Source organism: Hevea brasiliensis, chromosome 3 (genome assembly GCF_030052815.1).
Source record: "Hevea brasiliensis isolate MT/VB/25A 57/8 chromosome 3, ASM3005281v1, whole genome shotgun sequence".
NCBI classification, from domain to species: Eukaryota; Viridiplantae; Streptophyta; class Magnoliopsida; order Malpighiales; family Euphorbiaceae; genus Hevea; species Hevea brasiliensis.
This window is the reverse complement of record NC_079495.1, coordinates 99,149,395-99,215,276: the sequence shown is the minus strand read 5'-3', so window position 1 is coordinate 99,215,276 and position 65,882 is coordinate 99,149,395. Positions and strand designations below refer to the sequence as shown.

Sequence of the window (65,882 nt, the reverse complement as noted above, 5' to 3'; positions counted from 1 at the left end):
TTTTTCTTATTTATCCTTAACTAATTGATAATTACTAATTATTTGTGTTTAGGGCTTATCTAGTTGTCTTAAATGTGGTTCTAATCCCCTTAATTATCCGGACCGATACCAGTAACCGGAACAGTGAAATATACCAGGCTATACATATAGGGTGTTACATCAGCATTGGCTATCTCCTACCATAGTATAAATAAGCATAAGGCACATACCCATGTACACTTTTCACACCCTAGCAAACGTACTATTTCATTGCCATTAGCTTCATAGAGCCCTTTCGAACTTGAATGTTAGAATGGCTGCTAAACAATTGTCGGCCTCACTTTGTTCTTGGTTTTAAGCAATCAAGAACTAGTTCCGTTAATCGATGACCTAGGGGTTTACAACAGCATCATTTAGCACCAATTCGCTTATCGTTTTGCTTTCGTGTTTTTCTGGGTTGATATATTCTAATATTGCTTTATGTTTCTTGTGACTTAAAATAGTTGAAACAGGATTGAATATAGGTAAGGTGGCCTCTAATACCACTGCGGAAATAATGTTGCCCTTACCAAAGGTGGTGACCTCCCATCAACAGTTCAAAACTGAGGAACTCTCCTGATGGCAACATCATAGTCATCCTAAGACCTCATGTTCTTGAGGATCAAGGAAACTGAGGCCATGCTTGCATGCCTCAAAAAAAAAAAATGAAAAAGCTAACAAGAGCATCGCACTAACAACTCTAATAATAGCTCTTCCATCACTGTAGATATCTAATTTTTGTTCAATGAAAAACACATACATCTGAGATAGTGAGGAGTCCAATATTGAAAGTTTCAAAGGTCTCAGAGATACTAAAAATGCATGAAGTATGCAATATAATGTTCTACATAATTAAAATAACAAAAATATATAAAAAAAAAATTAAATAGGTTTGTAAATAAAATAGGTTAAAGATTGTAAAGCCTGTAAGCAAAAACAGAGACCTCCTATACTTTAGTTGGCTCCAACCAAGTGTTGCATTGAACTAGAGCTAGTCCAAGGAGTGTTAACTGAAGTAAGGCCCGTTAAGTCCCTACTTTAAACCACTAGCGTCCAAGAAATAAAAGAGAGAGTGAATCTAGTCTTTCTTTTGAACTTAAGGGAAAATCAGGCTAAAATAGAAAGCAAATAAAAGAAAATATTTGAAAAATAAAATAAAAAAAATATAATAGATAACCAATATCTCACCGAAAATCAAAGAGAAAATGGGAAGGTATCTACTTTTTTTAAGCTAAATAGGAAGGCAATTTGCTCCATTCAACTAAATAGAAAGAAATCTATAATAAAATCAATAATTTATCTATAATAATTTATAATCTCTATACATATGGAGAAAAGGAGAACATTGACTTTGCCAAAAATGCCATTCATTTTTCAAATTAATTACAATTATATTTTTATTATTTAAATTAGATTTAGTATTTACAAAATTTAAAATTCTTAATCGTACTTATACTTAACTTCAATTAAATATAAAATTTTTATAAGAAGTAATTAACAAAAATAAGGATGTTGGCTTTACTAAAAGTATGTGTAACAACAAAAAAAAAAAGGGGAAAGGGGGATGGGACTTGGCGTGTGACAGTGGATTTCCACTGTCACTGCCAGTTAAAATATATATATATATATATATATATATATATATATATATATATATATATATTTTTTTTTTTTTTTTTTTTTCAAAACAAAATCAGGCGGCGGCCCCCCCCTCCCCCCCCCCCCCCCCCAATTTCTCTCATCTCCTCTTCTCCCCTCTCTTCTTCTTCTTTCCTTCTCCGGTGACCGACCGGCGACCTCCCAAGCGGTGACAACAGCCCGAAATCAGGCCAACAGTGGAGAGAGAGAGAGAGAGAGAGAGAGAGAGAGAGAGAGAGAAAAGAGGGTCCCAAACTTTGAATGCTTGTATCCGGCGATCCCAACATCCGATTGGAGTGATTCCAGCGGCTATGGACTCCTAAGAGCGAGCCCTTTCAGATGAGACCAGCCTCGCCGGATTTGGTGGCCGTTTCCATCACCGGCAACGAGAGAGAAAATCGGCTTTTCTTTGACTTTCCGACGAGATTTCTGACGATCCGACCTTTGGATTGACAATCCGAGACCACCTATGGACTGAGGGAGAGGAGAGGAACATGATAGTATGATCAGATCTAGCAAATGTCACCGGCGATCGGCGGCCAGCCACCGTGCGCGGTGGTTCCGGTGGTGGCTCCGGTAGGTTTTGGAAATGATTCAACTTTCAGAGGCTTTCTCATAAATTTTTGGAATTTTTAAGACACAGATAAATTTCGGATAAGACTATTTTCATTATTTCTCTGTCTGTTGAGCATAAATATAGTGTTTCTTAAATAGAAAAAATTGGAGAAAAATTCGAAGAAAAATATATGATGAAAGTAAAATTATTTAGAGATATTCTATGGTATTTGTTGAATTCTTGAATAAAATATTCATGGGTGATCAGAAAATTACCATTACTTTTGCGATAGCTTTATAACTTTATTAAGGACCGCGGGGCAAAATTTTAGAATTTTTAGAGCTTGTTTGAGTGGATTTTTGAAAAATGTCAATTATAGGGACTAAAATGTAATTTTTAAGATTTTGAGTATTGCTTGGTTTGGAGAGCCCAGGAGGGGCCATATAATGATGATGAGATATGAGTTGAATTTAGAAGTGTTATTTGAGCCTTTTTGTAGGTTGGGTAGGTCCCAGGTATAGGGGAAACTCTGCCGGATTTCCAGCATAAATTAGGCTGTCTGTTGCCTCTTTAGAGTTTTATCTTAACTTATTACTAATAAATTTATAATTTAATTATTAGGTGATCGATGTCAGCTATTTTCCTGCATCCAGCAACTACAATAGTCATCGGTGTACTGTGAGTAAAATATTAATTTTAATTGTAATTTCTATATTATTATATGTTCAAGCATGCCTATGCATCACTTATAAATATGTATTTATGTAGTTAAACACTAGGCACATTTTTATTGTAACACCCTAGGCAAATCTCACATCGGCAAAACACGGGAGAGATGTTGGGTTTATAAGTTGGTGGTTTGTAACTCCTAGTGACGCGTTTTAAAACCGTGAGGGCTTCAGCCCAGAGCGGACAATATCACTAGTGGGCCGGGCCCTTACATTTTGTGGTATCAAAGCCGCTCCGCATGCAACCTTGAGCGATGGTGGGGCAAACCTCAGCGAGGACGCTGAGTCCCATAAGGGGGGTGGATTGTAACACCCTAGGCAAATCCCACATTGGCAAAACACGGGAGAGATGCTGGGTTTATAAGTTGGTGGTTTGTAACTCCTAGTGACGCATTTTAAAACCGTGAGGGCTTCGGTCCAGAGTGGACAATATCACTAGTGGGCTGGGCCATTACATTTGTGGTATCCAAATCCAAATGTAATGGCCCCGCTCACTAGTGATATTGTCCACTCTGGGCCGAAGCCCTCACGGTTTTAAAACGCGCCACTAGGAGTTATAAACCACCAACTTATAAACCCAGCATCTCTCCCGTGTTTTGTCGATGTGGGATTTGCCTAGGGTGTTACAATCCACCCCATGTGACTCGATGTCCTCGCAAGCAACTCGATACCACAAATGTAATGGCCCTACCACTAGTGATATTGTCCGCTCTAGGTCAAGCCCTCGCTTTAAACGTGGCCACTAGGAGTTACAAACCACCAACTTATAAACCCAGCATCTCTCCCGTGTTTTGCCGATGTGGGATTTGCCTAGGGTGTTACATTTATATTGCATTCATAATTGTTAAAGTGCCATGGATGTTGTTGTGGTAATTTGGAGCAGTGTGCATGCGTTGGCGTGCGTGTGGTATAGTGTTGGCTATGGACAGGACGGGTAGACACGGCTTGAGATCTTATTTGGGACCTGTCGCCCGGGTAGACACGGCTTAAGTTCTTCGCTGGGACCCCGATTTGGTTTATTAAGTGAAAGTCCGAGCTTGAGTTCTTCGCTGGCACAGTTTGGATTAAGAGGGCTGTATAGGGAATCAGCTCTCATATATGTATTGTTTGACCTTATCGGGTGTATGAGTGCTCCAAATTGCCTTTTTGATGTGATTTATATGATATTTGTGACGATGTTGCATTTCACTCCACAGGGTGCATTAGCTTTAGATAGCTATAGAGATTATGGTTAAAATTGATATTTTACTCTCTGAGTTGAACGCTCACTCCTGTTCACCATATTTTTCCAGGCTACAGAAGGAGATATTTTTCAGAATAACCTGTCCCTTTCCTCGCAGGTTATGAAAAGATTACTTAATTGTATTATTATTCTCTAAATTTATAATTTAGGACTCCGCATGTACGAGTAATAGCATTAATTCTGTCAGGGACTACATGAATTTAAGTTTTTATATTAATAAATGAAAAATTTTTATGAGTTTTAAATAGTTTGTAGATGATGTAACACGGTTGAGCTGGGCTCTCCTAATTTTAGTTTCTGATAATTATTGGGTTAAGTTGGCACGAAAGAAAATTTTAACAGTTTAATTTAAATTATTTTATATGCATATTAGGCCTAAATTGTGAGCCTAGTCATGAATTGAGGAATAATTAGGCTTACTACGGATCTCGGGGGCTTTAGGCTGGCCCAGGTCCTAGTATCGGTCCGATCCATAGGTTGGGTCGTGACAGTATGCATGATGATTTATTGATATGACAATAAAAGGCAAAATTTAAGTGACTATTAAAAATTAATTTATTTTAAATTTTAATTATTTTACTTAATTTTAGAGTTTATACAAATATAAAATTCATAATTCTATTTGTACTTAAATTCTATTTAATTAAAATTTTTCGTTATAATTCAATATAGATTTTATAAAAAATAACTAAAATCAGAAATTTATTTTTTTAAAAATCATTACTTTCATTTAAAAAAAAAAAGTGTTAGTTCGTTTTGTATAAAAATTAAATTAAAAAAAATAGAAATTCACTTTTATTTTTATTAAAAAAATTTGATCGATTGTTATAAAAATTTAATTAAAAGAAATAAAAAATTTATTTTTTCATTTTAAATTTTATGTTTTCCAAAAAATTGATAAATATCAAATTAAAATTTAAAATGATTTTAATTTTATTTTTTTAATATTTTTTTCTTTTATACCCAAATTTTAATTAATCATCAAAATTTATTACTTTATTTTAATACATGAAAATATAAACAATAAGAGGATAATATTAATAGTGCTCTTATTTACTAAAATACAATAAGCAATGAAATTCTTAAACAAGTGAAGAACTAAAAACATAATGGGGAAAATTACACTTAAATATTATGTCAATAGAAACATGCTCAGTTGTTGATTGCTGAAAAAATTGCAAGCATATTTATATTCATATATATTTCAAGCAATGATAGTTGTCAAGAAATCTAATTGTTTAATTTATAGTTATATGTAAAAAAAGCTTAAAATAGGAATTTTTTTTCCTTAAAATTTATTATTATTCAAAAATTGATTAAATTGATTTCTCATTGTGAAATTAATTAATTTCATATATTTATATAATAAAATTTTATATTAGTATGTTATAATTTAAATAAAATTCTATTTAAATAAAAGAAATTTATTTAAATTACATGATGGCACAAACATTAAGAGATAGAACTCTAACTCTATTGAATTTAAAAAAGTTATTGCATTTTAAGTTTAGGAATATTAATTAACAAATATCATATATATATATATATATATAGTATTATCAATTTTTAATTAATAAAAGAAATTTTAGTTCTTTTAACATAATTTCATTTCTTTTAGAAATCTATCTGTAATAATTAAAGTATTTTAGTATTTTTGGCATAATTTCGTTTCTTTTACAATCCTATTCTTAGCCAATACATCATAATCATATTTTTATTCTTTGTTTCATTATAATTACTATGCCTTCTAATTTGTCTATATAATAGACAAAATAAGACTACTTAATACATAGAATTTTATTTAATTATAAAAACCTAAACAAAAAAAACTAAATCTCACCGCAACTCACATAAATTTTTTATTCTTTCATTTTTTTTTATTTATATTGCATTCTCTTATGCTATAGTTTAATAATCCTATTTTAATTTAAATTTCAGTTAAATTATTTATTCTAATTCTATTTTAATTTGCATATTCTCAAGCCAACAAATTGAGGATTGTGATGTATCCAAGTAGGCACCTATAGAGGGCAATAAAGTTGAAACTAAGTTGGAGAATAGCTAATTTGCCAAGTGTTTTATGCTATTCACTACGATATGCTTAATACTTCCATGGTTATCGAATATGGTGTCCTCCTTCTATCAATAAAAACTTCTGTTATTCCTCAAAGAATGTTGTTTGTTAAACTATGCACATAAGAGGCACTTAAACGACCTTTACCCATTTAGGAATAGGCACTCAGTTGATTTTCGCCCACTTAAGCACTCAAGAGGCACTCAAGTGATCTTTTCCCACCTAAGCCTAGAAGAGGCATTAAGGTAATCTTTGCCCACCTAAGCCTAGAAGAGGCTCCCAGACAACCTTCATCTATTTAAGCCCTATAGTGGCACACCAAGATGATCTTCACCCAATTAAGCCCTAAAGAGCCATTCTAAAGCAACCTTCACCCACTTAAGCTCTAAAATTGCACACTAAGGTGATCTTTGCCCGCCCAAGCCCTGAAGAGACTAAAATATTAAACTATAAAATTGCTAGTCAAAGTCTAATAAGTTGATCTAAATACGATGGATAAATTAAATTGTACAAAACGCAAAGGCAATGAGTATGCCTGAATTATGAACTCATAAGGTTAATATAAAGAGTTGCTATGTAAATTGATCAACTCAAAGATTGTCAAAAGCAAAAAGATTGTATGATCTTCAAATAACATGATGTCAAGGCTTTAAGTTCAGACAAATCATTATTAAAGTTAGATTGGATACAATACTCATTATTAAATTTGTGGAGATTGACAACATCATGTTAAGTTTGCTAAGTTGATTACGTCAAATGTTGGTCCAGTTACTAATACTATAGATACAAGATCCAGATTATTGATATCAAATATAAAAAAATCCCTTAGAGAACATAAGATTGGAATATGAAAAACGGGATTTCATTACTTAAAGAAAAAGTTACGAGGCTAGGGGAACTGCACTAGCCTCTTTGGTTACATTTGGGTTATAAGACCTCCCAACCCTATCTTCGCTATCATTCACTGTCAATCCCTCCTTCTAAAGCTAGCTTCTTTAGCCAAGTGAAGTCATCATTAGGATAGCACTTGAACATATCTTGAAAGAGATTATTGTGAGCTTGCGCATAGGTAGTGGCCTGTGACACCCCTTACCCGTCTACAGTGTAGCCGAGCAAGATATGCCACGCAGTGTACCGAAACACCCTATTTTAATTCAATCATTTTTTTATTCTTCTTAATTTATTTTTTTCATAGTTATGAAGTACAATTTATGAAATATAATTCATTTAAGTCATTTATTGAAATTATAATTTATTTAAGGTTCCGAAAATTTTATAGAAAATCCGGTAGAGTACCGGCTAAAAATGGAGAAAACAGTTCTTCGGAACCTGTGAAAAACACTTCCAAAATTCTCAATCAATCCCAAACTCCATTTCATCATCAAAATCTCAATATTTTTCAACAATATTTCCATTTCTCAATCATTCATTTCATATGATATTCATATACAAGTCATCAATTTTTTTCATTTATAAAAACAATTCTCACTATTTACATTAATACCAAAATACATTACATGAGTTTCAGTTGCACATGAGAAAGTAAAAGTTAATTACAAAATATCAAAATAAAATCTAGTGTCTTACCAATGCACTGATGATAGTGAGGTGACACGGATACTATGCAGAGCTGCAGATGGTCTCACCCAGTCTGTGGTCTACTGGGCTCTCGATCGGTCTCTCCAGAACCTACGCGTGGCAAAAAGCAATGCTAAGCAATAATACTTAGTGGTGCCAATAATAAAATAAAAAGAAATAACAGAAAATAAATATGCAGTGCATGTTCTGATATTTTATGTAGACCATTTTTCGATCATTATTGGTAATCTTATTTATTATGTACTTGTTATATTCATAATTTCATTAAATTTATCCACTTTCATTTTTGGTTGCCCAAGTAACCTATACTGGACGATTGGACTGGATAAACGGGTAAACTGGCACTGGGTATCAAGTACCTCGGGCCGTCACACTATTGGTCACATATGTATCTCCCGGTGTGCAACAGAACAACTAATAAGCTATAATAACATTAGGCACAAGGCCAAGTCTCAACACAATATCAGAATGGCTAAAAGCCATGAAATCACAGAATGGCATAATGCCATGTGCAGTACTGCTAACTGAACCCTATTGGCATGCGAACCTATCCAAACTAATCTTGCTAGGTGTACTAGGGCATGTTACACTTTTAAACTTTACAATTCTTGAAATTTAAGTTTAGGGGTTACTATTCATTTCATTAGTCAACTAAAATATTGACTTTTGCATAGACAATAGGTACATTAGTTCTAATACTCCCAACATATCACATTTTGCATTCTAAAATTGTTGGTATTGGTTGCCAATACCATTTCTAAGCTTAGTGTTAGTTGTTCAAAATTTTCAAATTTCAAGCCTTGTGTTTACTGTTCCATTGGTCATTTTTACAGTAGGAATTTGGCAAAATTATCTTCATGAAAGTTGTTTCTTATTTTGTCTAGTTACATTTCCTTTTTTGAATCACTCCATTTGGAGTTTTGTAACTCAAGTTATGGCCTAAACACCATAACTGGCCGGATTGGACAGAATCCAAAATTCTGGGCAAAACTGGTTCTGCAAGATTTGGTAACCTAAGTTTGGTTGGCAATTTGACTAGGTTATGGTCAGAATTTGGATTTGCGTTCTTCGTGAAAGTTTTAGGTCTATGTCTCAGCTTTCTTCTGGTAAAATTTTAGGTCAATTAGACATTTCTACACTGAGTTATGACCAAATGAATAAACACTATTCATTTAGTCATTTTGCCCAAGCAGACTGCAGGTCACTCGGATTAGGGCAATTTTTAGGTTAACTTAGTTTGGTTTTCTGAGCAGGGTTTATTCACCAAAGTTGTATCATTATGTGTCTAGTTTCATGTCCAATTAGTCTTGCACCAATTGAACCTCTAAAACTCCATTTATAGCTGCCCAAACCTGCTAGACTCATGCTCAGTCATGCAGGTCAACCAAGGCAGCTCACCCATACACAAATGCCAAGCCTCAACTCACTTCAATTCCTCATCATACACAGCCAAATGGTCACTAATTGACCATTTAAACTTCCATTCACCAACAGATGAATAAAATCCAAGTTTTATACCTCAAACCCTAACTCCAACAACTAAAATTTTTATATACATACAATCCATGAATTTCAACACCAAAATCATGTTCAATGGCAGCCATACACAAAATTTTTAGAAGAAATTGGCACTAACCTTGTGAGCATAATTTTTCCACTCAAAATTCATTCACTTTCTTTGGCTTTCTTGGCAGCCAAACACCTTCCCAAGAGGTAAGGATAATTTTTAATGAAGAGAACTTAAGGTTTAGTGGTGAGAATTCAAGGTTTGGAAGAGAGAAAATGAAAGGAATTTTAATGGAGGAAGAAATGGTTCACAGCTGAAAATGGGAAGAAGAAGAAAGCTGGGTTTTTCTTTCATTTTCTGCCCATTTTATTCATTTTAAATGGGTTAAGGACATGTGTCACAATATGATTGGTCATTAGGGTTTTAATGACATCATAATGATGTCAAATTTCTCATTTATTCCATTTTTTTTTCTTTTTCCTTTTCTACTCATTTTCAATTCAATTTTTAGCAATATTTATTCATATTTTATGTTATAATAATTATTTACTTAACTGGACAAGTCGGCCAAAAATCATCTCTGAAGACGAAATGACCAAAATGCCCTCCGTTTGGCTTATTGAGCCAAAATTGTCTGTACCGATTGAAAAATTTTTCTAAGTATTTTCTTGGCATTCTAATGCCATAGAAACCTCAATGACCCTTCTCTGGAGTCTCAAAAGTTATTTTATGAATTTTTCCCTGGGTCTAGGGCTCCTAGTTGCGAGAATCGCAACTTCCCACTAGGTTACCCATCGCCAGGGCACCGGCTCATTTAACTTGATTGTATTTTATTTCGAAAATTTTTCCTAAATTTTTCTTATTAATATTTGAGTTAATTACACTGGTCACCGGAACAGTAGAATATACGGAGTTGCTACAGGGAGGGTGTTACATGGCCTCTTGGTTTGTGATCTCCTCATCCTTGGCCTTTAGTGCATCTTTCAACTTTGCTATCTCAGCTTCGTAGCTCGCTTTAAGATCTTTTTTTTTTTGCCAATGTGAGTCACCAGCTCCTCGAAAGACTTCATTTGTCTTTCAAGCTCTTGAATCCTAACTCCATCTCCAATTAGGTGAGCTTTTAAGGTCACGTTCTCCCCCATGGATTTATCCATATTCGCCTTCAGAAATGGCATCTTTTCCTTCACCATGTGCAATGCAGTGCAATGATAGACTCCAGTTGTAAGCTCATGTATTGGTGAAGAATGTCCTCAATGGGCGAGGCATAGACGATCTTCAGACATATAGAGTGTTACCAAAGCCACTTTAGTAAGCTCAATATTAGCTTTTACAGTATGATGTTTCTCAATAAAACGAGTAAGCACTTGAGCTCAAGTGGATAAAGGGCCTAAGGATCCTACTTCGAATATAATCGATACAGTTGGTAGAGCAGAAGATCAGGCAACTTAAGGGGGAGATGGCAAGGTTGCAAGATTAACCTGATGAGTTGGAAGAGGGATGACAAGATCTTTAGTCCTTGTTCTTTTTGTTGGGGGCTCACCTCTCTAGAGCCACCAATAATAGCTTTTTTTAGGGGATCCTTTTGGCCTTCTCCTTATTTTTCTTTCTTTGAGCCTTCTCAGCTTTAGACCTTGCCCTTTATGCACAGAAAGAAAGTTAGAGTAAGTAATAGAGATTGGAAAAAAGAGATGAAGTTTTAACATTTGTAGGCCCAAGATCAGCCACTTGAAGAGTTATGATTTCCCTAGCTATTACATTGGTGAACCACAATTTGAGCTCAACCTCTATCACATTGGTGCTATTCAGGGAGATCTTCCCTAAGCATTTGCCAGCAAAATAATTCTCATTATAAGGAACTCCTTCCCAACATAGAACATCCCTAGATCGAAGAATAAAGAATTTTTCTTTCTATTTTTTAGGGATGAAGGAAGTTTCCTGAATAACCCATAGTTTGACCTTACCTGGAAGAACCAATACTCTTTATTCTTCATTATTCCAAGCCGATATAGGCTGGCGAACACCTTTTCAATAGGGACTAGATGTTTTGCTTGACACAATCCTCATAAGGCCATCAGTGCCCTCTATGAGTTCAGATGCAATTATGCTATGCAGATTCGACGGTAGTTCAACATGTTGATGAAAAACAGGTCCGGACGAAATCAGAGACTTATTTTTAGTTGCTTTTCATACACAATGATCTGATCTCCTTCACCAACATCATGATCAGGTTGAAAGTGCCCTCTATGAGTTCAAATGCAATTATGCTATGCAGATTCGATGGTAGTTCAACATGTTGATGAAAAACAGGTCCGGACGAAATCAGAGACTTATTTTTAGTTGCTTTTCATACACAATGATCTGATCTCCTTCACCAACATCATGATCAGGTTGAAAGTCCCCATGGCATCTTATTAGCTCATACTGACCGCTCAAAAGATGGAAGTCATCGCTAATTTGTAAAAGATCAGCATTGTTGAGTACATAGGGTACTTCATCGATAAATAGGGCTTTAGAATATGGTTTTTTAAAAGTTCCCCCTCTGCTAGTGCTAACTGTTATGCCTAAAACAACTTGAGTTTGGGGGATCTCTGTTTGATCTCAAGCGATCTCTTTAACTCCCTCTTCAATCACTTCATGTCTAGCAGGAATAAAACCAAACACTTCAACATTGGATTTTGTCCTAAATGAGCTTACAACCACTCTATACTTTCCTCATTTGGATCCCATCCATAATCCATAGATTAGGTATTCTCACTCTCTTAGCTATCTCGCTCACTCATTTTGAAATTGAAAATAAAAAAGAAGCAAGAAAGAAACAAAGAAAAAGATTAAGCGTGGTAGTTACTTAAAATAGTATTTTTGGAGTTTCACCGATGACAAAAGTAAGGAGGCAGAAATGAGAGCAAAGGAAACAAAATGACCCTCGTCTACGAGTCACAAGTATAAATAAGAGGGGCATTTAATGCCCAAATTTCAAATCAGGCACCAAAAGTCACCTCAAATGATAAAGCTACTTAGGTGATATTTTGGACTCCTGAGGTATAGCTACACACGCCATTAATGTTACCATCACTATCTGACAAGTGGAAACACGATGCTTAAGGTAGCTTGTACTTATGGCTACCGAACCTAAAGATTCATTCTAAGGGGGATTAATGGTATAGTCTAGGCCAAAATTCGATCTTATTAGATTGGACTCACTAGATATGCACCCATTCTCATATGGATTGAACCCTTAGCTCAAGATAGTTAAAACCATCTCCGATCCCATAGAGATCGGACAGATCATTTCATCATGTATTGGTCGAACAATGTCAAGCCCATGAGTTAAGAGATTGGAGCTTTAAAGCTAAGATTAGAATGACATGGACACAATATGATTCTGTAACGTACGACTAAAGGGAATCATGCTGATGTTGGTACATTTTTGTTATGTAAGGTTAAAGGAGAGCATAGGATTAGCTAATAAAATCCCCTGGTTAGCACTGGTTGCCTCCTACCATAGTATAAATAGGCATCGAGCATTGACCCAAGTACGCTTTTCACACCTTAGCAAACATATTATTTCATTGCCATTAGCTTCACAGAATTCTTTCTAACTTGAGCGTTAGAATGACTGCCAAAAGGTTGATGGCCTCACTTTGTTCTTAGTTTCATGCAACCTGAGACCTAGTTCCATCAGTTGATGACCCAGAGATTCATGACAATATCAGGTTGTATGCAATATAATGTAGTTAATTGTGTAATAAATTTAATAATGTAATATAATGCAATTGATACTTAATTTTTATATTTAGTTGCATAATAAAAATAGAAGCAATGTAATGTTAATTTTTATTTTAATCTTTAGTTTATTTATGGTGGTTCTAATTTCATCTATGTACTGGTTCTAGTCTATGAAACCAAAGGACTTTAAATCGAACTACAAGTTTTAACTAGTTTTGATTTGGTTTTGGTTCTAGTTTTGTTTTGTTTTTTTATTTAATTCCTATTATTTATGGTTTGAGTCAATCTAACAGTTGAATAATTTTTTTTTTCATTTAAACTTTAACCAATTGAAACCTTGGGAAATGGTTTTAGATAGTTCGATTTATTATTTGAACCAGACCATAGCATGGTTTAATTGATACTAACAACAATTGTGATGACTGCTGGCCGAGTTGTGGTAGTGGTGACAATGGTTGGGTAGTGATGGTTGTAAGTGGGTGGTGGTAGTGATGGTTGTTAAATGGCGGCTATATTGGTGGTGATGAGGCTAGTGTCTTGATAGTAGTTATGGTGGTTAGACTCGATTAAGGCCTGGTTCATAATCGAAACTAGGTAAACCTGTCTTTGACTCAAACCATAAAAGAACTAGAAGTAGCTTTTTTATTTAAAAATTTAAAAAAATTTAAAAACATGGACCATTGAATTTAGACTAAATCAAACCAGCATTAGAACCTAAACTGAAATCTTGGGGGTTCGCAGTTTTGGTCCTTGTTCACTTAAAAAGATGAATTGAAACTCATAGTTCTAAATCAGTTCGATCTGAAATTGATTGGATGGCTGGGTCTAATGGCAGTGATAAAGGTCCATGGTGGCAATGGTGGTTATAATGAAAGTCTAGTGATACTCTCACATTTATTTCATTTCATTACACTTAAATTTTTAATTTTGATATTAATGAACATCTTTTTTTTTAGTTAGTAATGTGTGTAAAGCAATTTTTCTATTAGGTGAATGACAAGGTAAAATTATATTGATGGGCCATTTATAATAATTATAACATTTAAAAAACCTATTTTTAATAAACTTCAGTAATGAATGCGTAAGCCATAGCCCTCTTCTTATAAACCTTCTATATCTCCCAAATCCTTTTTTATCTTTGAAATCTCTTGGTTTAATCTGCTTCTAGCAATTGATGGATGATAATAAACCCTATTTAAAAGATAAGGAGAAAGACCAAACAAAAAGTGTGAGGATAAAATTATCACTATTTATTAATTTCTAACTGCTCTAACGGAGGTTCTGGCGGGTTTCACCCTCAGAATCGCGGTATCTTCTCCATGTTATTCATTGTTCCTTCTTCTTAGGATAACCACCATGATTTTGTGTTGCCTTTTTCTAGCAAAAATAATGAAAAGGGAAGAGAGAGAAATTGGAGGAGAGAGAAATATGGGAGAAAAGAGAGAATTGAAAGAGAAATAAAAGAGAGAAACAAAAATGGGAGAGAAATAAGAAACAGGGAAAAATATAAATAATTTTATAAAACTGATGAATGAAACTGTGACACCCCTTATTCATCTACAGTATAGCCAAATGAGGCATGTCACATTCAGTGCCGGAGCGCCTTAACTTATCTTATTTCATTTCTTAGTAATTACATTTTATTTTATTATTTAGGTCAATCTATTGACCAGAGAAACTGACGGAGTTTCCCCTAATTTATTCGATTTCTATCAGTTAATAATCTCAACAATAATTTCAAGTATGTATAACTTTTCTCAATTTCAATTCTTATTTCAATATTTCCAACTTAAATCTTCATTCATACATTTCATACATAATCAAAATGGTACTCATTCAGAAATGAAATACTAAACTCCATCCATTTACATAATTACAAATAGTTACATAAGTCCATAATTTACATAATAAGATAAATATCTAACACAAAATATTAAATATTAAATTTTTGATGAAGCCTAGTAGTCCTACGCAAAATGCATTCAATGCAGAATCTGAACTCTCACCTAGTTTGAGGTCTGCTTGGCTCTCTATTTGTGTCTCCAGTACATACGCGCGACGCACTAAACAATACAGCTTAGTGGCGCCAATATAAAATAGAAATAAACTAAAATAATTAAATATGCAAAAATCATAGTATTATTTTATGCAAACTAAATTTTTAGTAATTATTCGTAATATTATTGATTTAATACATTTTATGTCATTATTTGGTTATAAATTATTAATACTTATTTTGGTTGCCCAAGTAACCTATACCAATTGACTGGACTGGATAAATGGGTAAACTGACACTGGGTACTAAGTACCTCAGGTCGTCACACCATCGGTTACAAAGTATCTACTAGGTGTGCAACAGAATGGCTAATAAGCCATAATAACCATCAGGTACAAAGCCAAGTATATCAAGTGTATCAAAATGGCTAAAAGCCATAATATCATAAAATGGCACTATATGCCATAAATCACGAAATGGCATGAAGCCAAATGCAGTACTGATATCGGAACTCTATTGGTGTGCCAACCTATCCAAACCAATCATACTAGGCATACTATAGCATATTACAAAGTTGATTGTTTAATTCTTTGCATTTGAGGTTTGATAATTACTATTCACCTTACTATTCATGTAAAAACGTTGACTTTTTCATAATTAATAGGTAGACAAATTCAAATTGCATTAAAATACCACATTTTGGGTTTTTCATTTGTTGGCATTGGTTGCCAATTTCATTTCAAAGCTCATTGAAAGTTATTTCAAATTTTCAGATTTGATCACTTAGGTTTACTATTCCATTGGACCAATCTACAGTGAGAATTTGACTAAACTTTCTTCATAAAAGTTGTTCGTTAATGTGTCTTCTTTAATTCTCTTTTTGAATCACTCCATTTGTAGTTTTATAACTCAAGTTATGTCATTTTTACCATAACTGCCGGATTGGTTCATTCCCAAATTTTTCTGAGCAAATTTGGTTCTGACAGTTTTAGTATTCTAATTTTGGCTAGCAATTTGAATGAGCTATGGTCAGAATTTGGGTTTCTATTCTTCATAAAAGTTGTTCTACATTGTCTAACCTTTCCATGGGTTCAAAAATCAGGTCATTTGGACCTCTCTACACAAAGTTATGGCCATTTGAACAAATACTATTCATTATTTTAGGTTACCCAGATTTAGGCAAATTTTATGTCACCTTAAGTTGGTTTTCTGGGTAGGGTCTCTTCATAAAAAATATGGCATTATGTCCTTAGTTTTATCTCCAATTGGTCTTATACCAATTGAAGCTACATAAGTCATGTTATAGCTACCCAAACACACTGGACTCAAGTCCAGGATTTTTGGCACAAAGGGGCAGCATACTAATTCACAATCCAATGCCATAATAAACTTTATTTTATGGTCAAACTTTATCAAATGGTCACTTATTGACCATTAGAATATAAATCCATCATCAATTCCATAAACCCCAAATTTTTGGATTCAAAACCCTAACCACAAATTTCCAATTGCAAATAACATATGCAATCCACTTCTTACTTCATATTTATGGTCATAATTAAACTAGAATTCAAGTTTAAATTGAATTCAATACCTTAACTCTTCTCTCTACCATGGCTACTGAAAATTAAGGGGTACCCTAACATGCATATTTTTGTTCAATTTCCACAATTTGTCACTTAATTCATGTTTCTAACATAGAATATAAAGAGAGAGAATTTCCATAATTTGTCACTTAATTCATAATTCTAACATAGAATATAAAGAGAGAGATAAAGGAATTGGCACTTACCTCTTGAAACAAGATTCCCAACTCCCTAATTCTTCACTTTCTTGGTTTTTCTTGACAGCCAAACACTTTCGCAATGTGATATATCAAGTTTTGATGAAGTAAATTAGGGGTTTTGTAGTGAAAATTCAAGACTTTGAAAACTTGATGAAGGAAATCAATGAAGGTATGTGTGGGAGAGGTTTCGACCGGCTGAAGAAAGGGAAGAAGGCAATTGAATTTTTTCTTTGGTTTTATCTATTTTTAATTATTTTATGAGAACTTGTTACATTTTGATTGGTTGGAGGTTTTTATTTGCATCATCCTAGCATAAAACTTATGTCATAATTATCATTTTATTTCATTTTGTTTTCTTCTTTTCTTTACTTATTTTTAATTAAAATTTTAGCAATATTTATTTATATTTTAGGACATTAACCTCACTCACTTAAATAGACAAGTTGGTCAAAAATCATCTCTGTAAGTGAAATGATCAAAATGCCCTTCGTTTAGCTTGTTGAGCTAAAATTATCTGTACTAATTTAGAAAATTCTCTTAACATTTTTTTGGTATTCTATTGCCATCTAAGTCTCAATAACTCTTCACTGGAGTCTCAAAAATTATTTTATAAGGTTTTCCTCAAGTCTAGGGTTGTTAACTGTCTTTACAGTCAATTCCCGTTAGGTCACCCATTATGTCACACCCCAAAATTTCAAATTTTATTATTTTATGATAATTATTGGTATTTTAATTTTATCTAAATTTTAGGAATTTTTTTGAGATTATTCGGATTTTAAAAATCGGGTTCGATTTTCCGAAAATATAAACTTTGATGATTTTTAAAAATTTATTTAAAGACCACGTGGCAAAACTAAAAATATATTTGGAGTCTACGTATTTTTCTGAGTTTTCTGGAATTTTTTTGGAATTTTTGGACCTCGTTTTCGGTCCCAAGGCAGAGTAAAAATTCAAAATTTGGTATTTCGAATCGAACCGGCCGAATTGAACTGGACCGGATCGGACCGGTCGAATCGGACCGGCTCCCTTCCCTTTTTCTTCCTCCCGCCCGCGTCTCCTCCCCCTTCTCTCTTTCTCCCATTTTCTCTCTCCTCCCGCCTGACCACGGCCACCTCCACCTCCTCCCAGCTCGCCGTGCCGACACCCGGTATCCTGGCCACGGCCGCCCCAAACGGCTGGAAAACGCGCGCGAACGTCCCTCCCTCGTGCGCGCGAAGTTTCGACTTCCCGTCCAAAATTCGGCCGATCCAGCCACCAATCGGACCGGGTCTTGTGTCTAAAATCATCTACTCGTCGAGAGCTTTCCATAGACACTAAGAACGCCGAAATCCATCGAGCGGTTTGTCCAATTTTTGCCCGGGAAGTTTTAGCCCATTTTAACTTTCGGGCTAGATTTCTCGCAAACCGTGAATCCCACGAGAAAACCGAGAGTACCAGAGCACTCCAATCGTCGAGAGCTTCGCGGCGAGATAAATTTCGAATTTTTTCGACACCGTTTTTCGGTGGGTCCCACGGAACTTCGCAGTATTTTTTTGAGCATTAAATGAGCTTAGAAAATTCTGAAAAATTTATGTACTAACCCCCGTGTTGTGGGCTTCGTGTAGGTATCCTCAATTCGTGGAAATTCGATTGGACCAAGTCGACAAATTTGGGCGCATGGACCCGTTACCGGAAAAGTCTCTGAATTAGACCGAGGTTTTGGCTACCCCCCCATTGTCAGACGTCCCGAGCGCGTTCCCGAAGTCAGAATCGGCAAAGGTAAACCCGAACCTTGCTTTTTCGTAATTTTCTAGTGCTTAAATAAGATTAAAAATTCATAAAATATTCGTGGTAGCTCAGAAAATTATGATTCTTTTTGCAATAGCCTAGTAATATTGCTAAAGACCGCGGGGCAAAGTTTTAGAATTTTTAGAGCTTGTTTGGGTAGTTTTTGCAAAAATGATCAATTATAAGGACTAAATTAAAATTTTACATATTGTGATGGATGACTGATTTGATGGGCCCAGGAGGGGCTGTGTGATGTGATTGAGTTGTGGATATATGGATTGTGAATATAGAAGTGTGTTTTGAGCCATTTTGCAGGTTGGGTAAGTCCTAGGTATAGGGGAGACTCTGCCGAATTTTCGGCACAACTTAGGACGTATTTGGTCTTTTCTTGATTGTATTGAGTCATTTGTATTAAATAATTGTAATGTAATTGTCAGGTGAGCCGGGACAGCCTTCTTCCTCCGCCCAGCCGCCACAGTAACCGTTGTCAAGTCTGTGAGTAAAATATTAATTTTAATTGTAATTTCACTATTATTATATGTTCAAGCATGCCCATGCATCACTTATATGCATATATCTATGTAGATAAACTTTAGGCACGATTTATGTTGCATTCATAACTGTGAAAGTGCCATGTATATTGTTGTGGTAATTTGGAGCAGTGTGCGTGCGTGATGTGGTGTGGACTATGGATAGGACGGGTAGACACGGCTTGAGATCTTCGCTGGGACCCAGTCCTTCAGGGTAGACACGGCTTGAGTTCTTCGCTGGGACCCCGATTTGGTTATTAAGTGGAAGTCCGAAAGTGAGTTCTTCATCGCACAGTTGGAATAAAGAGAGTCAGATAGGATCACTCCCATATATATATGATTGATATTGCTGGGTGCGTGAGTGCTCCAAATTACCTTTTTGATGTTATGATGTGAATTTATTGCTGATGCTGTATTTCACTCTACAGGGTGCACTAGTTCTAGATAGTTATGGAGATTATGGTCAAAATTGATATTTTACTCTCTGAGTCGAATGCTCACTCCTATTCAATATTTTTTCAGGCTACAGGACGATTTTATTGTGGTTAACCTGCTTTTCTTCTTCGCAGGTTGTTATTCAATATTTGTGTAATTTTATTTACTCCTAGATTTTTCGCATGTGTTAGAAATATTTAAATGATTCAGGTCTGTAATATAATTATTATGTGGACCTGTAAAAATATTCTATGCATGATTGATGGATTGGATGAGGGAGCTGAGCTCCCATTTATTTTTATGATGATGAGTATGTGGAGGGTGAACTGAGCTCCCCAATTGATGTTATATTTTGTTTACAGGTCGGGTGAGTCAAAAACTCCCCGTTGAAAGGTCCACTTTATGGCTGGACTCTGTCCGGTTGATTTCTTGAAATTGGGCCCAAATGGGCCTCAGAGTTGGGTTAAGTGAATAGTTAGGCTTACTACAGGCCTCGGGGGCTTTAGGCTGGCCCAGGTCCTAGTGCCGGTCCGGCCCATGGGTTGGGTCATGACAATTGTGGTATCAGAGTTTAGGCTCCAGATTCTTAGGGAATGCTTGTCTAAAATGTTGGAAAGAGTCTAATAGGAGTCACATGCGGAAAATAGGGTCCACATTCGTCTTGCATCGTCATCTTTGCTTCTAGTTATTGCTTCATATATTGTGTGTAAATATGAGTCTATAGAGCTGTGTAATTAGTAATTTTGAATTTTGTGGGCTAATGCTGCTGAATTTCAGGAAAATGCGTAGAAGCAGGAGAGCTGCCCATCGCACTGTAACTGCATGTGCTCGACGAGGTGTCGGATAAGATGAGGCGCTGCCCGAGGAGGCGGGGTAGGAGGCCTAGAGCCGCTCAAGTAAGCGGTACCGCCAGATTCAGATCGATCTTTCATGGCACAGGGTCCCATGGACCCCATGGCAGCTACTCTAGCTGGGTTGCAGAGGACCATTGATATGATGGCGCAGTATATGGTCCACCCTCCACAGCAGCAGCAGTCCACCGCACCAAGAGGAGAACCTTACAGACAGATCATAAATTTCAAGAAGTTGGTGCCTGGTACTTATGATGTGTCAGATGATGCATATCGATTTTTGGATTCCTGCAGACAGGCAGGAACAGAATTGCAGTTGACTGATAGAAGACTAATAGAGTGTATGCAGCATGTCATGGGGCCTATGCCTAGACAATGGATGAATGACTACATATTACCTCGGATGGAGGGTTTGTCGTGGACTCAGTTTGTGGAACTGTTCATCAATCGGTTTGCGCCAAAAAGCTTCAGGGATCAAAAGCAGTGGGCCTTTGAGGCCTTAAGACAGAATGGCAGGTTTGTAGATGAATATGCTACAGAATTTCTTGAGTTGAGCAGGTATGCCCCTACAGCAGTTGCTACAGAAACTATGAAGGTGAAGAGGTTCCTAAAGGGGCTTGACAGGAGGTATGCAAACCTGGCCATGATGTCTGATCAGTCGTTTGATGTGGTAGTTGATCGAGCCAGACAGATAGAGATTAGCTATGCTGCAGATGACAGCGGAAGAGCAAAGAAAAACAGAGCAGAGGGATCTTTAGGTGCTCCCCATATGGGTGCTCCAGATAGTGGTGGCCAGAGTAATTTCAGAGGAAGAAGTAGGAACAAGAAGAGTGGTTTTAGACACAAATCCCGAGGGTTCAGACCAGGGTACGGATCCAGCAGTGGTCACAGTTCGGGGTATAGCAGTTCTGGGTCTGGTTCAGGATCCTCCTTGGCACCTTGTGCACAGTGTGGAAGAGGACATTCAGGACCTTGTTTGATGGGTTCAGGAGTATGCTTCAGGTGTGGCCAACCAGGTCACTTTGCGAGGAATGCCGTGTTGATGAGCCACAAATGGGGTCACGTGGTTCTCTGCAAATGTTCCTCGCCATTGTATCCGGTGCAAAGATGGCAGCGATCGGGCTTAGTGGCCAACAGGGCCGAGGACAAGGGGGACGTGGATTTGGAGGCGGTCAGAGGTAGAAGTCGATGTCGTGGTTTTGCCACTCAGGGTAGGGGTCAAGCTCGGGTTTTCACCCTGACCCACCAGGATGCTCAAGCTTCAAATGCAGTTGTGGCAGGTATTCTTCTGGTCTGTTCCTATGAGGCTCGTGTTTTGATAGATCCGGGTGCTACGCACTCATTTGTCTCCCCTGTGTTTGCCATGAGGTTGGGTAGAAACCCTACAACCTTAGAATGTCCTTTGTCGGTAGCTACCCCACTTAGTGACAACATAGATGTAGATATGGTTTTTCCGGGTAGCCCAGTGGTAGTGGATGGAAAGATCCTCCCAGCAGACTTGGTTCCTCTACCAGTAATGGATTTTGATGTAATTTTGGGGATGGATTGGTTGGCAACTCATTATGCCACCTTAGACTGCAGGAACAAAAAGGTGTATTTCCACATACCTGGTGTGGAAGAGTTTAGCTTTGATGGTGACAAGAGTGTGGCTCCATATAATTTGGTGTCAGTGATTAGCGCTAGAAAAATGTTGAGGCGTGGATGCCAAGGGTATTTGGCATTGGTGAGAGATACATCTGTAGAAGGTGTCAGCATGGAAAATGTTCCTGTTGTCAGAGAATTTATGGATGTCTTCCCTGAAGAGCTTCCAGGGTTGCCACTAGAAAGGGAAATAGAGTTCTGCATTGATGTTGTTCAGGGTACAAATCCCATATCCATGCCACCTTACAGGATGGCACCAGCAGAATTGAAAGAGCTGAAGGAGCAACTACAGGAGCTTTTGGACAAGGGTTTCATACGCCTGAGCACTTCACCCTGGGGCGCTCCTGTGCTATTTGTAAGAAAGAAAGATGGGTCATTAAGGTTGTGTATTGACTACAGACAGCTGAACAAGGTGACTATGAAGAACAAGTATCCACTTCCTTTGATCGATGATCTGTTTGATCAGCTCCAAGGGGCTAGATTCTTTTCCAAGATAGACCTGCGATCAGGCTACCATCAGTTGAGAATCAGCGATGAGGACGTGTCCAAAACGGCATTCAGGACAAGATATGGTCATTATGAGTTCTTGGTGATGCCTTTTGGACTCACTAATGCACTAGCAGCCTTCATGGACTTGATGAACCGGGTGTTCAAGCCATTTTTGGACCGTTTTGTCATCTTATTCATAAATGACATTTTGGTATACTCTCAGACCGAGGAAGAACACGTGTGGCACTTGAGGATGGTGTTGCAGACTTTGAGGGAGCACCAGCTATATGCCAAATTTTTGAAATATGAATTTTGGCTAGAAAGCATCTCATTCTTGGGACACGTGGTTTTTAGTGACGGCATTCAAGTGGATCCCAAGAAAATTGAAGCTGTAACTGATTGGCTTAGGCATACAACAGTCACTGAGGTGCGAAGTTTTCTGGGTTTAGCTGGCTACTATAGGCATTTTGTGTAAGATTTTTCCAGGATAGCGGCTCCCCTAACTAAGTTAACTCGGACGAATGTTCCATTCATTTGGACAGATGACTGTGAGAAGAGCTTCCAGAAGCTTAAGGAGTGTCTAACCACCGCCCCTGTGTTGACACTACCTATGAGTGGTGAAGGATACACCGTGTACTGTGACGCCTCCAGAGTTGGCCTAGGGTGTGTTTTGATGCAGAATGGAAAAGTAGTAGCTTATGCTTCAAGACAGCTGAAGAGGCATGAGCAGAACTACCCCACCCATGATTTGGAAATGGCGGCTGTAATCTTTGTACTAAAAATCTGGAGACACTACCTGTATGGTGAAGTGTGCGAGATATACACCGACCATAAGAGTTTGAAGTACATCTTCCAACAGAAGGACTTAAACTTGAGACAGAGGAGATGGATGGAGCTTCTGAAAGACTATGATTGCACCATCCAGTACCACCCTGGAAAAGCCAATGTAGTAGCAGATATTTTGAGCAGAAAATCTTCTGGCAGTTTGGCGCACATTTCAGCAGAGAAGAGACCGTTGATTCAGGAAATACATGAGTTAATGGATCAAGGTTTAATTCTAGATCTTTCAGATGAGGGGGTATTGTTGGCTCATTTTTTAGTGAGGCCAAACTTGAGAGACAGAGTTAGAGTTTCCCAGCACAGAGACCAACAATTGATGAAGATCATAGAAAGAGTACAGCAAGGTGAAGGTGGTGAGTTCGGGTTTGCCAATGATGGCGCCCTTATGCAAGGTTCTAGGATATGTGTGCCCGATGTGGACAATCTCAGAAATGAAATCATGCAAGAGGCACACTATACCCTGTACAGTGTCCACCCAGGTTCCACCAAGATGTACCATGATGTGAAAGATAGTTATTGGTGGAATGGCATGAAGAGAGACATAGCAGACTTTGTGTCCAAGTGCTTGACTTGTCAGAAGGTGAAGTTTGAACACCAGAGACCGTCAGGGAAGCTGCAAGAGCTCCCTATCCCAGAATAGAAGTGGGAAATGATCACTATGGATTTTGTGACTGGGTTGCCTCGTACCACGCGAGGATATGATTCGATATGGGTAATTGTGGACTGTCTAACCAAATTAGCTCACTTTTTGCCTATGAAGACTACGTATTCGGTGGCACAGTACGCCCGACTCTACATTCGAGAAATAGTCAGATTGCATGGAGTTCCAACTTCCATAATATCTGACAGAGGGCCCCAGTTCACTTCTCGATTTTGGAGAAAGTTGCAGGAGGCACTTGGCACACAGTTGAACTTTAGTACGGCTTTCCACCCTCAGACAGACGGACAGTCCGAAAGGACAATCCAAACACTGGAAGACATGCTTCGCATGAGTATTTTGGATTTTAGAGGTCAATGGGATGATCAGCTAGCTTTGGTGGAGTTTGCCTACAACAACAGTTACCATTCCAGCATAGGGATGGCACCCTATGAGGCACTATATGGAAGAAAGTGTAGGTCTCCTCTGTGTTGGACAGAAATGGGGGAAGCGAAAGTGCATGATGTAGACCTAGTGCAGTACACATCAGAGATGGTTCCCTTAATCAGGGAACGATTGAAAACAGCTTTCAGTAGGCAGAAGAGTTATGCAGACCCTAGACGGAGGGATGTGGAGTTTGCAGTAGGCGACTATGTATTTTTGAAGGTTTCTCCAATGAAGGGAGTCATGAGATTTGGAAAGAAGGGCAAGTTGGCACCTCGGTATATTGGACCTTTTGAGGTTACGGATAGAGTTGGAGCAGTTGCCTACCGGTTGGAGCTACCACCCAACCTTTCTCACGTTCATCCCGTATTTCACATCTCCATGCTCAGGAAATACATTCCAGATCCTTCTCATGTACTACAGCCGGATGTAATAGAGCTAAAAAAGAACTTGACGTTTGAGGAGCAACCTATAGCCATAGTGGACTACCAAGTGAGACAGCTGAGATCAAAACAGATCCCTATGGTTAAGGTTTTGTGGAGGAGTCAGTCAGTGGAAAAGTGCACCTGGGAGTCAGAATGGGACATGCGTAGCAAGTACCCTTATCTGTTCAATGTGTAATCATGTGCTTTATTCTGCCTTGTGTAAAATTCGAGGACGAATTTTCTGTAAGGGGGAAAGAATGTAACACCCCAAAATTTCAAATTTTATTATTTTATGATAATTATTGGTATTTTAATTTTATTTAAATTTTAGGAATTTTTTTGAGATTATTCGGATTTTAAAAATCGGGTTCGATTTTCCAAAAATATAAACTTTGATGATTTTTAAAAATTTATTTAAAGACCACGTGGCAAAACTAAAAATATATTTGGAGTCTACGTATTTTTCTGAGTTTTCTGGAAATTTTTCAAAATTTTTGGACCTCGTTTTCGGCCCCGAGGCAGAGTAAAAATTCCAAATTTGGTATTTCGAATCGAACAAGCCGAATCGAACTGGACCGGATCCGACCGGTCGAATCGGACCGGCTCCCTTCCCTTTTTCTTCCTCCCGCACGCGTCTCCTCCCCCTTCTCTCTTTCTCCCGTTTTCTCTCTCCTCTCACCCCAGCCCGCCGGCTAGCCACCTCCCCTGCCTCCCCAGCTCGCCGGCGCCGACCCCTAGCTGTCCCAGCCCGCCGGCCTCCGCCCCAAACGGCCGGAAAATGCGCGCGAACGTCCCTCCCTCGTGCGCGCGACGTTACACTTTCCGGCCAAAATCCGGCCGATCCGGCCACCAATCAGACTTGGTCTTGTGTCTAAAATCATCTACTCGTCGAGAGCTTTCCATAGACACCAAGAACGCCGAAATCCATCGAGCGGTTTGTCCAATTTTTGCCCGGGAAATTTTAGCCCATTTTGACTTTCGGGCTAGATTTCTCACAAACCGTGAATCCCACGAGAAAACCGAGAGTACCAGAGCACTCCACTCGTCGAGACTTCGCGATGACATAAATTTCGAATTTTTTCGACACCGTTTTTCGGTGGGTCCCACGGAACTTCGCATTGTTTTTCCGAGCATTAAATGAGCTTAGAAAATTCTGAAAAATTTATGTACTAACCCTCGTGTTGTGGGCTTCGTGTAGGTATCCTCAATTCGCGGAAAATTTGACAGCTGACTGGGTCTGCAAATTTCGGGCCAGACAGACCCGTTACCGGAAAAGTCTCCGAATTGGACCGAGGTTTTGGCTACCCCCCCATTGTCAAATATCCCGAGCACGTTCCCGAAGTCGGAATCGGCAAAGGTAAACCCGAACCATGCTTTTTCGTAATTTTCTAGTGCTTAAATAAGATTAAAAATTCATAAAATATTCGTGGTAGCTCAGAAAAATATGATTCTTTTTGCAATAGCCTAGTAATATTGCTAAGGACCGCGGGGCAAAGTTTTAGAATTTTTAGAGCTTGTTTGGGTAGTTTTTGCAAAAATGATCAATTATAAGGACTAAATTGAAATTTTACATATTGTGATGGATGACTGATTTGATGGGCCCAGGAGGGGCTGTGTGATGTGATTGAGTTGTGGATATATGGATTGTGAATATAGAAGTGTGTTTTGAGCCATTTTGCAGGTTGGGTAAGTCCTAGGTATAGGGGAGACTCTGCCGAATTTTCGGCACGACTTAGGACGTATTTGGTATTTTCTTGATTGTATTGAGTCATTTGTATTAAATAATTGTAATGTAATTGTCAGGTGAGCCGGGACAGCCTTTTTCCTCCGCCCAGCCGCCACAGTAACCGTTGTCAAATCTGTGAGTAAAATATTAATTTTAATTGTAATTTCACTATTATTATATGTTCAAGCATGCCCATGCATCACTTATATGCATATATCTATGTAGATAAACTTTAGGCATGATTTATGTTGCATTCATAACTGTGAAAGTGCCATGTATGTTGTTGTGGTAATTTGGAGCAGTGTGCGTGCGTTGCCGTGCGTGTGATATGGTGTGGACTATGGATAGGACGGGTAGACACGGCTTGAGATCTTCGCTGGGACCCGGTCCTTCGGGGTAGACACGGCTTGAGTTCTTCGCTGGGACCCCGATTTGGTTATTAAGTGGAAGTCCGAGCTGAGTTCTTCGCTGGCACAATTGGAATAAAGAGAGCTGTATAGGAGATCAGCTCCCATATATATATGATTGATATTGCTGGGTGCGTGAGTACTCCAAATTACCTTTTTGATGTTATGATGTGAATTTATTGCTGATGTTGCATTTCACTCTACAGGGTGCACTAGTTCTAGATAGTTATAGAGATTATGGTTAAAATTGATATTTTACTCTCTGAGTCGAACGCTCACTCCTGTTCAATATTTTTTCAGGCTACAGGAGGATTTTATTGTGGTTAACCTGCTTTTCTTCTTCGCAGGTTGTTATTCAATATTTGTGTAATTTTATTTACTCCTAGATTTTCCGCATGTGTTAGAAATATTTAAATGATTCGGGTCTGTAATATAATTATTATGTGGACCTGTAAAAATATTCTATGCATGATTGATGGATTGGATGAGGGAGCTGAGCTCCCATTTATTTTTATGATGATGAGTATGTGGAGGGTGAGCTGAGCTCCCCAATTGATGTTATATTTTGTTTACAGGTCAGGTGAGTCAAAAACTCCCCGTTGAAAGGTCCACTTTATGGCCGGACTCTGTCCGGTTGATTTCTTGAAATTGGGCCCAAATGGGCCTTAGAGTTCGGTTAAGTGAATAGTTAGGCTTACTACGGGCCTCGGGGGTTTAGGCTGGCCCAGCTCCTAGTGCCGGTCCGGCCCATGGGTTGGGTCGTGACACATTGCCAGAGCTACGGCTCATTTAACCTTAGTGCATTTTATTGCTTAAATTTTTTCTTAATTTTTCTCATCATTATTTGGGTTATTTATAACTCCTTACTCTAATTTAAATATAGTTCCAGATATTCTAGCTGTCTGGACAGACATTAATCACCAAAACAGTAGAGTGTAAAGACTATCTAAAGTAAGGGTGTTACAGAAACTATAAATAATTATAAAATTTAAGAATTAAACCGTAATCTTTTAAATATTAATAGTCTGAGTAGAAAAAATAATTTAAGTATGTGACAAAAGCAAAACTAAAGAATTAGATAATCTATTTTTTAAAATATAAATACTTAGATGGTGTTTGACTTAACTTATGAATATTAACTTATAAGCATTTAATGCTTAGTTTGAGTTTATAAGTATTTAAAAATTTTAAGTAGTTACATGTTTAGTTAAAGTGTTTATACAAGATTAATAAGTAATTGATGTATTTAGTAAAAAATAGCTTATAAGCACATTTATTATTGAAATGACTAAAAAGATATTAAATAAAATATATAGTGAAATTTTAAAAATTAAATAAGAGTAATATAATAAAATAATTAGTCAAACTAACTTTTAAATATAGTACTTATAAGCACCAAAGTGAAAAGTTGGCCTCCTAGCTTTTAAAAAAAAAAATATTTTTTTGCTATAATAAAAAAAAAGTTATATAGAAACAAGTAGACTTATTTTCAAAGTTAACAAGTGAACAAATGCCCTCTTAAATATTACTCCTTCTATCCCACAAAGATAGTCTTACTTTCCTTTTTCATATGTCCCAAATTATAGGTCACTTTCCTTTTTAAAATAATAATTTATTTATTAGTTTACTAATACATCCCTATTTAATATTAATTGAAAAGATAAAATTTATTAGTTCCAATAATAATTTAGTAATATAAGTTATTTAATTTTTATGAAGTAATATAAGTAAAAGGTATATTAAGAAAAGACTAAACAAAATTTAATATTTTAACTACATTTTCTTAATTCATGTGAAAATAGAAGGCTATTTTTGTGGGATGGAGGGATTAATAATTATAAAATATAAGCACTATAAAATAAATTATCTTATAAGAAAGAGAAATTACTATTTAATTTTTATATTTTAATGAAATTAATTATTTGATTTATGTATTTTAAAAAATTTATTATTTAGTCACTGTATTTTATTTTCGCTAAGCTCTTTATTCACTAAATCAATTTTTCGTTTACTTAATAGATTTTAATGTCAATCAAACTACTATTTAATCGACTATTTAATCCATATATTTTAATGTAACTAATCAGTTAGTCATTATATTTTAAAAAATAAAATATTTTAAAAAATATATTTTCTGAATGAATATGAAAGTTTTGCTATGTAAAGATTAAATTTGAATTTGTAATTTTTTAAAAATTGTTCAAGGATTTTCTTTTTATTTTTATATCATTGTTTTTATGTTTTCTATATCGGGGAAAAATTCCCTTGATTACTTGAAGATATTAAATATAGGTGTAAAAGGAAAGAAATATAAAGAGAGAAATAAGAGAGAATAAGAGAGAAATATAAGAGAAAGAGACAAGACAATTTGAATATAAAAAGGTAATTAAAGAGACTAAAAAATTATAAAAATCAAATTATAAGGATTAATTAATGTATTTTTTCAAATATAAAAATTAATTAATTAATTTTAATAAAATAAAAAGATTATATAGTAATTTTATTAATATTAAAATTTATTAATTAATAAAAAAATTGATGAATGAATTAAATAATTTAATCAATTAAAATAAATGATTATTTTTTAAAATAAAAAAATTAAATAATTAATTTTATTAAAATATATGCACTAAAAATAATTTTACCAAAAAGAAAAGTTAAAATTAATTTTTTCTTTTAAAATATTTTCGGCCACACGTGGAAGCCATTTTCTCTTAAATGAATGATCGAGCGGCCCAAAGTTCACCCCTTCTGTTTCACGCTAGGCGTCGAATGCCACGTGTACACAGATGTCGCAGCCTAAGGCAATCTCTCCGTACAAGGAGGTATTTTTGTAAATTATGACAAAACCAATGCTAATAAACTAATTCAGCCTTTCGCCTATAAATGTACAACCCCACCCTTGGTTTCAAACCGTAGACGAAGGGAAGAAGAGGGAGGGGATGGTGAGAGAGAAAAAGAGAGAGACACTGAGGCCTAAGAAGCAGGCATTAGAGTGAGAGAATAAGTGATAAATAGAGAGAAATTAAAAGAAAAAAAGAAGCCTATTTCGTTCAACTCGCTAGAAAATTTCATCGCATTGTCTCTTCTGTTCATGTTCTAGCATTCTCTCTTCCATTTCTCTTATCAGAAGCGGTTTCCAATGAGTCGTTTAGGGTTTAAATCCGTGGTCTATCACGGTGACCTTTGTTTGGGAGAACTGGACGCTATTCCGGTGACAGACAAGACTTTCCAGTTCCCAAACAACGAGATACGAATCCACCGCATCTCGCAAAGTGGGCGTTGCCCTCCTCTTTCAATTCTGCAAACTATTTCTTCGTTTTCCGTTCGCTTTAAGCTTGAATCTTCTTCTCCACACGAGCAGTCCCATTTGATCAACCTTCACGCTGTTTGCTTCCATGAATTCAAGGTCTTCAGCCTACGAATTTTTTCATTTATTTTTGTTGTTTAAATTTTTGTTCTGTTTGATTTTTCAGTTTATTTTAGATGAATTGCAGTTTTCAGCGCTCAATTAGGCCTAATTCAGTTTTCCTACTTAATTGAGTCAATGTTTGTGAAGTTCTGTGCATTTTGGTCGCCAAATAAGAGTATTGAGAATGTGACTGACTTTAGTTTTTTTGTTATTGTAGACGGCAGTGGTTTTGATTGGAGATGAGGAGATACACTTAGTGGCAATGCCGAGTAAGCTGAAGAAGTTTCCGTGCTTTTGGTGCTTTCCAGTTCCTGTAGGTCTTTTTGATTCGTGCTTGGGCATGCTCAATTTGCGGTGTCTAGCTATTGTGTTTGACCTTGATGAGACCCTTATAGTCGCTAACACTATGAAGTCATTTGAGGATAGAATTGAGACTCTTAGGACTTGGATTGCACGCGAGACTGATCCACTGAGGCTATCTGGAATGTCTGCTGAGTTGAAGCGGTATATGGAGGATCGAATGCTATTGAAGCAATACACTGACAGCGATTATGTTATGGATAATGGAAAAATGTTTAAGGTTCAACTAGAGGAGGTTCCACTACTCTCTGAAACCCACGAGAGACTTGTTAGGCCTGTGATTAGATTGCAAGATAGGAATATTGTCCTCACTCGTATCAATCCTGAGGTATAATATGCTTGATGCTGTTTGTTTGTTTGTTGCAATTGTTCTTACTTTCATGATCTTTTGTGGAAGTTGTCTACTGCACAATACGATAAAATTAAGTGTATTTTAAGACTCTTATAAAGAGAAGGATGAGCTTCATATCAGTATTCTTTATTTTGAACTAGAAACCTTTACATATCGGATGTCCTTGTAGCAATTTTTTCTCTAGCCAGAAGAAAGTCAAGCCAAGTGTAATTCTTTTCTTTGTCACTAAGTTTAATCTTTATGATAGCCGGAAGAAGGTCAAGCCAAGTGTAATTCTTTTCCTTGTTACTTACAGTTTCATCATTTTGATGTTGTTATGGGTACTGTAAAACTTGTACGAGATGTATGAGATTGAATACGATAAAGACAAATCTATTTGGGTTATCTCTGAACAAGTGTTGAAGAGTCTTCTCACTTAATTTATTGTTAACCATGTGTGGTTAACTGATTTGTAAAGCATAGAGCATTTTCTCATGTTTATTGCTTGTTTTCTTTGTATAGATTCGTGATACTAGTGTACTTGTGAGGTTGAGGCCTGCATGGGAGGATTTACGAAGTTATTTAACTGCAAAAGGACGCAAACGATTTGAAGTTTATGTTTGTACAATGGCTGAAAGAGATTATGCCTTAGAAATGTGGAGGCTTCTTGACCCAGAGTCACACCTGATATCTGCTAAACAACTGCCGGACCGTGTTGTTTGTGTTAGATCAGGCAAGTAAAGCTCATTTACAATTCTGAGATTATTTTGATGTTCATTTTTTATGGTATCTTATGCATGAGTGATCTGTTATCATAATGAAATTAACATTTTCATACAAATTATACTGAATCAGTTTTAGGTTTTTTAGTCTTTTGTTTTCTAATATGAAAGTGGATGGTTCAATCAATAGCTGTTAACAAATTGAAGAAGTTGTACAAGCCTTTAAGCAACCTGCAGTGCAGATTAGTGTTTACCTTGTTGTGCTATTGGATCATTTAAGCCAACGTGCTTATTGTTTACACTATGGATGAAAACCCAATGAATGTTGAAGTTGAATTCGGTTGGATTTTATTTGGGCTGATTCTCGTGTTTTGCAAGCCCATTAGTGCTAGAATTCAATTCGAGTTAAAAAAAGGTGTCATTTTGGAAGAAACAGAAATCTGGCGAAAAGTGGTAAGATTTCTTGAGAATTCAATTCATTTTGCTTAAGAGGTGGTGGGGTTTTCATAAATAAATTACTAAAATACCTCATCTTATCTCACCAGCAGCTCAAGATAAGGTGTCAATATAGGAAATAAGATAGTTTAATTTTGTTATTTATTTAATCCAAACAATAGAGTTCAATTGAATTCTATCTTTTTTTTTTTTTTTTTTTTAATTTTTTTTAAATAATTGAGTTCTTGCACATGCTTTGTTCCAAACAAAGTGTGATATCAATTTAAAATCCTTTTATTATTGATGGTAGGCTCCAGGAAATCTTTGTCTAATGTCTTCCAAGATGGCATGTGCCATCCAAAGATGGCAATGGTAATTGATGATCGGTCAAAGGTCTGGGAAGACAAGGATCAACCACGAGTTCATGTAGTTCCTGCATTCACACCTTACTACGCTCCTCAGGCAGAGGTACTGGAATGCATCATGTGTGAACTTAATTCTTGATATATGTTCGTTTCTTTGATTTTCTTCCTAAGTGGAATCTCTCTCTTTCTCTTAGACAGCAAATGCCGTTCCTATCCTCTGTGTGGCGAGAAATGTTGCTTGCAACGTCAGGGGTTGTTTTTTCAAGTAAGAGTCATTAACTCTTTATAATCAAAGATTTTATCTGACAATGTATGCTTGATGTAATTTATTATTGTTAATATTATTATTATTTTAATTTTTGACATGGCATATCATGTAGAGAATTTGATGAGAATTTAATACGAAGAATCTCTGAAGTCTTTTATGAAGATGATGCTAGTAATTTACCTCATGCTCCTGATGTGAGCAACTACATGATGTCAGAGGTATTTGAACTGAAACATTTTTGTCTTCATTGATGAGTTTAATCTTATTCTTATTCTTATTCTAAGTGTTTCTGAACTGTAGGATGCCGGTTTTGTACCCAACGGTTTTAATAATGCTCCCATTAATGAAGGCATGAGTGGTGTTGAAGTTGAACAGAGATTGAACCCATTGGTTAGTTCTCTTCCTTGATTCTAATTAATGAGGACAAATGCTTATTTGGCTTGTTTGAGTAATAAAAGGGCTTCAACTGCATTCCATTTTGGTTTCTAACAAATTGGCAGAGAATAATATAACATCCGTGCTTATAAATAATATATTTTCTGCTCCTGTTATTTTTTTGCATGGACTGGACACTTGCTATATTTGTTCTGCTGTCCTTAATTCTTATATTTATCAGGATGAGAAGAATGTTATTAACCCAACTGGCCATTGTATGACAAATAGTCTTGAGTTGAGATCTGAAATCTCCCAGTCACCTATTGCAATAATTCCTAATGTCGCTGGACCAATGTCTTCGACAACACTCATTCCTTCACAGAGTATGAAATCCATTTTGTTTCTGTTTTTATTTATGTTATTTGTGCTTGATATGGAATGCATGATATCTGATATTGGAATTTTTTTTTTAAGTTCTCTTAATTAGTATGGTTATATTTCAGAACCTAGTTTGCTTGGAGCACCTGTGAGACGAGATTTAAGAAATCAAAATTCAGGTCAGCCACCACTTCTGTCTAGGGTACCTGTGCCAATACCATCATCCTCGGTACCTGCGCCAATACCATCATCCTCGATACCTGCACCAATGCCATCATCCTCGGTACCTGTGCCAATACCATCATCCTTGGTACCTGTGCCAATACCATCATCCTTGGTACCTGCGCCAATGCCATCATCCTCTATACAGCCACAGGGAGGCTGGCTGATGGAGGAAGATAGCACCACAGCACATCTAAATAATCGACCTTTAGGATTTGCCAAGGAAAGTGATTTGGTAAAACTTGATAAACTGCGATTAATTCAGAATCCATTTTCTCATAGTCCAACAGTGTCTACTTCCACAAGTTTAGTCTCACATGCATCACAAGTGAGGGGTGAAGAGGTTTGTCTAAACTACATTTGAATTTGTATGGGAAAGTGCCTTCTAGTTTTAAAGCTAAATATTTAGCGGTTGTTGTGAAGATTACAAATGAATGAGATTTTGTTTATTTGCAGGCATTTGCTGGACATGACATGCAAAAACAAAGTCTTCCTCCTGGAAGTCATCCATCAGGCATGTGAATCATTCAGCTACTATAGTATTTTGAATTTCAAACAATTGAATATTTGCTTTTTCTATCAATTAGGCTTGCAAAGTTGGAAGGATATGTGTATAACACCTTGCTAATCTATGCATGAAGTCTTTTAATGATTCATTTTGTCCAATTGATTAAGAGACAATTCAAATGACATAATATAATACCTTGATTAGCTATACATGAAGTCTTTTAATGATTCATTTTGTTTGATTGACTTAGAGACAATTTTGTGAAGTCTTTTAATGATTCAGCTCATCTGATTGACCACAATCCAATTTAAATAGCATATGAAATAATTTATTTGATACGAAGAATGTTGTTGGAATGGAATGTCAATGCATTGATATATAGTGTTAATACAAACTTAGCAAGGTAGATCGGTCGATCGGGTTGAAGAGAGGTCTACCATGTGAAAGGAGGTCGGATGACTGAGTTGATGAAGGTTGGAGGACCAAGTGAAAGGTGGTCAAATGTCCAACTGAATAAGGTAGGGAAAACAAGTCGACTCGTCAAAACAGAAAACAAACGTGATCTGGGATGACATTATATTACTTACGATAATAAGTTTTGTAATAATAGGAATTTACCAGTAATTTATTCTTATCATTTTTAGGATTATAGGAGTAGATTAAGCAATTTATGAATGAATGATAGTTTATAATTGTGCTCTTATACCAATAATCTAAATAAAGTGTGAAAAATTTAGGTCATAATTCTTTTCATTCTTTTTGCCTTTTTGTATTTTCTAAAGTTGTCATACTAGATTAGATAATGTCCGTAATGAGAGTATTAGAGAAAAGGTAGGAGTGGTGCCAATTGAGGATAAGTTAAGAGATGGGAGATTGAGTTGGTTTGACCATGTGAAGCGTAGACATACGGAGGCTCCAGTTAGACAAGTAGAGCACATTAGGTTAGAGGATAGAAAGAAAAGAAGGGGTAGACCTAAACTGACTTAGAGAAGAGTAGTACAACATGACCTAGAAGCATTACACATTTCCGAGGAATTAACTCAAAATCGTTTAGAAGAGAATCCATATAGCCGACCCCAAATTCTTGGGATAAAGGCTTAATTGAGTTGAGTTTTTTCTAAAGTTGCTAGCTCCTTCATTGAGCTTGTGGGGTTAGAGCTCCCTCATAATGCTTACAGTAAGGTACAATGGGTCGGTGAAAGAACAAGTCCAACTTCCCTTTTGCTTACGACTATTCGGTAATGCAATCTGTAATAAGAGATTGTATCAACTTGGTATCAGAGCCAAATGTCATGGACGACTCCAATCACAACAATTCTGTCACATATCAAATTGAGGTCTTTATGAAATAGAACTAAGAAGACAAGCAATAGTATTGTAGGGAAAGGGTGCAAGAATGTGCGTTTTGGGCAGCAAAGGCCACAAGAATGGAGACCCTGTTGCATGAATTCATTTCAACGTGTTTGGAGGACCGCAATGTTGAATCCAACCACATTTAAAGTGTAGGGTGAGGCAAGATGGAAGGCTTTAAAAAATGAACTAGAAAACAATAATAAGAGCGAGAATTACGTTCTTTGATACGCGAAGTTAGATTTTCCTAACTTCAATGGAATGGAACATCCATTGGGATGGTTCAATTGATGTGAGCATTTCTTTCACTACTAGAATGTCATAGATACCAAACAATTGGAGATAGCTTCCTTTCACCTTCAGGGGAAGGCTCAGATTTGTTTCCTTTAGGATACCTAGTACTTAACTGGACTAAGTTCAAGGACCACTGTAATCGGAGGTTTGGTCCAATGGCCAGGGAATATCAACTAGAGGAATTCATCAAATGTCGATAGGTCAAATCCATCAACAAGTATAAGGAACGATTTGAGCAACTGGTCGCTAGTGCTAGGTTGCTAACACCAATTAGAAACTACAACATTTCGGTATGCTAGTGATAGATCTGCAATGATGGGCTTCGATCACTGCTAAAGCAAGTATCTCGAACCCTTTTTTTCCTTTGAAAAAGATACTTAGTCACATATTTGGCATTTTCTATTTAAATTAAAAGGATGTCTTGCTTTTGTTAAAGCCTTTGATTGACTCGTTGAAGTGGTAGTCATAGGAGACCGTAGTCATACATCATAAAGATAATATCCCAATGAACCTTATAGCTAAAGCTAAAAAATATAATATATTGGAGCTTAAGATTTAGCGATCAGTGGACATTGAAGATGTTATGAGTTTAGCCCTACTCTGAGAACAAAAGAGAGATGGGGTTTGGCAAGATTATAAGAATCATAGATCGGTTAAGTTGTTTGACTTAGCTTGGAAACTCAACCAATTCTCCTAGGATCCACTTACAAGAGGCCTGAAGTTCACACTGAATGAAACAGAGTAAAGACACAATTAAGGTCTTTGTTATCATTGTGACGATTTCTATATAAGGCATGGTTTTAAACTACGGTTGTGGTCACATTCACAATTGCAGGTAACAGAGATAGGTTTGTGATGGTCATAACGTAACAGTAACGGCTTAATGCTTAGCAAATTTTTTTGAAAAATTTGTAAAGTTCATAAAATGATTATATATTGATAGATATATGTAAAACTAAGATAGACAACTATATAATAAGCACAAATACATCAAGCAAAGACATTAAATATATTATTTTTAGACATCATTTGCATTAAACAATTTATAGTTAAAAGTGGATATAGTAGAAAACTAACCTTAACTTATCCTTGAAACTATAAATTTAACAACAAATCTAACATCAGCAATAGCTTTCTTCAACAAAAAAGAAAAAAAGAAGTTGGAGAATAGAGGTATTTAATGATGATCTTAGCTTAGAAAATAACAAGGGAGAGATTTGTAGAAGGAAAGAGAAATTTTTGGGTGAAATTTTGAGAGAATATGAAAGAAACAGCAGATACGGAAGGTAATGCAGCTAGACAGTGAAAAGAAAGGAAAAAAAAAAAAAACACTGATTGCATGTGATATGTGGTAGATGCATAATTAAGATAACGGCCATTACAGTTACTTAACGGTAAATAATAGCCGTTACCGTTACTTAACGGTGGTAATGGCCATTAGACCTACAACTCAGAATTTGCCTATATATGATAGGGTAACGGGGCCTTAAAAAACATGTAACGTGACAGCCATTATTTGAAACCATGATATAAAGGGGGCACAAATGTGAACAGTTGTTTGCAATTGAAATAGTGGAGAAATTCCGATTCGTACAACGAGTTAGAAGAGCCAATTGGGGATGTCACTTGATGAAGCTTTCAAAAAAAATCACATACCTTTATGACTTATCGCTTGAGGACAAGCTTGTTTTCAAGAAAAGGAATGATGATATCAACCTAGTAAGGGAGATCAGTTGACTGGATTGAAGAGAGCTTTACCAAGTGAAAGGAGGTTGGTTGTTCAATTGAATAATAGGGAAAACAGGTCGGCTCGTAACAAGCGTCATTGGGGAGGATATTATGCAGAATAATGAGTTTTGTAATTATAGGAATTTACCAATAATTTACTCCTATCAATCTCCGGATTATGGGAGTAGATTAAGCCATTTCCGGATCAGCAATGGTCCCTTTATGCAATCCATAACCCAGGATTGTATCAAGGGTGTAATGCGAGTGATAAATTTAGACCACAAATAAGATATTGATGAATGCCTGATCTTGCAAATGTATTGACATTGAGCAATCATATTATTTGGTCACCGCCTATGCCTAGCTCAATAGTAAAATATGTGTATGTAAATTAATCCTTACTACTTGTTTTTTTTCAACATTTGGTGGCAAACGACTGCTTTAGGTTTCAACATTTGGTTTTTTGTATTTTTCAACATTCATCAAATCACATTATTTTTTTAGATCATTAACCTTTAGTACATACTTTCCTGTGTTAGAAAACATGTGCATTCATTTGATATTTGATAACTTTAATATAAGAATTGAGCTTGTTTGATTTTGTTCTGCAAACATGTACAGGTTCAACATTTACTAGTTAAAAAGAGAAATATCTTACTTGGCTTCGAACTTGTAACATTTTCCTTGTGTAGGCCTGATGTAGAACCACAAAGAACACTCAAAAGGGAACAAAACAAAATTCTCAAATTTGATTAATTTTTGATTGTCAAGAATAATAAGCTCTTTAGGAAAGTACATAAGTTACACAGGTATTTATGGACTAATAACTAATCCTACTACTATTGATATTAGGAATCTCAAACTCAAAATATGCAAATACTAAACCAATCTAACCAGGAATATTAAACCAACACTAACTAGGAAATTCGAAACAATAGAATTCCTAAATAATTAAAATAATACTTCCTAACAAAATTTCCTAAATAATAGGAACCTATGCTTCCTAATTGTACTAAAATACTTAATTAAATATCTTAATTTTACAATGAAAAATTAAATAAAAATAATTTCTAAATTTAGTTTTCCTTCTGCATCAAGGCCTCAGATTTAGAAAGTGTTCAATGAAGTCCTTGTAGGTTGTTTTTGTTTCCTAGTCCTTGGTTAATTTAGTCACATGGTAAAATTTGAAATGGGCTTGTCATTGTAATCTAGTGGTGATAAAAATTGGAAGATTTAATTGATTAAAAATGAAAAGTTGGAAGACTAGATTGCAGAAGTCAAATTTCAAAGTTCAAACATCATAAATAATAATAATAATAATAATAATAATAATAATAATAATAATAATAATAATAAATCCTTCAAATTTGAGGGCCAATTTTAGACATTTTCTATTTGACAGCAGTGTTATCCATGACTAAGATACCCTTCAGACAGGCACCTTAATAAATGGCAGTTGGTGAAAATATTGTACCTTATGTTAGTATTTGTCACTACTGCACTCTATTTTGCAGCAGATGCTAATTTTCATACTAATTGCTGATTGAAATTTCTTGCAGAGGTTGGCATTTCTCAGAATCCTGTATCATCTAATAGTAATAGCAGAGATTTTCAACCTGAAGCTGTGAAATTGAATCTTCTACCATCCCACTTGTCTATTGGAGTGCTGCAAGAAATTGGACGAAGATGCAACTCAAAGGTACAGATGGATTCAGGCCTTGTTGATGATTTCTCTGTTTATTTTTTTCCGAGACTTACCAAATTGTCTCCTAGGTGCAGGTTGAGTTCAGGTCTGTTGTAAGCACCAGTAAGGATTTGCAATTTTCTGTTGAGGTCAGTTAAAGAAAAGTGTTTTCCTGCTGCTTTATTTTCACCTCCAATTTTTTGATATTCTTCGGGCTTTGGTTCTCATAAATTTGTATTGTTGTATACATGACTGTCGTTGGCATAGTTTAATTCTAATCACTGTAATAGTCTTCATCTGTTGCTTGAAATGTATTATTCTCTTGCGAAATTAATGGATATTGGTACTGAAACTTGTGAAATACACATTCTATGTTGTTTAAATAATGGTTTATATGTCTGAATATATTGCTTATTGTGTATTATTTTTTGTACAGTTAATGCATGCTGGTAAAGTGTTTAAATCTGTCAATGTCTTCTAGTTTGATAAATTATGTCCATTACCTTGACATCAAGGTTGATTGGCTTGACCAAATTTTTCAATTCATTATCTGGACCAAGATAAATACTTCAAATCGGTAATTATGTTCTTTTACTGGTTTTTTGTTTTTCATTTGTTTCATTGTGATTTTGTCATTTATTAGGGAATCAAAGTGTGATTTGGTTAGACAATTGGACTCTGTTTCTTGATGTTGCTGTGCTGGGGGTGATAAGATTATATATATTTGTATTTAATAATTACTTAATGATAATTTTTTCAGTAAACTACGTGGTTTCCCCCTTTTGTAAAAGCTTTGAAACTTTGTTCCATCTTTGTTGCTTGGATCATCTTTTGCTTTTATGGACTCCCATAAACTCATTTTGCTGACTTAAATGGTTCAGGTTTTGTTCACTGGTGAAAAGATAGGTGTTGGAATGGGTAAGACCAGGAAGGATGCACATCAGCAAGCTGCTGAGAATGCCCTTCACAGCTTGGCAGGTAACTTAATTCTTCAGTTCATTTTTTTAACATGGTTTTCTTTGTTGAGAAATTATTTTGTAGATGTTACTTCTAACCAGTGATATCTCAACAAAATGTTAGGCTGTTTATATGGTTTATCAGTAGCCTATGTATATATTGGTGGTTTTTTGTGAATATATTTTATGTGTTTAACATACATTAGTTGTAAGACTTTGTTCTTTGTTGCTTTTCATCTGGTTGATTGTGGTTCACAAATAATGATTACAATAAGATGCTGGATGTATTTGTTGTTCCCAGAAAAATATGTTGCATATGTCGCACCTCATTCTGGAGCTGTAGACCATGATTTCGATAAGCTTTCCCTTGGGAATGAGAATGGATTTCTATGGGACATTGTCAATCCTGGAACAAGTGACGTCGTGCCAGAAGATGGATTGCCTAAAGAATGTACTCCTGAGGTGGGAATTTTTCAATGATGCTCTCAATAGTTGATTTGATTTATTTTTTCAAAAACATAGGTGATGCTTGGATAAAGGGTATGTGGGCAAGAAATTTCCAGATGAGAGGTAGTGGTTATCTGGACAGAAACCACTCCTTTAATGGATTTTGGCATTTTGCAATGCACCAAGATGCGGGAGCAAAAACAGTTAAGGGAGTGAGCTGGCTTCATGTCTGCTATTGATGCCTTATGCAGGCTCCATTTATTCCTGTTTAAAGGTAAGGACTTGGTGGTCAGACCCTAGTTTCTACCCATTATCCAAGTACTCCCATGTTGAATCAGAAAAATCCTTTTATTTATTTATTTTTTAGGAGTTGATTTACCATGCTACTATATAGTACATGACAAATTAAGTTGGTTTTAAAGCCTCTTGCTCTCTTCAAGCAAGTGAAAATCTTTTTCTCAATTGGACAGGCTTAACCTTGAAGTACTATATTAAATGTGTGTACTTGAAAAACTTGTTAAATGCTTTTATTTAGGTCTGCAGAATGCCAAAAGTGCTCCATTCACTTGATTTAATACTTTTGACTGGAATGCTGGATTTAATCTGTTGTATGGTTGAAAAATGATTTACAGGATACTGAAGTTGAACCTGCAATAACTTCGTCTAATTTTGTCAATCAGCAACAACAGAAGCGTGCCAACTCCCCTCGGTAACATTATGAAGATTCATTTTCTTTTCAGCTGCTAAGAACCTATTTGCTTGTGGAAAAGAGTTCTCTATTTTTCGTTTTTCATTTTGTAAGAAAACTATACTTTTCATTTTTTATGGAAAACAAAAGAAAATATAAAAAATGCATTCAATTTATAGTATAATTTTGGTTATAGAAAAGTCGTTTTTTTTTTCTATTTGGAAAACATGACTTTTTTTTTACAAAGAAAATAGTGGAAACAGCTTAAAATTGTCTTTCAAATCTTAGTTAAATTTTGAAAAAGGGGCAAATGTGAACATGAAAATCTGTTTTCCAATTTTATTAGGAAACTTTTCTAGAAAACTACTGCAGTTTTCCACAATTGAACAGATTTTAGGACTTGTAAAGTTAACTTGATATTGTATATGCTTGCTGTTTATTGGTCTGAATCAGAGGTTCTACCTGTTTCCGTTGTAAGTCATGCTTCATTTTTATTTGGGAATTGTTTAAAGGATTTTTAGCATTTAGTCTTCAGTGTGCTTTACAATGGATAATCTAGTCATCTTTTGTGGGCTTTGTGGATGGGAGGGCTTATTTGGGTGGGTCAACACCAAGAAGCTCATTTTGATAGCCATGCAAATGTGTAAATTTAGGGGTGTAAAGGAGCTGAGCTGAGCTTTCAATAGCTTTTTTCAGAAGCTCAAGCTTGGCTTGAACTTGACTTTAGCTTTAACTTTAGTGCTTGAGCTGGGATAATTTAAAATAAAATATAATCAAGCTCAACTTGTTTTTCGCTCGTTTATAATTTAAAAAAGTTAACCTCGAATTTGACTTGTTGATAATAGAAACGAGCTAAGCTCAAGCGTAGCTTGTTTATAATAGAAATGAGCCAAGCTTGAGCTCAAGCTTTTTACTATTTTAGTGCTCATTTCCAAATCACAATATTTAATGCTAGTTCGATATTAATAATACAACCGAGAGAGAAGATAGAAGTGTTAAGCTCATATGAACTAGCTTGAACTCAGCTTTTTTACTATTTTATTGCATATTTTCAAATCACAATATTTTATGATAGTTCGTTATTAGTAATACAACAGAGAGTGAAGAGAAAAGCTGTGGAGCAATAGTCAACATAAGAGAAGGAAGAAGAATAAACGAATGGAGAAATAGAGAGGAGACCTGCAATGCAAAGCAGGTCACAACAAATTGGGCATTGGATTAAGAATATAACAAATAGATCCAATAAGCCTGATAGAAAACAGATCCCTTTTCTAGTAAACAAGGATTTAGTACATTCTTTCCCTTCCTAGTCTTCAAAACTGAGCACATCTGCTGCAAGCAATCAATATACTTAACAGTCCTTATTAACAAAGCTAATAAATAATTGGTACAAATATTAGGGATGAGATTAAGGATGACAAATAAAAATATAAAAAAAAAAAATCATCAATATCAAAGAAGTGAACTGTTACAAGAGAAAAGAAGCAATACAAATCACCATCACCAACACATAAAATATTCTTGCCGAGTCTGGTGCAATTCTGTAAAGCCCAAACAGATTTAAACCCCAATGCATTCACTAAGATATTCAAGTAACTACCAAAAATAGTACCAAAAATAATGAAACAGTTCCAGAAATAAAAAAGAATAGAATGAAATTGAAGAATAACACCCGGTAGTGTTAAAGGACAGTACAATTAGCTACTTTCAAAATTAAAACGACATAAGTCAGCAGCATTCCAGTAGCTAATATGTAAGAATAACACCCAGAAACAAGATGAAAACACCCAAAAAAAAAAAGTACCTAAATTAAAGAAATGTGAAGTGGGTTGAAACACCTAAAAATGATGTGTCTATTTGAGATGAATGGTTTACTTGAGCTCATAAATGAGCAGATAACGGGTTGGGGAAGCCGAGGAGAGACAGCCATGAGAATTGAGGATGATGAGGAGCTAGGAGTAAAATCGAGTAAGACAGCCAGGAGCAGCGAAATGGGTGGTGAATCGAGGAAGCAGGTTGAGGGAAGAATCAAAGGAAAATGAGAAAGTTTGAGGAAGATCAAGGAGGAGAAATGGGGGCTACGGCTGGGGGGCTGCAAAAAAGTGAAAAATATGTTAAAAGCATTAGGTTTAGGGTTACTTTTTTACTTTAAAAACTATATAGTTTTGATTAGGTTTAGGATAGTAACCTTAAAATTTCGTGGTTTTATATAAATAAAATGATTCTAATTAATGTTTTATATAATATTTTATTTAATCATTAGTTTAATTTAATTTAGTTGACAACTTCCCAGTAAGTCTCTTATCCTTACGTTGCTCCAACTCAAGTACTCAACACATTTAACCTGTGAGCTAATGGGATCATGTGCCACTATTTCTACCAAAGTAATTATTGATGGTAAAGGCACATCTATTTCTTTTAAGGCATTGTAGAGTTGGTCTGTCAGGTGCTATGAGCGAGCATTAGTTAGTCCCACAAGTACCATTACCCATACATTGTACTGGAATCAATGGTTGATTGCCAATCCCTCATGACCAAACATCTCCCCCTCAATAATGGCTTTGAGACTCCAAGCTGACAACTTGTTCTGATACCAAGTAACCTATCTTAAACTAATCTAACTCGAGCACATTTAACTTGGAAGTTCTTAGGGTCATGTGCCATAATTTCTACCAAAAGAAATTATTGATGGTAAAAGCACACTCTATTTTCTTTAAGGTATTGCAGAGTCTCGCATTTTATGTGTTGCAAGCGAGCGTATTGCCATCCTCCTTTTTGGCACATCGTTCGGTCCCTAGATTATCATGTCCATACATGGTACTAGAGTTAAAGATTAATTGTTGGTCCCTATATGATGAACAAATTTATTACTTTATATCATTATTTATATACTAAATTACTAATAAGAAATATATTAATATTATTAGTATTTATATTTAATATATTAATTTGTTCATATGCAATTATAAGTTCATTAGTTTTAATGAAGTGAGTTATACTTTATATTATAACCATATGATAAACATAGATGTGTCAATTTCTATTGTTAAAACTTTTTCTTTTTTAAATTCAAGCTTTTATTAGTTTGAAAATTTTATGTATTTAAAACTTCATTAATATAATAATCTTTGTTGTGATTTCATATATTTAACATTTCCATTCATTTACAAATTAGTATAGGAGAGAGAGAGAGAGATTAAAAGGTGAGAAAGAGAGATTGAAAGGGTTCAAGATTCAAATGCTGTTACCTCCAAGGCTATGTAGTTTTGATTTATTTACTTATTATGGATAAAATGGTTATAATTAATTTTTATGTAGAATCTAATTTAGTTATTACCTATTATTTTATACATCTAATATATTAAATCATTAATTTGTTCCTAAATAATTATAAGTTTGTTAGTTTTAGTAGAATGAAATAACCTTTTTAGTTTTATTTTATATTATAATCATACAATAAGCATAAATACATGTTATGTGTCACTTTATGGTTAAATGTTTTACATTCAAGTTTATATATATATATATATTGAAAATTGAAATAAAATATCGTATAACATGTTAACTTTATTTCTCATATAAAAAATAAATTAATTTTCATAAAAAGGTTAATTTTAAATTACAAATAACTATATTTTATATAACTTAATTACATCATAATTTTGAATAATAGTTATTAATACATTATTTTATAGAATAATCATAAACAAAATCAATATATTTGTAACATAATGAAATGTAATAATTAATATAAATGAATTACGAGCTTGTTTAATAATTCAGCTTGCGATCGTATATAATGAGTTAGCTCGTGAACCTTAATGAGCCGAGTGTTGGTGAGCTTGAATTGAGTTCATATATTTAATTGGGCCTAAAAATTAAACTTGTCGAGTCGAGTTTTTATAAAGCTAAGCTCATGAGCGGCTCAGCTCATTTACAATCGTAGTGTTATCCCTTTTTGTCTTCTTAGAAGGATGTGTATTTGATATCTTTCCTTTGATTTTCCGGATCTTTTTTCTTAGACGATTTTTTTTTATTTTTTATTTTTCTTTGCTTGGTGAAATGAGGGGAGCCATAATGGGGAATCTGACAGTTTCCACTTTATTTTGAACATTTTGGCGGTGGTTCAAGAGGTTTCTGTGTAGGGTCTTGTATGGAACTTACATATTCTCGATGTTGAGTCTCGACCATCTTTCCGTGGTCTCAACTATGTTGGACTATTTTTTTTTTTTCTTTATATGACATGTGCTTGGTGGGTTTCATTGCATGGCATGGAACTTGTGGTGAAAGTGTTCATTTTTGCTACTCTGTAGGCTTGTCAAGCATAGTGGATTATGCTTTATTGCTTGGCTTATCTTTGGATGTAAATGTAATAGAGAGTTTGCATATTTTCATGCGATGACGACGGTGTAATTTCAAATTCCCCGGATAGCACTTTTTGAGACCTTCTCACCTCCTGTTTAGTTGCCAGTTATCAATTCATAAGTCATGTTCAAGCCTTCCTGATGCAGCTGCTCTAAATTTTTTCTTTTTCTAATTTTCGTTTCAGATTGCTACAGTCTGTTCCGAGTAAAAGAACAAAGGAAGAATTAGCGCGTGGTTCGCAAAGTCTTCCATTTTCACGGCAGCAGAAGAATGGAAATCATGTTTCATGAAAGCAATGAAAAAAGAAGTGGTGACTGACTGAAGGTTTTTTGAGTTCTACAATTCTGCAATATTTTATTTATGCAGATTCTACGTAATTGCAGTTAGCTTAGGTCAAGTCAAATATATCTTCCCTTCCTTTTTAATTTTGTTTTTCCCAAAGGATTTGCATCTTCTTTTTTTTCTTTTTCCATATGTATTATTATTATTATTTCGCCCCATCTTTTGGGTTGATGTGGTGGATGATGATGAGGGCGAAGGACGGTACTTAAAAAGTATATATAATTATAAATGGTTTAATTCAGGCAGTGGTTTATTCAATCAATTATTTTCTGGAGTTTGCAATTCTGATTTATGTCGATGAAAGCATTGCATTTGAAAATTGTAACTCGACGTAGCCAATTTTATGAAAAATTGCTTTATAATTTGAATAAACTATAATTATTTGGGAAGTCGGCATTCAAGTTGATTTGCCCTACATGTAATTTTTACTTTATTTGTTTATTTTTATGCAGCTTCAACATTTCGAAGGAAGTAACTGAGGGGAATGCTGCCGTATGCCTGCAACGAAGCATGCCAAAAAATAAAAAGAGAAAATATGACTGGCTGCCTAAATTTCCAATACAAAGGGCTTGCCATCGAGCAACATTTTTCCCCATTAACATCGTGGCATGTGCTCTACCTCTACGCACTTTTAATCATCACCAGTATGATTGCTCCTCTACCAGACATTTGAACGTGACAATATATATTCTCTGAAGTATCTTGTCATGCTAGAAAATTCTTGTTTATGATAATACAATGTATCACCCACTACACTGATATGGGATGGGCTCACATACAAGACAATCTGAAATTTCTGCATTCTTTAATTTCAGTGCAGAAAGATAGCCTACTGAGATCAGAGATAGTTTCCTGTTGGTTATATACATTTTCTTGATTCCATCCGACCTCTGACCTCTCCCATAACTTACCAAAAACCAAAGAAAAGTAGTGGTTAAAGATATGAGGGAGGTTACTTCCTCCACCATGGAGAGATGTAGCCGTAGATTTGCTACTGTCGATTAGAAAGAAAAATAAGCATTTTGTGGTAAATATGCAGCTGCTTTTAAACCAAGAACTGTTCTAGATCTCACTCTATGTCGTGCAAGAAAATGCTCTCAACGTATACATAAACATCAAACAACATTAGGCGATACAAAACAATCCACACATGAATAACTATAGCAATATCACAAATGAGTTGCAAACTTCTGTACAATGTGATAGCTACCAAATCATCTCAATATCACTCCTGTTCGCCAAGCCACTTGAAAATGGTAGGCGATTAAGTAGCAATAGCATAGTCATAAACACTTATGCTACAGAAATCCTAAATTAATTAGCAGCTTCTGTATTGTTTTTCGACCCCATAGAATGTCACTTTGCAAAACACCATTTTCGGTTGGTTCTGATTCTTGCTGTTTTCCATCATCAGCTAGTGGATTTTGCTCAAGTTCATTGTGAAGCTGCCCCTGATCACTGAACACCTCTACTTTTTCTGTTTGATGAAGATCATCATCAATTTCATGCTTCTGAATATTATTAGGCCTCGGTTAATAGATAAGAAGGCTAACAAAAGTGATTGAAAATAGAGGATGCTATGAACTGTTATCAGCAGCAAATGCAGAACAGAATTGCTAAATGTGAAACTTTCGTCTCTCACATTATGTGTTTTTCTAACAGACGATTCATTTAGTGGCAAAAATGTCAAATCCAATAGGTTCTAGTAGTAGTCTGTAATAGTATAATGGGACATGGTGCAAAGGATATCAATCCCATCTCCCAGTGGAAGTTGAGGCAATGACATATAATTGCAAGTGCATAAGTTCTTTGATTGCTGACCTTAAGAATGAGGAAATACAAGCCTATTATGATCTTCTAAAGTCACTAAGAGTGATATTTTTTATTTATTTCATTTCAGAAAATCTCATGTTCTATAAAGCATTAATTTCAAAAGGATACAGGCTAAGCTGGATTCTGTGGCCTGAATCTCCCAGAACTGGAGAAATTTTTGGGATAGTGCAGACAAACACCAAGTAAAAGTAGTGAAAGAAATTAAAGAGAAAATGAAAATAAACAAGAAACAGAGCATCACTACTCATCAAGCAGTTACCTCTGGCAAATTGTGATTCTTAACTTCATCGTTAACTCCAACCGAGGCATCAAAGGCACTGTTTGTTTCACCTTCATTAACTCCAACTGAGGCATCAAAGGCACTGTTTGTCTCACCTTCATCACGAATTACTGGTTCGCTTGAAAACACTGATAATGGAGGTATTCCAGGTACCAGAACAGGATCTCCTTCATGAGTAACCAGATTTCCTTCCACAGTCATACTTGCTGAATTAATTTCCGTTGAAGCTCTTCCATTATTTCCGACAATCTCCTCTGCTATCATTGCTTTCTCGTTTGAAATAGCCTCATTCTCATCCTTCTCATCATTGCGTCCAAGGACACCTAGCACTTGGTGACTTGCTCGCACAACAGGATCCTCCTTTGTGTAGCTGATATTATCTGCAACAATAAACATGGGCTCCTCTTCTGGAGGAGGAATGCTATTAACAATGATTGGTTTCTCAGGAGTCGGTGGTAATGGTTCCTTTGGTGGGTAAGAATTGACATCAGAGGCTAATTCCTCATTTTGGTGGGTCAAGGCTTCAGCAAAAACTAGCATTTCTGAGTTAGCAGTCAAGTTGTCAGCAACGATCAGCATTTCTGAATCAACAGTAGGCTCCCCTTTTTTATCATAAATCGTTTCTTCCTCTATTAATTTCTGAAAGGTAGCATCTTCCCAATCTTCTGAAACAACAATTGTATTCTCAGTTTCCCAGGTTTTGAGAACTCGATCGGGTCCTGGTTGCCACAAAATCTTCCCAGTAATTTTTTTTAGTATGAACTTGAACTGGATTGATTTTCCAATGGGCATATCCTAAAAATCGAAAATGGAAAGGCATCAGCACCTCATCAAATCCACCTAAACTCAAAAAATTTTGCATGGTATCAGTTCAGCTTACCAGCTCAAGAGTCCAAACATGACCGTCTGACCAGTTCAATGGTATTGCACTTGCAGGGTCCCACACGCCAAACAAGGGATCGTCCCCTACTAGAGCAAATTGCTCACCAAAGGAACACTTTTTCTTTAGGTGGAATTTAACATGAACGGTCTTTGATTGGTCTGCACGTCAATCAGAAGCTCCATATTGAGATTTAAGAATTATCCAAAAATCGTCAAGAACTGAAGATAAATGCAAAAGACGAGGAATGGAGAATTACATGTTTCTTGGGTTTTGGTCTCTGCATCCTCCAAGCCCAACTAGCAGAAGGAATCAAAACCAATTCAGTTGTCACTAATAGAAACCACATTAGTTACACATAGATAAACTTTAAGAAGTTGTTGAAAAAGCTACCACCAGATCAAAATCGACATAAGCATGAGATGAGGAAGGAAAGCAAAGAGTACATGCCTTGGAAAGAGGAGGGATAGAAGCAGAAATGGGGTGAAGAGCCTTGTGTTTAATGCATATAAAAGCCCCGAGATTAAGAAGTTTTTTGGAAGAGAAAAAACCAATTTGATGTCTAGTGAGACAAAAATCTCGGCAATCTCCAAATCTTTCGGATGCGATCTTTGACAAAGAAGAGGAGTTGGCCAGAGCTTTCATGAGTCAACCAGTGGAGAGCGAGCTGAGTTGCAGATAGAAAGAAGAGAGCTCTAGAAATGGATGATTTTGTTTGTTTCTATGGTTCTTTTTTAATTTGGATTGTGGTGTTTATTAGAAGCTCCTCACTTGAATGGATCCAAATCAACGTGGAATGATGACACGTGTCATTTGCAGTACTTGACGTGACGTGAGAACTGGGAATCTTAATGCATGCATCTCCTACCGGATCATATCCACAAATCAAAGCTCTCGGCTTTGCATTGCCAATTGCCTGTTTGGTATTGGGGACTCAAATTATTTTATCAAAGTTAAATTATATTAAATTAAATTTTTATTTATTATTTTAATTTAATTCAAATTACAAGAAGAATCAATTTTATATAATATTTTATAATTTTTTTGATATATTTTATAATTTAAATAAAATTATATGTATATTTATATGTAATTAAAATTATAATATATATATATATATAATTTAATATTGATAAAAAAATAAGTATTTATATTAAATATTATATTTTTTTATTTTTTAAATAATTTTAATATTAAATACATTAAATCATTTTGTAATCATATTTTTTAATTCTTAATTATATATATAATTTTTAGTTAAAGAATATATAATTTAGAAATACATAAAAGGTAATATAAAATTATTATTAAGAAATACATTTTTTATATTAATATTATTATTTTTATTGTTGTTTTTACATTAGAAATTTATGATTGTATTTTTTATTTCAAAATGAAATTAAAACAAAAAAAAATTAAATCTAGAATTAGAACCGTACATAAATTATTTAAAACCGAACAAAAATTAGAACTAAAATTTGATTACAAGTCTAGTTTCTAAATTTTAAAAAATCGAAATTTTGATTTCAATTCTGATTTTTAACTACAACCGTAATAAAACTGCAATTAAACACCCTCAATTGAAATTATTAAAATTATGGGCATAATTTAATGATAGCTCTCTTATCTCCTATATTTATAATGAAAAAAAATTAAAATTTGAAATTTAAGTTAATTATATTAAAAGAAATTTTTTAATTTTTTAATAATAAAGTTTAATTTGATAATATTATGATTATCTCTAAATTTAAAAATTTTGAAATTCAAATTTCACTTACTATTTCAGTTTTTTAATTATATTTTAACAGAGCATTATTTTATATTTTTATAATTATATTATAAAATCTTAAATATTTATATTTTTATTTCAAATTTAATAAATAAATAAGTAGATTAACAGATTTTTTATTATTATTCTTTAAGACAAACCAATAAAGGATAAATAAAATAAGAAAAAATATGTCACTTTTCTATTTTTAAATATCATTATTAAATTTCTTATATTTTAAATACTAGAAATGTTTTTTTAAAAATATATATATTTAAATTTTGTAAATATTATATATATATAATTCTTAAAAATGTACTAAAAAATTTTAAATTTTAATAATTAGATCAGATTTTAATAATTAAAATTTAAAAATAAAGATAAAAAGAGATGTTACATGTCAATTTTTGGAACATTCTTATTAGTTTATATGGCATATTTTTATGTAATAATTTTTAAATTTCAGCTTTTATATATATATATATATATATATATATATATATAACAAATTTTGCATAAAAAATTCTTCAAATAATTATAAATAATATACTATCTTATTTAATTTTTTGAATTAAAAAATAGATAAATTCGCATGATCTAATATGGATGCTTATCACATGTGACTCATACATACGAAGTTATACTCTCCTACGCATGACTGTGGCTTAATCATGAAGACACAAACTCCAAGAACCGTTGACAGTCCTGCGTGATGAGCAGCCTTCACTCTATGCAATCTGCGTCCTCTCTCATTCAATTCTCACTTCTTAGTCCCTCTTGACCTTACCCTCGCCCGATCCTCTAGCTCTCTCAAGCAAGAAACTTGCAGGAAATATGACAACTTAAGAGGAAGAAGACATTTTCTTTATTGACTGATAGAAGCAAACAAAATTGCATAGGCATGGTGGGAAAACCTAAGCCTCAATGAAGAGAAAAAACCCAAGAATGTCTCAGCTATACAGTAGAAAACCATAGCAAAGGACTTTCTCCATTGTTGAATCGCAGATAGAGGAGGCCGTATGCATTACTATCTTGGACTCTAGGTGTCGATTGAGAGGCCAATTTTTATTTGATTAAGAGGTAGAGGCTTCCTTTTCCATTTAAATTGAATTTTCATAAAATCATATTTGATTTTTTTTTAAATTAATAAAAAAATTAAAAAAATTTATTATAAATATGATTAATTAAAAAAATAATTAAATTAAATTCTTATAAAATTTTATATTTCAAACAAGAAAGATAATTTTTTTAAATATTTGAAGATATTAAAAAGAAAAATTTTTAAAAATTTTCAAAAATCACATTTTAAAAAATCTCCCTTCACTTAAAAAAAAAAAAAAAAAAACTCCTTCTAAACAAAAGTTGAGGAGAATTTTTAGGTTTGAAACATATATTACTTTATAAAATTGGGAAATTTATTAATTAGTTTATGTAGTTTAATGAAATTAATTATTTAATCTATTTATTTAAAATAATATATTATTTAATCTTCTATTTTTAATCAGTTATAATATTTAGTTTATCTGTCAATTTTTTCATTAAACAATGAATTTTAAAAAGTTAAATTACTATTTAGTTTATTTATTTTAATAAAATTAATTAATTAATTTCTATATTTTAAAAAATATATTAATTAGTCATGTAATTTAATTCTATTAACTCTTTAATCATTTCGATTATTTTTTTTTTAATCAAACTATCCTGACCCTCTACCCTTTTTTCTCTATTACCCTCTCCCTATATTTCTTTCTCTCTACACCTACACCTTTTTTTCCTCATTTTCTCTCCATTTTCATCTTTTAATAGAAAATGGTACAAGTTATCTTATAAAAATATTAATTAGTTTATTGAATCTCTAAATAAATCAATGTGATAATCTAAAATAATTATTTTTCATTGGAAAAAACAAAAAATGATGCCGAGGCAATTAAATAAAATACTTGAACAATTTATAAAAGACTGTAAATTTAAATTTAGTCTCAAACAATAAAATTTCTATTTTCATTTAAGGATATATTTTTTAAAATATTGTGATTTTGAAAATATAAGGGTCAACTAAATTAGTTTCACTAAAATAGATAGAGTAAATAATAATTTTTTCAAAATGAAATAATTAATTAATTAATTTTATTAAAATAAAGAAATTAAATAGTAATTTAACTAATATTAAAATTTATTAACTAAAAAAAATTTAACGAATAGACTAAAGAGTTTAACGGATACAAAATATAAGACTAAAAAATACATATTTTTTAAATATAAAATCAAATAGTTAATTTTATTGGAATACAAAGGTTCAATACTAATTTCCCTATAAAATTTCTATATTGGGACCCAGTACACTATAAGGTTGTTTTGATTTTGACAAGTCTTGGATGAATTTGTGAGGGAGATTTGGTGACCCGCTTATGGCGTGTTTCTTTGTATCTAGGGGGCACTACTAGCTTGTCGGCGTGGAGATGTTGGTATACTTGGGAACGTTGCCCGTGCCTCTTGTAGTACCCAGTTCCTCAAAGGGTATAGGAAAGTGAGATCACGAAGTGCTCTGCCTCATCTCTCCAATGAGCTACTGAGTTCCCTTGCTTGTGCGATATGTTGTTGCTTTTCTTGTGATGAAGAAAAGGAAGTCTATCTGCTGGCAGTGCTTCTTTTGGTACAGAATGTGCTTCTCCTTGCTTTCTGTGGAAAGCCATCTCTATCCTGAGCTTCATGGATCGTCTTCCCTTTCCTGCGTTCGAGCTGCATGCTGTGCGCAATGAAGCGAGCAGAGGCATCCTCTTCTTCTGCCGGGTCAAAGCTGGCATCTTAGATTGACCCAACAAATTTTTTGAGATATGGTTTTCCTTGGGCAATGGGCCTTATCTTGTGTAGTGTTAGGAGAGTTTAGTTTTTTAACCTATAATTATAAGCCCTTTTCCATTGAATGAATCTAACTTTGGAATATATATATATATATATATATATATATATATATATATATATATATATATATATATATATATATATTTGTCTCAGTGACAGACTTTGGCAGAATCGATAAACCTTAAAATTTTTAAATTTTAATTGAGAGTAAGCTGGAAATAAATACATTTTTAATAAACTTCCATATTTAGTTTCAAAAATTTTTTTAATGTAAGTTTACAGTGTTTATATTTATTTATTTATTCATTCGATTAAATAAAATTTTAATTAATTTATATTCTAAAAATATAAAAAATTATTTTATTGACCAAATTAAAATAAAAAAATTAGTGACTATATTTTTTGAATTTTTTTTAAGCAGTAATCATCATTTTCCTGAGTGTTTTATAGATTAATGGTAAAGATAGTTCCCATATATATATATATATATATAATATGCAAACAAACCAGGCAGCACAACACCATATACTAATGAATTTATGGTTGTTGATTACAGCAACTTGAATAGTTAACCACATAATAGGAAATTAATTGATCTCAAATTAAATGCACCAGCAATCACTTGATGCTTTTTTGGGTAAAAATATCTATTAATTCATAGTTTTTCTATTTCTGTTGTTTGATGTAAGGAATGAATCTCTAATGTCATGCAATTTGTTGACAACTAAGTTCATAGCCATTCGCTCTCCAGGTGATGTTGAAGAGCAAGACAGTCCAATTCTCATAGCTGAGACCAGGCATTCTGCTATTCCACTTGCATTGGCCTGTGCGTCATTGTCTTTGATTATTGCCTTTTCTTCTACGTCTGCCTCTTCATTTGTCTCATTATCAACATTTTCTACTTCGTCAAGCATTGCTATGTCAATGACATCCATGGCATTTTCAGGCAAAGCTATTGCAACAAACTTGTGGATGCTTAGATCATCTTTGAACATGTCATCTGTAGGCCTTTTTCCAGTAAACATTTCCAGCAATAGTATCCCGAAACTGTAAACATCTCCAAGTACAGAGACATGCCCACCCAATCCATACTCTGCAATATAGTATAATATGATGTTAGCATTGACACTAGTGCTTTGTTGACTCTAAGGACTGTTTGGTTTAGTGGCTGCAGTCTGAGAGACCTACGGTTAAAGGGACAAAATCCGATGGTTCAATTTCAGCCATTGACGACTGACTTCTGAAAACTGATTTAAAAACTGTGTGACACCCATAATTCTTTATTGGAAGCCTAAAAGTTGGAAGCTAGTTCTCAACCAAAAAGACAATAAGATAAGCAATTAAAGCAATTATATTAAACTTCACACAAGAATGCTTCACAATTCAGCAGAGTTCAGTAATTTATAGATCGGGACTTAATAAGCTGTGGCATATCGTGCATAAGTATTACTGATTTAAAGATCAATATCACCATGAGTTCAACATTGGTTTTCAGGTTGAAACAAATACCTGGAGGGATGTAGCCAATTGAGCCCTTTAAAGCAACTGACATTGCTTCAGTTTTGAAGGGATTTTTCGATGCTTCCAGGATGAATCTTGCCAATCCAAAATCACTAACATGGGCAGTCATGTCTTTATCAAGGAGTACATTACTTGGCTTTAGATCACAATGAACAATTGGAGTTTCACAATGGTGATGCAGATAATCCAATGCAGAAGCAATATCGGTGGCTATATTCAGTCTCTGGATAAGGCTCAATCTCTTATTGGGAACTTGCTTGTCTGCTTTTCGATGCAACATCTCGTCCAGATTTCCATTTGACATGAACTCAAAAACGAGACATTTAAAGTCATTGCCTTGATGATCAATGGTTGAGCAGGCAGTGATGATTCTTAGGAGATTACGATGCCGTATGTTTCTCAATGCTTCGCATTCGGCAATAAAACTCTTTGAAGCACCTTGCTGTTGAAGGTTCAAAACCTTAATGGCAACCGATTTTCCATCACCAGGGAGAGCTCCTTTGTATACAGAGCCAAAACTCCCCAAGCCAATCAAATTTTCAGCAGAGAAGCAATCAGTTGATTTCATAAGTTCTGAGAAAGAGATACCTACCTGCCATTCCTTAGAAGGAGGTGAATTGGAACTTTTCTTTCTTGAGTTTCTGGCAGTATAGAATAGAGCAACAGCAACAATTGAAAATACAACTGCAATTGTTGCAGAGATAATTACCTTGAGGTCAAGAGATTTTTCTTGCTTTTTCTTGAAGCATGCTGGCAATAGTAATTCTGGGATACCACCGCAGAGCTTATCATTTCCATTTATTGAAATGGCGCTTGCATTTGAAAATATACCTTCTGCTGCCACCTCTCCCTCAAAGTCATTATAAGAAAGATTGAGACGCTTGAGAGACAGTAACTTTCCGAGAAATCCAGGAATCTCGCCAGACAAGTTATTGTGTGAAAGATCAAGTTCTTCTATACCTCTTAAATTTTTCAAAGACTCAGGAATTGTTCCTCCAAATTTGTTACCCTCTAAATGCAGGCGTTCCAAACTAATACAACCACCAAGGGAGCTAGGAATTGCACCAGACAATTTGTTTTCTGACAAATCCAATTCCATGAGATTGTCCAAGTTACCTACTTCTAATGGTATGGAACCAGTCAAGGAATTATGAGACATCACCAAAGAAGTTGAGAGGGAAGAAAGACCGATGACCTGTTGGGGTATGCTTCCATTAAGATTATTACTTGAGAGGTTTATATGTAGAAGACTTTTGCAGTTTCCTAGACTTTCAGGTATGCCACCCTCAAAATCGTTTTCCTCCATGAAAAGCCTAGTCAGTCTAGTCAAGTTACCTTGGGTGGGTGGGATTGATCCGGAGAATCTATTATAATTCAATTCCAAACCCTCTAATTTCTGCAGGCTTCCAATAACATCCGGAACATTTCCACTGAGGAAGTTACCTTCCAATCCCAGAAGGGTCAAGTTAACTAGGTTTTCAATCCCAATAGGGATGCTTCCATGAATCAGATTCTCTCCTAAAGTAAAAATCTTTAACTGGGTTGAAAGGTTGGCTATGGAGGCAGGCAATTCTCCTCCAAAATGATTTCTTCCCAGACCCAAAACCTCTAAACTTGTGCAGTTAGCCAAAGAAGTAAGAAAATTCAAGTCATCAATTTCCCCATTTCCCAAGTTATTACCATCAAAATTAAGTCTAACTAAGCTTTGCAATCTTTTTAGACTCTTGGGAATAGTCCCAGCAAGACTATTTATAGCAAAATCAAGCACCTGAAGTCCTGAAGCGTTTGACAATGATACAGGAATAACCCCTGTAAAATTGTTAGCACCACCAGCAAATATTCTAAGGTTAGGAAGAGTCAGGCCAACATGTTGTGGTAATTACCCATGAAGCTGGTTTTGAGCGACAGAGAAGTAGTATATGGAAGAAAGATAATAGATTGAAGAAGGGATCATACCAGAAAGAGAATTGCCATAAAATTGAAAAACGCCCAAACCTGAGAGTCGACCGATCTCACTAGGTATGTTTCCTACAAAATTATTCAGGGCAGTGAAAGTACAAACAGAGAAGAGAAGTTCCCTATCCAGGTTGGGATGCTTCCTGTAAGGTTGTTCCTTCCAAGACTAAGGATAAACAACTTCGACAATGTGGTAAGCTGTTCTGGAATCTCCCCTATGAAGTTGTTGTAAGATGCTGAAAATGTTGTAAGTTCCTTACAGTAAGTGAGGTTGGTTGGAATTTTCCCGCCAAAGGAATTATAGGTAATGTTTATGTGCTGCAAGCGCCATAGACGACCTATTTCTTGAGGAAGCTCACCAAAAAAGCTGTTGTTTTGCAAGCTGTTTCTTGTAAGATAGGTGAGGTTGCCTATAGAAGGTGGTAAGGAGCCAGCCAATCTTTGAGATTCCAGGTTCAAACTTGCTACTCTATCACTAGACGAGCTGCATGAAACACCATACCAATTGCAGAAATGGACTGAATCATTCCAGGAACTCATTACATGAAGAGGATCTTGAGTTATTAGATTCTTGAAGTCTAGTAAAGCCAGTCGGTCAGTCTCGTTTCCATGAGTAGTAGCTTCTATAACAGATTCCAAGAGGCAACTCATGCATAAAACAAGAATCCCCTGAAGGAGAAGATTTATGAAAACCCACCTGGAATTCAACCAAGAATTCATCATTCTTTTTTTCCTTTTTTCTTTTTTTTTTTTTTTTTTCAAATGCAGGCTTCATCAAACCTAATGTGTTCGATAATTTATAGATGATTCAATGTTTTGTGGTCCGCAATAAATCAATAAATTATTGGCGTGCGCCGTGCAAGTTTAGATAAGCCTGAACGACCAACCGCCTCTGGTCCAGAGTTTTAGTGCAAATTTTAACGATCAAGTAATTAATTATATATATATATATTACATTTAAAATATAATAAATATAATTTTTTATTAAATTATCACTTAAATGTAATACCTTAAATTTTTAAAAGTAACTGTGTTAATTATATATTGGTAATGTACTGCAAAAATATTTTGTATTCATATTTATAATTTATAAATTCATTAAATATGTGTTATTGTTAATTAATTTTAACATTTTACAATTTATATTAATATTTGAAAATAAATATTATATTGAAGAAATTAATAACTTTGAGAATTGCAAGGAAGAAATGCAGAGAGCCATGCTCATCCATCTTCCTTGACCTTTGAGCACTGATGTCAGAGAATACATGACCACCTATAACTGTAAAAACGGTCGTGGCAATTTATTGTCCGCTAAATGTTCAATTTCGCCCAAACTAAAAATTTTTGAGAGGAATTTCTTAATTTTTTAATTTAAATTAAAATTTTAAATTCTTAATTTTTAAATTAAAATTTTTTATTTAATTTAAAAAATTAATAAATTAATTTCTTAATTTTTAAATTAAATCAAATTTAAATTAAAACTTATAAATTATTTTAAACAAAAAATAAAAATTAAATAAATTAAATATTTTCAATAAATATAAAAATAAAATTGAGCATTAAGTTATTTATTGTGGCTTTATATCACATATTTGCTTTTTATATTTATACTAATTTAGGATTTGTTAATTACAATATATATATATATATAAATTAGAGTTATTTTAATAAAGCTGATGAGTTTGAATTGGTTAGAATTTATTGCCGCTGAATGGCTGCGAAAATTGAAAGCCCATATAACAACAGAACAGATTGGCAGAGTGATCGTAGACAAATTATTATTCTTTTTTACGTATTTATATATGTAGAAATCACCTAAAATATATATATATATATATATATATATATATATATATATATATAAATCAATCTCAAGTGGAAGACTGGCATTAAATATTTGCCTTTTTCAGTGTATTTTCGAAATGTAATTTACAAAAATAATCCATGTTACCTCGTAATTATAATATTAAAAAAATGTATAAAAAATATTTTCTTAATAAAAAATTAAATCATATAGAAAAAGTCATTTTTAAAATTTTAATAATTTTATTAAAATTACGTAATATTAGTACGTTGAAATAAAAAAATATTTTTATAAAATATATTTTTTATAGACTAATTATTTTTTATAAAACAAATGTGAGGCTAAGTTTTTATGGGTTTTATTATTTTCTATTATCTACCCACCATGCCTTTCCATTTCTTTAAGCCTCTCAAGAGATTAGAAGTTATAGAAGAAAGAACAAGTAGAGATTTCTTTTGTTCCTTCTCCACAATCGGAAAATTAATATATATATAATCTTAAAAATAATGTATTATGGGAATATTGTTAATTATAAACAAAATTATTACTACAAACACCTATATTTTATTAATTTTTAATGCTGTGATGATAAAATAATGTGAATAATAATCTGGCTTTTACTTGCAATTAGTATTTTAATATGCTTTCTCCATTTCTGTACCTGTATTCTAGCCTTCTTAATTTATTATTCTCAGATAAAATAATAGGTAATAGTAATGACACCCCATCTGCCAAATAATGAAGAGTAATTAAGAAATAAATAAATAAATCCTTTCCAATATATTTTCAAATTGATTGCTGTGACCATAGGATCCTATTGACAGGCAAAACAAATTTGCCTCAAACATTATGCAACTCATTTGACTTTCTTGGGTTAATTAATATTGCAATTTACAAAAAGAATTATGAGACAGAGTTGCTTAACGGTGAGGAACACTATTTTTTTAATTGAGCAATCAGATAGTAGGGACTCGAACTTGATATATGTCGGGTAAGTAATATATCTTTAGCCATTGAATCGAGCAATGATAAGGAATAATGACTCTTTTAATTTTGTTAATTTTAGTTAAAATTCAGACACTAATACTAATGAATCCCTACGCAAGTCAGGATTTTACAATTTGCTGCAAATAAAAGTCTATGTTTTCCTGAGCCTGCTGGCATCCACATTCTGTTGCTTCACTTAACCTATGGAATTACAAAAATATCATGTGCAACACAAGATGATTACAGTAAAAGACACATTAAAAATGAAAATTAACGACTTCATCTTGTAAAAAAATTCTGTAAAACAAATAAATAATTTACTAATAAACTTTGTTTTGCTAAAGCTTCCAGGATCCATAATCTGTTGCTTCACTTAACCTAAGAGGAATTATAATAATCCAAGAAGATTACAGTAAAAGACACTACTGAAAATAGATTGGTTTGGTAAAAATGTAAAAATAATAATAATAAGCAAAAACATCTGGTTATAAAGAAATTAAAGGTTCAGCCCAGGAACTCAAAGATTCAAGGTTTTATTTCCAGTTATGTTTCTATTCTTATTTAAACATTAACTGCAATAAAAAGTCAGAGGCTGAACATGGGTTCAGAGGATAGAGACTAGGCAAGATATGAATGCTGATTTTTTTTTATAATTGACTCGAAATCAAGACTGTAAATCCTGAAGCTCTAACAGATATTAACTCAATGGTCTATCAATAGTGAAGGTCATGTTCTATGCCTGAAATAACAAGCAAAAGACTCAAGACAATATTTTAATGACCACAATTTGTCATGCCGCAGTACCTCTTTAATATAATAAGTCGTAAATTATCTCCTACGCGTCATTGGCGACTTCTCTATCTGCCATGACGAAACTGCGTTTAAGCTTGTTTTTCAAACTCTGAAATCAAACCCAATATTGAGACTTTGTCTTGTGAAGAGGGAGTGAAAATTCTTATCCCTTACGTAGGAATGACTCCTATTATATGAGAGCTTACAAGAAATTTAAATTACAAAAGTCTATACAAAGATGAATTGTATCCTAACTATGCTATTATGTCTATGTTCTAATATTTATGATTTCGGTCTCATTTGCATGAAATTTCTTTAGAAATTCATTCTTCCTATTCTCGATTTTCTTTGCGTATCAGGATGAAAAGTGTCTCTCACAAGATGTTGGATTACAGGCTACTTGGCCATGCCAAAACTATTATCCTCTTTATTATTACTGTTGCTGCTATGTTCTCTATTTTCTCTGCAGATGGTATCGTCTCCCAGGTTCATCTCCAATCTTCTGCCATTGAAATTGAAGTTTCAGAGGTTTTTCAGATTCATACGACTGAAAGAAGAATAAAGTCAACGGTTGCTGGCATACCATTGCGTATTACACAGCAAGAGATTAAAGAAGTTCGTAGTGCAAATCAGAATTCTCTAAATCCTCCGCTCAATGTCACAGAAGAAGAAAGAATTGAGTGGTTCCGGAAAAAGCTGCCTGAATTTGAGATTTTCACGTCCAACAACTTGAGTCGGAAATTTCACAGGCGAATTCAGGAATTTTTCAACAATAATAAATGTGAAGTTCAATTTTTCATGACATGGATCTCACCAGCAGAATCCTTTGGAAGAAGAGATTTCTTGGCCATGGAGAGCCTATTCAAAGTCCACCCTCATGGATGCTTAGTGATTCTATCAGGAACTTTGGACTCCATGCAAGGCTACAGGATCCTGAAACCGCTACTTGATCGCGGGTTCAAAGTTTCTGCAGTTACACCTGACTTGGCCTTTCTGGTCAAGAACACCCCAGCAGAATCTTGGCTTCACGAGATGAAGAGCGGGAACAAGGATCCTGGTGAAATTCCATTAGCTCAGAATCTTTCTAATCTTATTAGACTCGCAACTTTATTCAAGTATGGAGGTGTCTACTTGGACACGGATTTCATCGTCCTAAAAAGTTTCGCGGGATTGAGCAATTCAATTGGAGCACAAAGTATTGATATGGCGTCCAAAAACTGGACCAGATTGAATAATGCAGTTCTGGTTTTCGATAGTAATCATCCACTTTTATTCAAATTCATACAGGAATTTGCTGCAACTTTTGATGGAAATAAATGGGGTCACAATGGACCCTACCTGGTCTCCAGAGTAGTTGAGAGGGTTGCCGGAAGACCTGGATATAACTTTACAGTTATGCCGCCTATGGCTTTCTACCCCGTTGATTGGATTAGAATAGGCGGATTTTTTAGGAAACCAGAAAACCGGGCTGATTCTAGATGGGTAAAAGCCAAGTTGCTTCAGCTTAGTGGAGAGACTTATGGGGTACATTTATGGAACAGGCAAAGCAGTAGAATCAGAATCGAAGAAGGAAGTGTCATGGCCGGGTTAATCTATGATCATTGTGTCATTTGTCAATACGTATACAGCTCTTGAAGAATATCCAAGAAATGAAAAATCCGATGATAATCGATATACCAGTGAAAGTCAGAGCAAGAGTTGACAGGCCAATCATGAATCACAATTAAAGAATGGGTATACTCTGTTCTACTGCTTGCTTTGAAAAGCACTTGTTTCTTTCTGATAATATTTTTTATCTTTTATTTCTAGATTCCATTTTTCTTTCACTTTTCAGTCCTTTCGATCTTTGATCCCCGTGTAAATATGGAAATTGTTTGATGAAAAATTTCACACAAACAATAAAATAAAAGTAGAGCTACTCAGTTTTCTGACATGTCAATGATGTGCAATTGTGCAAGTATTTTGATTAAAAGAATACGGTCTTCTGACATGTCAATGATCTCACAACTCTTTACCACATATCATAATCCTAAGCCTTTTCATTCTCATCTTGAATCTCAATCTTCTGCATCTCCAAAAGACTTTTTTCTGGCCAATTTGCCACTTCCTAGGCCAAACTCGATTATCTGTCTGACCCTTTTCTTTTGAGCTTCTGTGTTGATGAAGCAAGGGATCTAATCATCCTTCACTTCTATGATCTCTCATGCGCTAAAAGAAACAGAGTTGCATTCTTCTGGAGATAACGAAGGAAAACAGCAAAGAATGAGGAAGCCGGCTGTGCCGTAACAAAATATTTTGTACTGTCTTCTGTTTTCAGGAAAGGTTGGTTTACAATGCCAAGATTGTAGAACACTGGCCAGCTGAAGTTTAAAACATACTTTAATAAAACGATGCTTTCACCAAAGTCTTTTAAAATATATTTGGTAGTTTAAACATAATTTAATTGAAAGCTACATTACAGCAAAGTATTATCCAATGACATCACAGAAAGTATAATAATCAGACCACACATGACAGCCCCTCCCCATAAGAAGATTATTCACTGGAATCAAAACAAAGAACCACTCATCTTTTAACAGGTTCAAATAATAATCAGATTATTTGGAACCAGGAACCTTCTATACCAGAACTGCCATCACAACTATGTACTTCTATATATAACAAGCAACTAATGAATCAAGCTCCCCTTTTCAAGATAGGAAAATTCTTGGTTAGATGGGTTCATGATGGATCAAGATGGAACCCACTTATAAAAATAAGTGTACCCCATCTATTTGTCTTGTGTGCTTCAAAAAAAGTGCTTAGAACTCTTTAGAATAAGAGAAATAGATCCATGGATGCGAATTTGAAACTGTAATTAGCAAGGTAACACATACAATACTAATCATAAATAGTAAGAAAAGAAGAAAAAGCAAATTCAAGGCTTAGAAACTACAGAGAGTGAAAATCATATGGGATCATATTTAGCTCAGAGACTCATCGATCTCAATCGTGACAACAGCATCATCTTCAAAGCTATCTTTTTTTGGTGGAGAAGAGGGAACTGGTATCCTGGGCGGTCCTCTACCTTTCTTCTTGTTCCGTGGCCTCGCCTATTGGAAAATAACATTCCCAACACAATCATGAGCTTCGCAAACATTAATTCTACCCTTAATTCGAGGATTAACAAGAATTTGCAAAAGGGTTATAATCTTTAGCCCCACCCAAATAAAAAAAGTACTCACATTGCCAAATGAGTGGTTGAATCGCTTCCCTTTGGCAGTCTTCTTGTCTCCTCTTCCGCAATACACTGTAACAGGAGAATCCAGAACATGAATTAGAACTAAAATAACATCTTTATTGCATAAAATCTAAAGCGAGAGAGAGGAGGAGAGATTGGGCGTTAGTTACCAAATGGGATTGGTGGAGAGGAAGTGGTGGCAGAGAATGAGAGGGAAGGAGTTGAATAGAGGAGAGAAAGGTCTAGGGTTTCAGATTGAGAAGACGAGAAAAGAGAACTGGTGCTGAGCCGTTGAGGTGTCATTGGCAGTGCTCTTGCTGTTAGCAACGCCATGGCTGTGCTGAACTTCTGCTTCGGCTTGGAGGATAAGGTCCTTCGTCGGGTCCCCCTGCGGCTCTTCTGCACAAACGTTATTTCTTCGATCGAGTGGGGCGCGGGCCAGTGAACAAGCCCAATTTACATTGACACAGACCTAGAAGAAACCTGTTGTAGGCTTGTCCATATACAATTAGCATTATTTTCAATAAATTCATTTGGCAAATCCTTAATTTCTATTGCTTTTTTTTTTTTTTAATTTCGTCACCTGTATTGTACAGAGATCCATAGATGTTGTAGTCTAATTATGTAGGGAATCCAAGAACAATAGAGGGTGTTTTGGGGCTTTGGAAAACATCAACAAGGCAGTGGCAAGAAGAGTGCTGTTAGACCCGATTCAGGGGTGGACCCGACGAAGGGATGGGATCAATAAATTAATAGTTTAATTAGTAAATTATTAAAAATTAATTAAATATATAAATTAATTAAAATTAATTAAATATAATACTTATTAATGTGAATAAATAAAATTAATTAAATTTTAATATTTATTAAATTATGTTTAATAAATTTTAATATTTTTTAAAATTTTATATAAAAGTATTTAAGTAATATAATGAATAAAAAATTTTATAAATGTATAACTTTCTTTTAATATTTATGAAATATTAAGTATACATTAAAAAATAAATATATTGAAATAAAAAACACATTACTATCAAATTAGTTCAATTGATTTTAATTTTAAAAACTTTTATAGTATTTTAAATTCAGTTCTCTATAATAATAATAATAATAATAATAATAATAATAAAGAGATTCTATTGAATAATTGAACCTGTTAGACACAGGTATACTAATTTAACCGTCGAGTAAATCGAGTCACGTTGGATTACTTTTTTATCTGGTTCAATTATAAACTCTAATTTATTTGAGAGCCGAATTATCAGTTTACTGGTTCAACCGGTCAATTCTGCCCAGATTTAATGACTATGGGCAAGAGTGACCTCATTTTTGGCAACGTTATGTTCAATGGCATCAAGAAGTAAATTGCCAACGTCTTTGTATATATCTCAGGTCTCACTCCAGAATCACTTATTTTTTTCTATTTGCTTCTAAAGAAAATGTAAGGAAAGGAAAGAAAAATATCAAATTGTAATGTTAATGTATGTGTGTTTCATACATATTAACATTCATGTATACATTACATCATAATAAATTAACATCATGTGAACAATAATATAAAAAAAAAAAAAAAAATAAAAAAAAAAAAAAATAAAAAAAAAAAAAAAAAAAAAAAAAAAAAAAAAAAAAAAAAAAAAAAAAAAAAAAAAAAAAAAAAAAAAAAAAAAAAAAATAATTATAAAA

At 34.5% G+C, this 65,882-nt stretch overlaps 4 protein-coding genes and 1 pseudogene across 10 annotated transcripts; 2 read left to right on the top strand and 3 right to left on the bottom strand.

Moving 5' to 3' along the window:
- Positions 1-29,979: 29,979 nt before the first annotated feature.
- On the top strand, positions 29,980-47,180 carry LOC110634815 (RNA polymerase II C-terminal domain phosphatase-like 2). Of its 6 annotated transcripts, XM_058144144.1 has the most exons (18): positions 29,980-30,472; positions 30,693-31,163; positions 31,689-31,899; positions 32,634-32,791; positions 32,883-32,953; positions 33,069-33,174; positions 33,257-33,346; positions 33,573-33,714; positions 33,835-33,942; positions 33,997-34,274; positions 34,388-34,445; positions 39,371-39,510; positions 39,585-39,644; positions 40,377-40,473; positions 40,753-40,913; positions 41,531-41,607; positions 46,136-46,275; positions 46,746-47,180. In XM_058144144.1, exons 1-17 carry the CDS (start codon positions 30,206-30,208, stop codon positions 46,239-46,241), a joined length of 2,601 nt encoding a protein of 866 aa, XP_058000127.1. In that variant the 5' UTR covers positions 29,980-30,205; the 3' UTR covers positions 46,242-46,275; positions 46,746-47,180. The 6 variants fall into 6 exon arrangements, 3 of the variants coding, with proteins under 3 accessions (XP_058000127.1, XP_058000126.1, XP_058000125.1); XR_009147639.1 differs by having other exon boundaries at positions 33,835-34,274; positions 46,136-46,343; XR_009147641.1 differs by lacking the exon at positions 46,746-47,180 and adding an exon at positions 40,974-41,172 and having other exon boundaries at positions 33,835-34,274; positions 46,136-46,203.
- A 246-nt stretch (positions 47,181-47,426) lies between these two features.
- Positions 47,427-50,038, bottom strand: LOC110634817 (uncharacterized). Of its 2 annotated transcripts, none has more exons than XM_021783959.2 (5): positions 49,737-50,038; positions 49,546-49,585; positions 49,287-49,447; positions 48,386-49,201; positions 47,427-47,804 (listed from the first exon to the last, which is right to left on the bottom strand). In XM_021783959.2, exons 1-5 carry the CDS (start codon positions 49,929-49,931, stop codon positions 47,592-47,594), a joined length of 1,425 nt encoding a protein of 474 aa, XP_021639651.2. In that variant the 5' UTR covers positions 49,932-50,038; the 3' UTR covers positions 47,427-47,591. The 2 variants fall into 2 exon arrangements, with proteins under 2 accessions (XP_021639651.2, XP_021639653.2); XM_021783961.2 differs by having other exon boundaries at positions 47,427-47,770.
- Positions 50,039-54,425: 4,387 nt separating this feature from the next.
- LOC131168886 (putative receptor-like protein kinase At3g47110) lies at positions 54,426-58,146 on the bottom strand (annotated as a pseudogene).
- Positions 58,147-61,101: 2,955 nt separating this feature from the next.
- Positions 61,102-62,912, top strand: LOC110634787 (uncharacterized). The gene has a single exon (XM_021783930.2). The coding sequence runs from the start codon at positions 61,340-61,342 to the stop codon at positions 62,612-62,614; it is 1,275 nt and encodes a 424-aa protein (XP_021639622.2). The 5' UTR covers positions 61,102-61,339; the 3' UTR covers positions 62,615-62,912.
- An 884-nt stretch (positions 62,913-63,796) lies between these two features.
- LOC110634789 (30S ribosomal protein S31, chloroplastic) lies at positions 63,797-64,665 on the bottom strand. The gene is made up of 3 exons (XM_021783931.2): positions 64,370-64,665; positions 64,204-64,268; positions 63,797-64,071 (listed from the first exon to the last, which is right to left on the bottom strand). The coding sequence occupies exons 1-3, from the start codon at positions 64,530-64,532 to the stop codon at positions 63,943-63,945; spliced, it is 357 nt and encodes a 118-aa protein (XP_021639623.2). The 5' UTR covers positions 64,533-64,665; the 3' UTR covers positions 63,797-63,942.
- Positions 64,666-65,882: the final 1,217 nt, after the last annotated feature.

Excerpts from the sequence above, each read along its gene's own strand:
- LOC110634815 (XM_058144142.1), top strand. The coding sequence starts at position 30,206 with ATGAGTCGTTTAGGGTTTAAATCCGTGGTCTATCACGGTGACCTTTGT. Across the intron at positions 33,347-33,572 it reads AACAGAGATTGAACCCATTG|GATGAGAAGAATGTTATTAA; the intron begins GTTAGTTCTCTT and ends TATATTTATCAG. Across the intron at positions 41,608-46,135 it reads AAGCGTGCCAACTCCCCTCG|ATTGCTACAGTCTGTTCCGA; the intron begins GTAACATTATGA and ends TTTTCGTTTCAG.
- LOC110634817 (XM_021783959.2), bottom strand. The coding sequence starts at position 49,931 with ATGAAAGCTCTGGCCAACTCCTCTTCTTTGTCAAAGATCGCATCCGAA. Across the intron at positions 49,202-49,286 it reads ATGTTTGGACTCTTGAGCTG|GATATGCCCATTGGAAAATC; the intron begins GTAAGCTGAACT and ends TTCGATTTTTAG. Across the intron at positions 47,805-48,385 it reads AGAATCACAATTTGCCAGAG|AAGCATGAAATTGATGATGA; the intron begins GTAACTGCTTGA and ends AATAATATTCAG.
- LOC110634787 (XM_021783930.2), top strand. The coding sequence starts at position 61,340 with ATGAAAAGTGTCTCTCACAAGATGTTGGATTACAGGCTACTTGGCCAT.
- LOC110634789 (XM_021783931.2), bottom strand. The coding sequence starts at position 64,532 with ATGGCGTTGCTAACAGCAAGAGCACTGCCAATGACACCTCAACGGCTC. Across the intron at positions 64,269-64,369 it reads CTCTCCACCAATCCCATTTG|TGTATTGCGGAAGAGGAGAC; the intron begins GTAACTAACGCC and ends CTCCTGTTACAG. Across the intron at positions 64,072-64,203 it reads TCAACCACTCATTTGGCAAT|GCGAGGCCACGGAACAAGAA; the intron begins GTGAGTACTTTT and ends ATTTTCCAATAG.